This window comes from Lynx canadensis, chromosome D1 (assembly GCF_007474595.2).
Source record: "Lynx canadensis isolate LIC74 chromosome D1, mLynCan4.pri.v2, whole genome shotgun sequence".
NCBI classification, from domain to species: domain Eukaryota; kingdom Metazoa; phylum Chordata; class Mammalia; order Carnivora; family Felidae; genus Lynx; species Lynx canadensis.
The window spans coordinates 46,505,097-46,574,461 of NC_044312.2; the positions used below are offsets into that span (position 1 = coordinate 46,505,097).

Here is a 69,365-nt window from a genome sequence, read left to right on the forward strand (position 1 = left end):
TCCAAGAAGCTAAGAAAACACTAAGCAGGATTTAAAAAAAAAATCAAAACCCACTTAGGCAAATCATTTCAAACTGTTGAAAACAAAAGACCAAGGGAAAATCTTAAAAAGCAACTAGAGAATAAAATAATGGGTGTGGTGAATAAAATAAAAGAGTTTATTGAAAATATAAATTAGAGATTATGGTTACAGGGTTTTCTGATGCAACATTCACTGGCCTTTTACAAAAAAAAAAAAAAAAAAAAAAAGGCACATATATTTGACTCATTCAGAATTCAGGTTGAGAGGTGCCGGAAGGTGATAGAAAAGCAATGGTACAAAGGGACTGAGATATGCACCACACTGTCAGCATGAAGCCCAATGCAGGGCTCGAACTCACTAACTGGGAGACCATGATCTGAGCCAAAACCAAGAATCGGAAGCTTAACTAACTGAACCACCAGGCACCCCAAATATGTTGTCTTTTTAAATGATGGGTATTTTCTTGGAGTACTGAGAACTGAAACAGAAACTTCACTTGCAAAACAGATACATATGATTCTCAAAAGAGATAAACTGTACCAAACCTTAACATACAAAACAAACCATCTAAACTCATAGAGACCTATCTATTCTAGGACAAGACCTCAAACAAACTGGTGTAAAATTACCATACCTGGATTCATGTGTTCTAAAGACCACTGTTTTTCCCCCCCAAAATTTTTATTTAAATTCCAGTTAGTTAATTTACAGTAGTTTCAGGTGTAGAACTTAGCGATTCATCACTTACACATAATACCCTAAAGACCACTATTTCAACGTGTCCCTGCCATGATAATATAAGATTAACTCCAGCTACCATAAGCCCTTCCTAATTCTTCCCATTTGAGAAGCCCAATGTTCCCTTACGTGTGCATTCTCCTTTGCTTCAGCACCCTAATAAACCTCACTTGTTTGAATAAGAGTTTATTCCTACTGGTCTTTATATTGTAGACCTTAATAGGGTTAGGTCCATTGAGATGCTTGCTATTGTGGTGTGGACCCTCTACTGGATAGTAGTGTGCACATCTGAAATCCCTTTAATTTCCACTTGCTCAGAGTCAACCTTGTGCTGAAATTGAATTCCAATTTTTTCACTGAGTTCTTCAGTGTTGGGCTTTTGATTTTGTCCTTGGAAGAAATTCCCCTGGGACTCTCTGGCTATCTGATTATTTAATCATTTCCCTTAGTGAAAGTCTGACAAATCTTTAATTTACCATTAGCCATCTTGCTGGTTGCCTGTATTATCTATAATGCTGCTGCATGTCCAAAAATGGAGTTCACAAAAGACAGTTAAAGACACATTAAAGGCACCTGGGCGGCTCAGTCAGTTAAGGGTCCAACTTCAGCTCAGGTCATGTTCTCGCAGTTCCTGGGTTCTAGCCCCGCGTGCGGCTTTGTGCTGACAGCTCAGAGCCTAGAGCCTGCTTCGGATTCTATGTCTCCCTCTCTCTCTGCCTCTCCACTGTTCATGTTCTCTCTCTCTCTCTCTCTCTCTCTCTCTCTCTCAAAAATAGATAAACATTAAAAAAAAAAAATAGACCCATTAAATCTGTCCTCCAAACTTCCCTTTCAAGGACTGATGACTTCATAATGTCTTAATAACCTGGCAGCATTTAGGCAAACTTGTAAAAATTTGACCTTTTTAATTAAGGCCATATAAAATGTTCTTTAGTCTTGTCTGTGTGTGAAAAACTGGGTTTGGGAAAGGGTATTCTGTTCATATTCCACTTGCCAGGAGGCTATTGATAAATGACCCAAGAGTCACACAGGAATACTTTCCCTTTTAATCTAAGTCAGCCTTGTTGTCTTAATCGTTTATCTGCAAAACACTTGGCCTACCTCTTTGCAGAATTCTGACCTCTATTTTCTCATTTTTTGCACATACCTTTCTCAATGACAAAATTACCAAAGGCCATTTGGAATTATGAGTGGCCAATCAGGGAAATTTTTGATATGAAAAAAATTGTTCATTTGAGAGGCACCCTAAGAAGACAAATGAATCAGATGGTAAGGCATTTTTTTAATATACAGAAGCTCCTGCACTAATTGGTTTATATTAAAGGAAACCCAGAGTTCAGGCAAAAAGACATCTTAACAACTTTATTTGCCTGAATTTGGAAGGGCAAAATCACAAGAGATGTCAGAGGAGACAAGGTATGAATAGGAGTCAAAATATCCAAAGGTAAGAAATAATCTCACATCTGTTTTCATCATTTGCCTTTTTAGAAGCAACTCTTTGTTTCAGCTCAGGTCATGATCTCACAGTTCCTGGGTTCGGAGCCCCCCTTCATCCCTATATTGAGCCCCGGCATCGGCCCGCTGCTTGGGATACTCCCTCTCTTCTGCCCTCCCCTGCTCCAGCTCTCTCTCAAAATAAATAAATAAACATTTCTTTTTTTAAATCTCCTTAAAAAAAAAAGGAATGAAGTACTGATATCTTGAAAACATTATGCTAAGTGAAGTAAGCCAGTCACAAAAGACATATACATTAGGACTCCATGTACAAAAAAAAACCCAGAAAATGCCAAATCCATAGGAAAGAAAGTAGATTAGCAGCTGCTTAGGGCTGGTGAAGGGACTGGAGGCTGGAGGCTGGGGATTAACTACTGATGGGTATGGAGCTTCTTCTAGGGGAGATAAAAATGTTTCTAAATTAGATCAATGATGGTCACACAAACCTATGAACATACTATAAAACCTGGATTGTACACTTTGAGTGAATCTGATGGTATGTGAATTATATATCAATAAGCTCTTTTTTTATTTTTATTTTATTTTTTAGAATTTAGACAGTTTTTATTTTTTTTACATATTTTATTTATTTATTTTTGAGAGACAGAGAGAGACAGTGTGAGCAGGGGAGGGGCAGACAGAGAGGGAGAAACAGAATCAGAAGCAGGCTCCAGACTCCAAGCTGTCAGCACAGAGCCAGAACCAGGGCTCCAACCCATGAACCGTGAGATCAGACCTGAGCCGAAGTTGGACGCTTAACTGACTGAGCCACCCAGGCGCCCAAATAAACTCTTTTTTATTTTATTTTGTTTTAATTGTTATATTCATTTTTGACAGAGGAGAGTGAGAGAGCATGACCGGGGGAGGGGCAGAGAGAGAGGGAGACACAGAATCCGAAGCAGGCTCCAGGCTCTGAGCTGTCAGCACAGAGCCCGATGCGGGGCTTGAACCCCACAGACCGCAAGATCATGATCTGAGCTGAAGTTGGAACGCATCAAACCGAGCCACCCAGGCGCCCCATAAGCTCTTTTTTTAAATAGGCAAATGAGGAAAGCAGAATGTGTACACAAAAGTTATGGAAAGAAATAGGAGACACAGAATAAAAAATTATTTCACAATTCTAACAGGTAGTTATAAGTCTAAAATGAAAATGTCTTACAACCATGGAGCTAAGAAGACAGCCATTCTCATTGTCAACAAAATCATTGTTGTCAGTTTTCAATTAATTCTTCAAGTGTGACATTTTGAGGATACCAGAAACCAGAAAGTAATAACACAGAACCTATTCGAGATGTATTTGAAATCTAGAATCTCGGGGCGCCTGGGTGGCGCAGTCGGTTGAGCGTCCGACTTCAGCCAGGTCACGATCTCGCGGTCCATGAGTTCGAGCCCCGCGTCAGGCTCTGGGCTGACGGCTCAGAGCCTGGAGCCTGTTTCCGATTCTGTGTCTCCCTCTCTCTCTGCCCCTCCCCCGTTCATGCTCTGTCTCTGTCCCAAAAATAAATAAACGTTGAAAAAAAAATAAAAAAAAAAAAAAGAAATCTAGAATCAGCATTTACAAGATGAACATGTTCCAGGTTCATACATGACAACTGAGTTACATTCAGAAGACAATGTCCTTATCAGGTACATGTGTCATCAAAACCATGAAAATACGAAAACTAGTTTGTTACTTTCTCCTTATTTAAAATTCTAATAAAGTTCCTTACCATTCTTTTACTTCTTGTTCAAGAAGTAACTTACTTAGAAGCATTTTAAAAAATAGATCCATGGGTCACAGATGGTAAGTGGTATTAGTATTTTTCCTAGTATACTGAATACAGATATTTGTTAAGATTATTTCTTACCTTTGGATATTTTTGACTCCTATTCATACCTTGTCTCCTCTGACATCTCTTTATGATTTTGCCTTTCCCAAATTCAGGCATAATACAATTGTTAAGATGTCTTTTTGCCTGCACTCCGGGTTTCCTTCACTTTATAGAAGAAATGATAATAGGAAAAATTAAGATTGACATTCTTCAAATTTTAATTAATTCAAAACTATTGTTGAGAATTATTTTTTAAAAATCAAACTTAGGGGTGCCTGGGTGGCTCAGTTAAGCATCCAACTTTGGCTCAAGTCATGATCTCATGGTTGGTGGATTCCAGCCCCACATCAGGCTCTGTGCCAACAGCTTGGAGCCTGAAGCCTGCCTCAGATCTTGTGTCTCCCTCTCTCTCTGCCCTTATCCCGCTGTCTCTCTCAAAAACTAAACATTAAAAATTTTTTAAAAATCGAACTTAAAAAAGGCCTGAAAAATCAAGAGGTCAGCATTCCTAAAATATGCATAAGTAAAACGTGTTAATAAAAATGTTTCAGTGTGTCTTAGTCCATTCAAGCTGCTGTAACAAAATAGCAAAGACTAGGTAGCTTATAATCAACAAAAATTTATTTCTCACAGTTCTGGAGCTGGAAGCCCAAGATCAAGTTGCCTAGTGTGGTCAGGTGAGGGCCCTCTTGCAGGTTCACACTTTTCCTTGTATCCTCATATAGTGGATGGGGCAAAGGAACTCTCTTAGGGTCCTTTTTATAAGGGCATTAATCTCAGGACCTAATCACTTCCCAAAGGCCCTAATGCCATCACATTGGGCATTAGAATTTCAACATATAAATTTCATGGGAACATACACATTCACACCAAAGCAAATGACTGTAGGTATTTCAGGTAAAAGAAACATACTCATGGTTATGGAAAGACTGATACAATAACTGTGTTGAAAAAATATATACTTTGTGGAACAAATTACAGGCCTAGAAAATTGTCACTGTCCATAATACCTTTGTTGTCTCATAGTAATAATTTATAATAATCTTATAATTGTGCTATACCTCAATAGTGAATTCAACTCTCCATTCTACTAAAACATCACTGTCTGTAACATCCTCAGTCTTCAGCAAATTTAATATTCTGGAAGAGACATCAGAAAAAACTGCCTTCAATGAAAAATAAGCTTATCAGATATTGTAACTAGCATGGCAGTAGAAGTCCAAAACAATGATTCCTGGATTCATGTTTCCCAACTAAATGACATAGATCTTCTCCAGACAGCTGGACAACCACTCCACCAGACTTTAAGCACTGATTCTCAGGGATTCTCCAGAAGCATGATCTTTGAAGGAAGACTACTAATCAAACCCTCAGGTCAAAGACATGACAACAGAAAATGAACTGCTTCTGCCCAAGGCAAAAAAACATGATTAATTTTCTGATACCTTTGTTCTTTTTCCCTCTTTTGCTTATTATATTTTGGTACCTCCTAGAGATAATCCTAAAGTTTTCTCAATATGCCCTCAGATATCTTTATCATTTTATTCTTAATCCTCTATGGTCTTTTTGGGCCACCTTAAGAAATGCAAAACTTTTTTTTGCATTCCATGTTACAGTTTTCTCAGATCACAGCTACTCTTGTTATAAAATTCTACTATAAAAGAGGTAATACCTGTTCCTTTAAACTCCTGAGATCAATTTCCTCCCAAAGGTCTCTTTTGATTCTTGAGTTTTCCTCTTATCAGTAGCCCCAGCCTTCATTCTGAATAAAAACTAAAAAGTTTACTCCAAGTCAACAAAATGCTTCTGCTAGAATTACCTAAGAGCATTGTTGGCAGAACTAGACTTCCCAGGGAGGGGAACAAATGCTGGAGCTATTCTCATGGCACTAATCATTTCTCCAAAGATTTTCCAGACTTCTAAGCAGGAACTGAACTCCACTGACATGTGCCCACCTCTAGGAAACAATTTTTGGCTCATTTCTGTTGTGATAAAATATTATTTATGTTCCTAATATTCTCTGTACCTCACCAGGGATTACTTAGGTCTACACCAGGCTTTTGCCTACCTCCTAAACCCAAACCTATGTTGTGGTACAGAATAATATTTAAGCTTTCAGATATTTAAAGCCCTTTTTTATCCAGTGTAGCATTTTCCTTGGGAAGGATAACCAGAGCCTTTAAAAATGAAGCAGGAATTGGCTACTTAGGAGATCTCTCGAAGTGCAAACTCTCTTGAATACAACTAGGAAAGGTGGTTCAAATCTTGACTCAGGCTGTGAAAGTCCAACAAACCAGTTTAAATTCACTACAGGATTGTCATGGGAAATGACATGGTCTTCTATTTCCTCTTGGCAAGCCAAGGGGCAGTTTGCACTTATTATATTATATATAAAGATCTATAAAGATCACTAGACAGGTACAATGGTCTTTGACCAAGCTAAAGAAAGAAGCTACCTGACTCTATAGAATAGACCCAGCTGGACTTAGAGATATGTTTTTGTAGCTTGCATTTTGTAACCTAGGCTCCTTCCTGGCTTTGCATTCTAGTAGAATACTCATTTTGCTTCTGGTAATTTTGTTACAGCTGGCAGATGCTTTCTGTTCTGAGTCTTAAATGCTGTTGTGTAGCAATGTCAAGTCACATGATTCAACAACAATCAACCATTATTAACATGAAGACCTGAAACTAAGGACTACCATTAGATTCTTGATACACAATTATAACCCAGTAAAGAGAAATATGAATCTGGCTTGATCACAATTCCAGAAGATAATGGCCTATCCTTCACCATAGACCAAATAAAGACCAGAAGAGAATTACAAATTGAAAAAGAAACTACAAGGGGCATTAAGGAAGACATTTGTTGGGATGATCACTGGGTGTCATACATAGGGGATGAATCACTGGAATCTACTCCTGAAATCATTATTGCACTATATGTTAACCAACTTGGATATAAATTAAAAACTAAATAAAAAATAGAAACTACAATTTGCAAAAATGTACAACTTGCAAGACGTGCAAGTCTACCAAACTTTGACAACACAAGAAATTGCCTAAGCTCAAACTTTGATTGCTAGCTCAATCAGATACACGTTTCAAGATAAGACCACAAACCGATCTAATGATAACTCTGCATAGTCAAGCGTTCTAACAACACTGACTGTACTAGCAACTCTCTAGTTTCCAAATTTTCACTAATCCTTGCCAAAATGTTTAAAAACTAACTAGAGGCCCCAAACTCCTATATGTACGTACTCTTCCTTTGGAGATACCCCACAGTTCCTCTGGTGTCTGACTCCTTTGGTGCAGCTAGCTAATCAACATAGCTTTGATTACAGGTGAGATCTTGGTAGTTTTTGGTCAATGGATGTCACTGGTATAAATTAGCCAAGGGTTCCCTTCTGGAGACACAATAGCTTTACCTTAATAGGCAAAGGAATTAAATCCTATATTCTACACACAAATGCCTCACAACATTACCAGCATTAAATATAACCTCATCAGTATTAACCATGGTAATTTTATTAAAAAAACAAACATGTATGAATTTGCAGATATAAAACTGACAACCAATCTGTGTTAATGGAAAAACTTGTAATCTTAAGAAATACTAATTGAAAATAATTTCCCCGGGGCGCCTGGGTGGCGCAGTCGGTTAAGCGTCCGACTTCAGCCAGGTCACGATCTCGCGGTCTGTGAGTTCGAGCCCCGCGTCAGGCTCTGGGCTGATGGCTCAGAGCCTGGAGCCTGCTTCCGATTCTGTGTCTCCCTCTCTCTCTGCCCCTCCCCCGTTCATGCTCTGTCTCTCTCTGTCTTAAAAATAAATAAACGTTGGAAAAAAAAAAAAAAAAAAAAAAAAAAAAGAAAATAATTTCCCCATATGTAAGAATGTGAATTTGATATGTTTTCCCATACTTTGATATAGCTGATTTTAAGTTAACTACTCTAGCAAACCAATATAAAAATAAATGAAAGATTATAAATGCAATGGCATTTGGCACACTATTGTTGTAAATATGCCTTATTTTTAAGTAAAAAATAAATCCTAGCCAAAACAAAGTGTTTTGCATCTGAATATTATAAGCTTAAGGGAAAAAAACTCATTAATGAAGTCATATTTTCATTTTTCCATGTGTTTAATTTTTTATAAAGATTATAATTAAGCTGCAGTCAATAAGTAGTTTTTAAACTTAGGTTGCATGATCCTTTTGACTTCACACTTTTAAATGGAGGCATTTCTCTTCAAAACATGACAAAGTTCAGAATCCATTAAAAATTATTTTATTCAAATTATGTTTTCCAAAAGAGAGGGTTCTGTGCTAGTCGTCTTTGAAAGTTTTCATACCTACAAAAGAAAAACATATTTACAAGAAAATTAAGATCTTTCATAATCTACTAAAGGACTTGTTAAAAAGCAAATAACTTTAGATGTCACTTCTAAAAAGCTGAGATAAAAAAGCTAAATATTAATCTGAAAGTTTAATTATTCTTATAAAAGGACACTAAGCATAGTGAGTTAAGTATGACTGGCTTGTATCAGAGAGTACAAATCATAATAAATTTTATTAATTTTTTATCTTCTGCAAATCTGACAGCTAGAAGGGACCTAAGAAAAAAAAAACAAATCTAACTCCTCCTCCCTCATTTCATAGATGAGTAGAGAGGAAGAATTTACTCAAGGTCACATACCTACCTACATTTTAACAAATCTCAAACCTAATACCTTTCAGGGCTATCCATGCTACACCATGCTACCACTGCTCAACAAATTCTCCTTATGCATCCCACCACTGGGATATTCAAAGTGAAAAGTATACCTATAAAACAGAAATATGGGAAAGCTGAGAAATAAATTTGATTAATCATTTAAGTATAGGATGCAGTATAAACCACCCTGATACCTTATACAATGTCTACGTTAGACCAAGACTTTCTAAACTTACGAAAAAATTTTGCTTTGTATTTCAAGATTCCTATATGGTTACTTACAAGTTAAAATATTTGAAAATTTACAATCCTTAATTGTGGTCCCTAAACACAGGCAATTGTATTTTCCTGACTGTATCAACTCAATTGGCTACTACATAACAGAATATTTAGGGTAAGAATATTCCTCAATACGAACTCCACAGTACACTTTTTCATGGCATGCTAATGTTAATGTGTGCTGATGTCCACAATAAAAGAATATGTTTAAATGTCAAAGAAGAACGGGGCGCCTGGGTGGCGCAGTCGGTTAAGCGTCCGACTTCAGCCAGGTCACGATCTCGCGGTCCGTGAGTTCGAGCCCCACGTCAGGCTCTGGGCTGATGGCTCAGAGCCTGGAGCCTGTTTCCGATTCTGTGTCTCCTTCTCTCTCTGCCCTCCCCCGTTCATGCTCTGTCTCTCTCTGTCCCAAAATAAATAAACGTTGAAAAAAAAATTAAAAAAAAAAATGTCAAAGAAGAAATACATTCACAGGCAAAAAATATATATGGTTACTAAAAGCCTTAATATTAGAGACACAAAACTTCCCATACCATTTTCAGAACCACATTTGCTGGCAATGAACATTTCAGATGGACTTGGTGTCATCTGGGCTGAGACACAGCAAATGATGAAGCAAATTGTAGAAGTTGTCCAACATCTTTGTGTGAACTGAAAAGTTAATAATGAATAGATTAATGAATCATGCTAAATATTCCACTTAGACCTTAGTATTTTTAATTAAAAATGTTTCTGCAGTAACTTGGCTTTAAGGACTGTGAGTTCTAAGACCAGTCTAATGCTGCAAGTTAAGGAAAGTCATAAATGACACTGTGGGCACAAAATCTTAACAACCTGCCTTTACTACTTTCTTTGCATCTCAAAGTATTTCTGTGATTTTTAACTAGTTTAATTTCCTAACATATTCATTTTAGGGGAAAAAAATGTTTTTCCTTCAAAATATCTTTTATCTCTACCTCTACATATACCGTGCCCCCTCCTCAATCCCACCCGCCTCAAATCAAACTACTTTCTCATATCTAAAATAACAACATCTCTAAGAAGTCTTTTTCTTGCCAGAAAGATAAAGCCTTAAATATAATGAGGAAATACCTTGTAGTTTTTTATCTTTTTGCCTAGTAGTATCAAAGGTAATGTAATCCAAGAGGCTACCATTAAGTTACTTGAACTAATATCCAGAGTTCAGTAAAATCACTAACTAAAATATCAGTATCAGGGGGTGCCTGATTGGCTCAGTTGGTTAAGCGGCCGACTTCGACTCAGGTCATGATCTCACATTTGTGAGTTCGAGCCCCCACTTCAGGCTCTGGGCTGACAACAAATAGCTCAGAGCCTGGAGCCTGTCTCAGATTCTGTGTCTCCCCTCTTGCTCTCTGCCTTCCCTGACTCACTTTCTGGTGCTCTCTCATCAAAAATAATAAAATAAACATTAAAAAAATTTTAAAAATAAAATAAAATATCAGTATCAGGAGGAAAAAACAACAGCAAACCTCCACACTACAACAAAATTTAAAATGTAACTTTAAAAGCTGCAATTCAGAATAGACACAGTCTGTACATATCTAGGAAAACTGCTAAGAAGCTGATAAAACGGGGGTGGAAAATACTTCAAGACTGTCTTGAGAGACAGAAAAGAAACCAAATGAAAAGATCTACACACCATGTTCAGTGGGAAGATACAACACGTGCACAGATGGGAAGACATAATATAACAACAGCAATGTTCCCCAAATCAAACCTATAAATCCAATGTCATTTCCAACAAATCCAATAAATTTTTCATGAAACTCAATAAGCTTATACTAAATTATTATGGAGAATATCTAAACTTATTTTGATGAGCAGGAGGAGGGGTCTGACCTAACAGATATTAGACTTTTACTGGCAAAGGGACAAATGAACTAACTGGAATAGAAGAGAGAGGCCAGAAACCTATCTAAGCCTATGTGACAATGTGATATATAACAAAGATGCTATTAACTCAGAGTTAAACAAACAAACAAACAAACAAACAAAAAGAAGGACTAGCTTTCAATTAATGGGGTTAGGACACCTACCTTTCCTAAGGGAAACATGAATTTAGATCCCTTCCCATACCACACACAAATATAATTCAAAAAGTAAAAGGTTAACCTTTAAATACCCATAAGAGAACCTAACATCTTCACACATTAGGACAGCAAAAACTTCTCAAACACACACACACACACACACACACACACACAAAATCACAAAAGATATGATCATCAACACAAAAATATAACATCTGCATGCAAAAAATACCAAAAACAATACTAAAAGACAAGCAACATGCTAGGACAAAAACTTACAACATATAGAACAAAGGATTATTACCCAGAATACATAAAGACCACTTCCCAAAAAGGTAAAATTAAAAACTGCCAAATAATAGAAAATTGGGCAAAATATATAAACCATCATTGCTATTAAAATATATATATAGGTGCCTGGGTGGCATAGGTCGGTTGAGCATCTGATTCTTGATTTCATTTCAGCTCAGGTCATGATCCCAGGATTGTGGGATTGAGCCTTGTGACAAGCTCCGTGCTGAGCAGGCAGCCTGCAGGGTACCTGGGTAGCTCAGTCAGTTAAGCACTAGACTCTTGATTTCGCTCAGGTCGATCTCACGGTATAAGACGGAGCCCCACATCAAGCTCCTCTCTGGGCATGAAACCTGTTTAAGATTCCCCCTCTCTCTGCCTCTCCCCCTTCCCGGTTTGCACGCATGCACTTCTCAAAATAAAAACAAAACAATGCAGGTCAAATGAGAAAAGATGTTCAACTTCACCAGTAATCAAGAAATACAAATCCAAACAATAGTGGTATTCAAATTTCACCCACCAGTTTGGCAAAAATTTAAGGTCTTAACAAAAATATTAGTGGAAAATATCCATCAATATAGAAATGAAAAAAAAAACTGTCTCATTCATCAATTGCATACTATACAACAATTGAAACAAACTAGGATTTATTACATGTGTCAACACAGATAAATCTTTAAAATGTTGAATGAACAATAGCCAAGCTGCAAAATTTGCACAGTATACCATTTACATTCATTTAAAAAATATACAAAAGGGAACACACTCTGTCTCTGTCTCAAAAATAAACATTAAAAAAAATTTTTTTTAATAAATAAATAAAGGGGCATCTGGATGGCTCAGTCGGTTGAGTGTCCGACTTCAGTTCAGGGGTTGATCTCACGGTTTGTGGGTTCGAGCCCCACATCGGGTTCTGTGCTGACAGCTCGGAGCCTGCAGCCTGTTTCAGATTCTGTGTCTTCCCCCTCTCTCTGCCCCTCCCTCGCTCATGCTCTGCCTCTGTCTCAAAAATAAATAAACATTTAAAAAAAATTAAAAAAGATACAAAGGGGTAATAAAAAAGAAAAACAGAGAAAACAAAAAAAAAAAGGACTACAACACAGAAGAGAAATAAAAGGAATTTCTCCAATAATGGTTAAAGAAAATAAAACCTTGACTATAGTTATGCAACAGACCCAGAGAATAATCAGTCCACAGAAGAACAAAAAAGAATTCCAAGAAGGATATTAGCAAAAAAAATTTAAAAACCTGCTTTTTAAAAATATACTGAATGGAATTTATACTTGGCAGAGTTGGGCATAATTAGACCTGGAAACAGAAATCCATACAAAGGAAAAAATGCATTTATTAACCAAGAAAAATAAAACGTTATACAAGAAAGAAAATGCAAATCACAGTATGTTGGCTCAGTTCTGAAAAACATTTAGTGATCATGATACTGAAAACTGATTAATTAAATGAAAATCAGTAATAAAATGGTTGGGGGGGGGGGTGGTGCCTGGCTGGCTCAGTCAGTAGGGCATGTGACTCCTGATCTTGGGGTTGTAAGTTTAAGCCCCACATTGGGTGTAAATCTTGGGGTGCCTTGGTGATGCAGTTAAGCATCTCTCTCCTGATTTTGACTTAGGAGATCAAGCCCCACATCAGGTTCCATGCTGGGCATGGAGCCTGCTTGAGATTCTTGTTCTCCCTCATCACCCCATCTGCACACAATCTCTCGCCTAAAAATAAAATAAAATCTTAAAAAAAAAAAAAAAGGTGGGGATGGGCACCTGGGTGGCTCAGTTGGTTGGAGCAACCGACTTTGGCTCAGGTCATAATCTCTAGGTTGGTGAATTTGAGCTCCACATTGGGCTTTGCACTGCAGGCAGAGCCTGCTTCAGATTCTCTCCCTCACTCTCTCTCCCTTCCCTGATTTCACACTCTTTTCAAATAAGTAAAATGAACATTAAAAAAAAAAGTGGGGAGAAAAGATATCTCCATATGCTGGGGAACAGAGGAATGAGAGAGCTAAATCACATTAGGCATTGGTAAGTCGATGGAAAACACCTACACAGACAAATTGGTTAAGAACAGATTAAGCAAGTTTTTTCTGACACATGGAAGTTAAATACAGGAAGAAATCGGTGAAAAAAAAAATGAGAAGGAGGTTGAAGGTTGAAAGTGAGTACTTTTAAGGAGCAGAAAAAGAAGAATAAGAAGTATAACCAAGGACAACTGTCTTGCATGTAAAACTGTGTGATGTTTAAGCCACGTACACGTACTATTAATAAAAAGTAAAAGAAGTAAGAGTAATCAAGAATATAAATTAAAACATGTTAAATGAGTAGTGCTATACATTTTTGTGGACATGTATGTTTTCTTTAAAGTACTAACACAGGATGGCAAAAATATACGAAGTTAGAAGAGTAGCTACCAGAAAAATGGGAAGAAGAGAAGCAGAAGCCACCAAGCCTTATCTGAAATACTTTTTTTTTTAAATCAGTAGCAAATATGCTACTAATTAGTGGCGAATATGTTAAATCTAGGTGGAAGACACTCTGAAGTCTTCTATATATATCCACTATAAAGAGAGCTCTATAAGACAACTGTTATTTTGTCTACCTATTTTTATCCATTTGTGCTTAGAAAGCACCTGGTACACAGTAGGCATACAATATTTGTAGGATGTATTTTCCTATATATTTAAAATATCTCATAATAAATATTTAATAAAAAGTACATATGCTTTGGGCACCTGAGTGGCTCAGTCAGTTGGTTGAGCATCCAGCTCTTGATTTCAGCTCAGGTCATGATCTCATAGTTCGTGGGACTGAGCCCCGCCTTAGACTCTGCACTGACAGTGTGGAGCCTGCTTGGGATTCTCTCCCTCTCGCTCCCTGCCCTTCCCCCACTCTCTTGCACTCTCTCAAAATAAATAAATAAGCATTAAAAAAATACATATGCTTTATTTAAAAAGCTCAAATAATTTATAAATATCTAGAGTAAAAAGTCTTCTTAAACTCTCTCCAGGGATAACACCACTTTGGTATGTATTTTTCAGACATTTTTCTAATATTGTCTATCTGGGATACTTTATTGCTTTACAACTTGCTATTCTCAGCACAGCAGTATGTTTTTTTAATTACTGGAAAAAAAAAAAAAAAGACCCAGACTCTATCATTCTTTAATTCAGCTCATTCTCAAGAGATCATGTGACAAGTCTGCCTTTAGATTCATGGCCAAAACCCCTAAAGAATATGCCGCCCAGAAAGGATTCCCTAGTTCATTCACCCTCCTCCTCTCCTAGTGGACTTATTTAATAATCCTTTTCCTTTAAATATCCAATACTCCTTTCTCTTCAATCTTAGCTGATGACCTTGTTTCCTATTTCACTGAACAAAGAGAAGGAATCAAGAGAGAACGTGCACAAGTTCTCATCACCACCTTTACCAACCTCTTGCATCCATCTGTATCCATATATCCATTACTATGAGAACTGTCCATTATCCTATCTAATGTACTCTCATTTCCTACTCAAGGACACCACTTCAGCAACTCTCCCCATTCTCCTGCATCATTAGTTTTTCTTTAATGCTTCATTCACATCAGTCAAACATGATGTAATATCTCCCATTAAAAACAGAAAAAACAAAGTCCTTGTACCCATATCCCCCCTTAAGTAACCAAACCATTTATCTGCCGTCCTCCACAACTATACTCATCAAGAGTCATCTATAGTCACTACTGTTTCCACTTCCTTCTCTCCAACTCACTCCAAACTCTTCCTCTACCACCCTGAACTCTTATCAAACTCTTCAATGACTTCTATCTTGCTGAATCCAGTGGTTACTTCTCAGCCTCATCTCAACCCATCAGCAATGATACTACTTATACTTCCTTCTTCAAAACCAGTCTCTGCTTGGCTTCCAAAACACTACTTTTGGGGTCTCCTCCTACTTTAGGCTACTCTTTTTCTCTCTTCATTTCTTAAGCTTCTCAAATTTGAAATGGCCCTGAGATCAAATTTTCTATTTATAATTACTTCTCTAGTAACCACAGTCCTACAAAACTCTAGATAAGATCTCTACACTGATGACTCCCATTTTGATCTGTGTCCTAGACCTCGCTCTTGAACTCTAGACTCATCATCTCCAGCTGGATGTTTAACAAGCATACCAAACATAGTACAACCAAATCCAACTCCTGATTCCACTCCCAGACCATACTTGTGTTCAATATTCCATGTTCAAGTTCCTCAAGCCAACATCCTTGGGCCACAGTTGATGTCTCTCTTTAATCTCAGACCTTACATGTGATCCACACCATGAAACACTACAGGCTCCATCTTCAAATTATCTCTAGAAATCAACTATAGGCATGCCTCAGACATACTGCCATTTAGTTCCAGACACTACAGTAAAGTGAGTCAAGTCAATGCTTTGGTTTTCTAGTGCATATAAAAATTTTGTTTACACTACACTATAGTCTGTTAAGTATGCACTAGCATTATGTCTGAAAAAATGTACATACCTTCATTAAAAAAATACTTTATTGCTAGGAAATGCTAAACATCATCTGAGCTTTTCAGCGAGTCATAATCTTTTTGTTGGTGGAGGGTCTTGCCTCAATGTTGATGGCTGCTGACTGATCAAGGGTGGTGGTTTCTGAAGGTTGGGGTGGCTGTGGCAATTCTTAACATAAAACAACAATGAAGTTTGCCTCATAGATTGACTCTTTTTCACTTGAACCCTTAAAGGCCATTGTAGGGTTATTAACTGGCCTAATTTCAATATTGTTGTGTCTCAGGGAATAGGGAGGCCTGAGGAGAGAAAGATCAGGGAATAGTTGGTAAGTGGAGGAGTCAGAAAACACACAACACTTAGCAATTAAGTTCTCCATCTCATATGGGCACAGTTCATGGTGCCCCAAAACAATTATAATAGTAACATCAAAGGTTATTGATCACGGATTACCGTACAAATAAAATAACAAAAAAGTTTAAGATATTGCAAGAATTACCAACATGTTCAAAGAGACATGAAGTGAGCAAATGCTGTTGGAAAAATGCTGCTGACAGATTTGCTCCATTCAGGGTTGCCACAAACCTTCAATATATAAAAAAACAGTACCTGTGAGGTGCAATATAGTGAAGTGCAATAAACAAGATATGCCAGTACTTTTAATTACCTTCATATCCACCTCCCAGGACTTCACCAGTTCAAGTCATTATAATCTCTCATCTAGATTTTCATAGAGCCTCCTAATTAATCTTCCTCCTTCCCACCACAGTGTCTCTCCAAAAATGCAAAATGATCCTTTTAAAATGTAACTTAGATCCTCTTACTCTTCTCAAAACTCTCTTATGTCTTCTTTTCCAAATAGAATATAAGCTAAAGTCCTTATAAAAGCCAGTGAGGTACCATGATTTTATCCTGCGTCCACCTCCCCAATTACTCTCATCTCATCTCCCATCTCTCACCCTTGCTCGCTCTACTCCAGCCACAAAGACCTTCATATTATTTTCCAAACAACAAAATTATTTTTCTACCTCAGGGCCTTTGTATTAGCTACACCTTTGCCTACATCATTCTCCCCTTCAGCCTTTCGTCATACAGAGGTTAAAAGTCAATCATCATTGGGGTGTCTGGCTGACTCAGTTGGTTGAGCGTGCAACCTCAGCTCAGGTCACGATCTCCTGATTCATAAGTTTGAACTCTGCATCAAGCTTGCTGCTGTCAGGGAGGAGTATGCTTCAGATCCTCTGTCCCTCTCTCTCTCTGTACCTCCCCGACATGTGCTCTCTCAAAAATAAACTTTTGCTTAAACCAATCATCATGGAATTATGTCAGTTTAAGCTCCTTGAGGATGAGAATCTTGCTTATAAAATTCACAACTATACACCTACAACCTAGTATACTGTGGGAGGGGAAAAAAATGTTAATATTTAATCCCGTTTTTAAATTGCTTGAGCTATTTCATCACTATAAAAACAAGTCTCATCAAAACATTTACCAATTTTAGAGTATCTATAGAAGTAGACAAGGTTAAATTATCCACAGAAGCCAATAACTTATGCCATACATATTTACCTTCATTTTTACAGGTTTTCTACCATGAAGCTAATTTTTAAAGTACAGAATTTGATTTTAAAATTTAGAAAATAATGAAATATGCATTGCATTACCTGAGTGAATGAGTCAACTGAGGATACAGCAGCACTGCCTACTGGAGTCTGCTGAGCCAAACTGTCCAATAATTCCACTGAAATTCCGATCTGAGCAACAGATGGAGTTCGGACAATATTCATGGCTCCAAAAGGGTGTTGGCTTCCTTCTCCTGAAAGAAATTAACATGTACCGCAAATTTCAAGTTTAACTTGTAGCCAAATTCCTTTGTAAATATGTGAAAAACCTCTGATCTACATGCACTAAAAAGTTTCGATTAAAGTTGGTCTCTTTTCACATAAATGTAAAAGGCTAGTTTTTACCAAACTAACAAAGAAAACTGAAATTTTCCCCACCAGAAAAAAGATGTTACTTCTTTAAAGCTTATTAAAACTACTGCAGCTAAAAATGAAAAGTAACAACACAATGAGAAAAATAAATGAATAAGCATGAATTACATTAAAAAATTCTCAATGCTAACTCAAAGGGAACAATACTTTTTAAGATTTTTTTAAGTTAGTTTACTGAGGGTTGATGGGGGGTGGGGGGGAGGGGAAGTGGGTGATGGGCATTGAGGAGGGCACCTGTTGGGATGAGCACTGGGTGTTGTATGGAAACCAATTTGACAATAAATTTCATATTAAAAAAAAGATTTTTTAAGTTAGTTTTAACATTTTCTCATCACTCCACTAAATAAAGATCTTAAATTACCATTATTATTGAGAAATGACATGGTATATTTTATTAAATGTCATGTATCACTCCCACTTAACACCTGATAATGTTATCAAACAAGCAGTAAAGAGCTTATTAATGGAAAATAACCAATAACTCTTTCCCTTTATAATCAATGTATCATTAAGTATACTTCTGAGCCTGTAAGTGCCATCTACTTATATGTGGAAAATATAGGCCAATTTTTTTAATCCACATATGACATAATCAGAAAAGTGAGTCTGAAGGAAAAAAAATCATACAATAGATTTTTGGATTATCTGCTGTTTTCATAGGACTATAAAATTTTAATCAAATACTGAAGGACAAACCACCTGGGGCAACACACAGTCCTAATACTAGAACATTCATTACAAATACCAAAACTCTCCTTAAATTTTCAAGCATATGAATAAAAAGTTATAATGTATTTTTCTCTGATTTAAAAATACACACACACACTTCTCACTAAATATGACTAGTTTAAGATAGTTCAGTAGTTTTAAATTAACTGTTTTATCAAACTTCCATATATTTATGAATTTTCCAGATTTGTTTCTATATTTGTGGTCAGAGAACATACTTTGTATGATTTGCTTTTAAATATATAAAGATTTGTTTTGTGGCCTAATATATGGCCTATCCAAAAAACTGCTCCATGTGCACTTAAGAATGTGCATTCTGCTGTTGTTGGGAAGAATGTTCTTTGTAAGACGGTTAGGTGTGGGAGGTTTATAGTGTTCACACTTTCTATTTCCTTGATGATCCTCTGTCTAGTCATTCTACCCATTACTGAAAGTAGGGTTAAGTTTCCAACTATAATTGTTGAACCATATTCTCCCTTTAATCCTGCCACATTTTGCTTCATGTATTTTGAAATTCTGTTGTTAGGTACAAAAAGTTATAATTGTTATTACCTTTCCGATAGATTGACCCCTTATCACTATATAATGTCCTTCTTTATCTCTTATAACAATTTTTTTCATACATTTATTTAGTCTGATTTTAGTCCAGCCACTCAAGCTCTTTTAGTTACTGTTTGCATGTTTAGTTACTGATGCATTTTTCATCCTTTCCTTTCAACCAATGATTGTGTCTGAATCAACAGTCCTTGCACATCTTAAATTGGGTTAAGACCAATTTAATTTCAGTAGTACACAAAAACTTTGCTCCTATATAATTTCTCTATGTGTTGTCATAAATTACATCTTTATAAATAGCATGCCCATAAACATGGGTTTATAGTTTCTTCTTTATGCAGTTGTCTTTTATATCAAATAGGGGGAAAAGGAGTTACAAACAAAATGTACACTACTTTTACAATTACCTACGTAGTTACATTTACCTGTGTTTTTTCTTTCATGTGAATGCAAATTACTGTCTCATGCCCTGTCTTTTCAGCCTGAAGGACTCTCTTTAGTACTTCTTGTAGGCTAAGTCTTTAAGCAATGACTCTCTGTTTTACCTGAGAATGTCATCTCTCCTTCATTTCGGATAGATAGTTTTGATAGAGAATTATTTACAGTTTTTCTTTCAGTGCTTTGTCATCCCAATGCCTTTGGATTCCATTGTTTCTGATAAGAAACCAGCTGTTAATCTAAGAATCGTTGTTATTTGAGGAGCTGATTCTCTTGCCACTTTCAAAATTCTCTTTGTCTTTGACAGTTTGATTATGATAGGCTGTGGTATAGAGTTTACCCCACTTGGAGTTTATTGAACTTCTTAAGCGTGTTATGTTTTTCATCAAATTTACAAAGTTTTATCAGGGCATTATTTCTTCAAATATTCTTTCCTCCCCTCCTCTCTCCTCCTTCTCCAACTCCTATTATGCATATGTTGGTATACTTGATGGCATCTCATAGGTCTCAAAGACTGTTCATTTTTCTTCTTTCAGCTCTTCAAACTAGGTATTTCAACTGACCTTTCTTTGAGTTCATTGACTCTTCCTTTGGCCTACTCAAATCTACTGAAACCGTCTAGTGAACTCTTCATTTCCTACTGTTACTTTTCAGCTCCATCATTTATGTTTAGCTCCTTTTGATAACTTCTCTATTGATATTTGATGGAGCATCATTCTCCTGGTTGTTTAATTTTCAGTAAGTTCAAGGTCATAATGCTTCCTAGGGACAGTTTCTGTTCATTTCTTCTCTGAAAGGGTCTTACTTTCTTTGCATGCTTCATAAAACTTTTTATGGAAAACTGGATGTTGAATATTACAATGTCGCAAATCTAGAAATCAGATGTTTCCCCTCCTTAGGATTTACTGTTAATATATACTTTTCCGTTAATGACTTTTCTGAACCAATACTATGAAGTATTTTTTGTCGTGTGTGATCACTGACATCTCTGTTCTATTAGCTTAGTGGTCAACCAGTGATTGAACAGACATTTCCTTAAAAGCCTAGAACCCAAAAATTCTCCCAGTCTTTGAAGATGGGCTCTGTGTGTTGGGACATCCCTTTAATACTAACCAGGCAGCTTACAACTCTGCCTTAGCCCTCACTTCCAGACTACACAGGGCCCCAAAGTCAGCCAGAACAAACTTACAACCTTCTTAAGGTCCTAAGCCTGAGCTTGTGCACAGCCTGAACATGTATGTGCACAGCCATGACTGTAAATAGTCTTTGAGATTTCTAAAAATTTCCAAGTCCAAGTCCTCAAAGCCCTTCTTCCTCAAAGTATCTTATTCCCAGCCTTTCCTGTCAAGCTTTTTAGTCAGTCTATTTTTGCTCCAATTGTTGTCAGTGCCTCAGGCAGCAGTAACAAAGTATATGTTTTTGACAAACACTCCCAAGGTTGTCACTTCAGTGAGATAAAGGAAAGTCTTTTCAATTAATCTTAAGGGAACCACCAGACAAATCAAAAAAATTACAGTCAACCCTTGAGCAACACAGGTTTGAACTGTGAGTCCACTTGTACATAGATTTTTTTATAGTACAAATTGTAAATGTACTTTCCTTATGACTTTCTTAATATTTTCTTTTCTCTTATTTTTTCCCTAACTTATATATACAGTATTATGTAACACATATAACATACAAAATACATGTTACTCAACTTTTATGAGTAAGGCTTCCAGTCAACAGTAGGCTATTAGCAGTTATATTTTTGGGGAGTCAAAAGTTATACATGGATTTTCAACTGCACAGGAGGTACATGCCCCAACCCCCATGATGTTCAAGGGTCAACTGTAATTATAATGTGTTGTGAATGAGGTCTATTTGGCTCTCTCTGGTACCAGTACCAAGAACAACGGCTATTATTTTCAAGGCTACCACTGAGCTGAGGAACATGGGATGGGTACAGAGTAAGTTAAAATGCCACAAAGCTTGCTGTTCTTACCTAGATGCAGTGATTTTCTTGATTAATGCTCCCCTGGTTACTACAAACTTTTGGTTACTTTCCAGAGTCCTGAAAAAGATTCTGACAGTTTTTGACAATTTTGGTTGCTGTTGCTGGTTTTATGGAGAGATGGACTCTTGAAGTTCTTTTGAAGTTTTAACTGTTTTAAACCTAGAATTATGCTAAGTTGAGAAGATGTACTGCTATTTGTCTGCATAACAGGTTCCAAAGACCTCAATCAAGGAAACCTTATACTGCCTTAGTTTTAACTACTCAGAAAGCCCAAGCAGAAAGCCTTGTCATCTCTAACCTCCTCTTTTTTTTTCAACGTTTATGTATTTTTGGGACAGAGAGAGACAGAGCATGAACGGGGGAGGGGCAGAGAGAGAGGGAGACACAGAATCGGAAACAGGCTCCAGGCTTTGAGCCATCAGCCAAGAGCCTGATGCGGGGCTCGAACTCACGGACCGCGAGATCGTGACCTGGCTGAAGTCGGACGCTTAACCGACTGCGTCACCCAGGCGCCCCTCTAACCTCCTCTTTTATTGCATGCAAGCTACTGGCAAACTACTAAGTAAAACTGGCTTGAGATCCATTATAAGAGATGGGGACTAAGGAAATATTCTGACTTCATTTAAAGCTCTCTGGGACTAAAACAATTTAAGAGAGAAAAAAACAAAACCAAAAGTCTTTGGCAATCTATATTTTCAAAGAGATCCACTGTGCAATGAACTCATTCTTTTATTTACTCTTATTCTCAAAATGGGCTTGACACAGTGGTTGATAACCGTTAAGTACATAGGTTCTTGTTTGTAAACCATAAAATACTGGGAAGAAACACTGAAACATAATATACAAACTTAGTGTTTAATTTTGGATCTGAATTCATGACAGCAAGAGTGAAAAGAAAAACGTGACCAATTATACTGAGTCTTAGTGTCAAACAGTTAAACAAAAAAACAGAGAAGGTAAAACATCCAGCCTGGTCTTGAAAAAAATTAGATAAATTCCTCAACATTCTAATAGTAAAAGCAGCAGAAAATCTTTCAAAGGTGTTTCTCAAAGTGTCCCTCTTCACCGCAAGTCAAGAGCCTAACACAAAGCACAACTCAGAAGAAGAAATTCTATGAGAAACTAGACTTTTACTGTTAGTATACAAGGAGAAGCAGTAATCATCACTTACTATCTGTGTCTAATGGAGTCTTTAAATATATATATTTTAAAAGTCACCTTACAAAAATTTCACAGGAAAATAGTGAAAAACAACTTTATTCAAATTTTTAATAAGTATTGAAATATAACAAGTCCAAATATTCATCCCCCACTAACCAGTTTTTTAAGTTTATATATAACCAAAATGAGCCACATTCTCTGAATTGTTCACTATCATGAGTAAATGTGAGACATATCCATCTTATAAATCTAATAACTCCTGATCTTAAACACATCTTCTAATAGGTTCTAACTTATCATTATTTCTTCTAACAATTGCATTGTCAAAATGCAATGCTTTAAATCTTAAAATTCTGAAATATTTAATGGCTCATAATTTGTTGAAGAAAGGATGGGCATCTTCTTTGATCCACAATTTGCAAAACACTGTCATTTTTAGATTTATAAAATTATTTAGAATAATCAATCCAATTAATTTGTTTCATTTCTACACCTACTGCCTTCTAATTACCTGTATACACACCCACTTTCAGCAATGTCCACTTTTGAAGTGTCTCAATTTTAAAAGAATAACAGGAAAGAATACCAGCATTTTACTACATCTTCAAGATTTTGTCACCAAATACTGTATTTACTCCTCCTTGTTAAATAACTAAACGGGTAGGAGTACTATATTTTTTGTCCTTAGAAATAAACTGTTCAATCATCAGTTTTTTAGTATGAGAAAATTCACCTAAGACAATATCATCCAAAGAATCAGTCTGAGACTTTCCTTTTATGATCAACTTCACCATCATAATTAGAGTTTAGAATGTGGCTATTTGCCTCTTTATATTCATTTTCTGATTCATACAATAATTATGAAACTTGTTCCTGTCAATTTTCTTCTCTTTGCAATTATAAACAAAATATAACAAAATATGAATTCCTAATTCTGTTCAATATAAGCAAAGAGCAGACCATAAAGATGGTGTCTCCAGTCTCCTTTTACACTTCTTGAAAGATAAAATAATCTTTTGGATGATGCAATATGAAAACTGTAGGATAACACAATGGCAACTAAGGTACACAGGCCAAATTTGGGCCACAACCTATTTTCATATGACCTGTGAGCTAAGAATAGTTTTTACCCTTTTAAAGGGTTGTTTAAAGAAGAATATGCTACAAGGGTGCCTGGGTGGCTCAGTCGGTTAAGTATCGAACTCTTGATATCAGTTCAGAGTGTGATCTTGTAGTCATGAGACAGAGCCCCACACTGAGCATGGAGCCTGCTTGGGATTCTCTCTCCCCCTTCTCTCTGCCCCACCCCTGCTCACCCACGCACACATTCTCTCAAAATAAATAAATAAACATTTTTATTTTATTTTATTTTTTTTTAAATTTTTTTCAACGTTTTTATTTTTGGGACAGAGAGAGACAGAGCATGAATTGGGGAGGGGCAGAGAGGGAGGGAGACACAGAATCGGAAACAGGCTCCAGGCTCTGAGCCATCAGCCCAGAGCCTGACGCGGGGCTCGAACTCACGGACCGCGAGATCGTGACCTGGCTGAAGTCGGACGCTTAACCGACTGCGCCACCCAGGCGCCCCAACATTTTTAAAAACTAATATGCTACAAAGACCATATGTGGCCCACAAAGCTTAAAATATATACTATCTTATTCTTTACAAAAATGTTTGCTAAAATCTGCACTAATTCCATCATCCATTTTCTTCTTCTTCTTTTTTTTTTTTTTTTGCATAGTTGAGAGTAATTGACAAGTAATGAATAATTCCTTGTATGAAAGAGCAAACTGTGTCATGACGGAGGAAAAATAAGGTTACTAATAACACCAAATTCATTTTAAATTTGTAAAATGGTCCAGTAGATCCATATGGTAATTGCAAGATACAATGACTTTTAAAAATATATAAGCAAATGTACTATTCTTTAGAAGACCTCTACAAAAGAATAAAACTCATGAAATATCAGTCTAAGAGTTCTAAATACCCTAAAAAAGGAAACTAAAAAAGTAAAAGTGAGTCCATTGGTGAAGATATGAAAGCTGTGCATGGCGACAAAGAGATGACTAAAGAAAGCACTTATGCTAAAAATAAGTAATTCACTGTAAAGTGGCATTTGAATATGACATATGCAAAAAAACTACATAAAATGGCATAAATATGCCTGCATAAAAGCCTTGTTGATATTGGATGTAAATATTTAGAAATCAGTAATCTATTTCCAAAACCTCTATGCTTCATTTCCATCGATAGCCTCACAAGCCTGAAATTACATTTTTCACTCATGCATAGTTCAAAAGCAATGTGACTATCAAAGGTTTATCAACAATAAATATTTTAACCAGATAAACATGATAATGTATCTGACATTATAATACATCTAGAATTTGCATGTCTGAAATGTAGTTAAACAAGCAATATTTACCAAGTTCATCACTTGGTAAATATTCCAGTATTTAATAAAGTCCATCATTGTGCTGTATACATTCTAAAGCACATACAGTAAAAGATACAAATGGAGCTTACAATCTAATGGGAGCAGTAACAGATACTAAATCTTTCTGAATAGGCTTCATTTTCTGGGCGATTTTTAAGATATTTGCTAGATCTTTCTATAAAAAGAAATATTTTATAAAAAGGTAATAACCATTTCTTGAGTACTATATGACAGGTACTATATGCATTTTGCATTTGTTATCTCTAATGCTCACAAAAACACTTGCACTGTAGCTATTATGATATCCACTTTACCTGAAATCCCCTCTGAAGTTAAATAACTTGGTCAAGATTACACAGCTAGTAATTGGGTTCAAAACAGGTCTATCAAACTCTAAAGTTGATACTCATTCTAGTGCATTATCCCACCTGCTTATACCAATCCATGACATGAACTCTTCACTGATTTTTACTCATTTCTTACTTCACAATAAGCCATTCAAGAAAGCAAGTCAAGAAATGTTAGGAAGTAAAAGGTTCCCTCCCATTTTGGCTCACAAGCTCTATTTCATATCAATAGACTAATAGTATCATCTTGAACTCGTGTTGTCCTTTTTAATCCCCTTGACAAGCTCAACCCAATTTTAAAACAAAAACTAGAATAAGTTTAAAAGTTTCTTTCCGGCAACTGAGCTAAATGAAATTAAAGGAGACCACATAGGTCATGTGCAGAGAAAGCCAAAGTGAGGACATTAAAATATGGCAAGCCCAAAAAGAACAGAATTATAAAGAAGAAATTCAAATGATTATTTATAATAAACTTTAAAAACATTTCTTAAAAATTCCTCTTGGGTACTAAGCCTTTCTTCACAGTTATTTTTAATGTCATGGTCATGAAAAAGAAAGGCTGAGCAACTGTTCCAGTTTGAAGACTAAAGACAATTAAATGCAATGTATGATCCTAACTGGATCTTAGATGAAGGCAATAATGCCTGTTACTAAAGGCATTATTAAGAAAATTGGTAAAACTTTAATGTATACTGTATGTTACACAAGAGTATTGTATTAATCTTAAATTTTCTGAATTTGATAGTTATACTATGATTACATAAGAGAATACTTGTATTCTGATGTATTTAGGAGTAAAGGGGCATAATATCTACAACTTATTCTCAAAAGTTTCAAGAAAAAAGAAAATACACACACACATGTATACAGATCTCCAGATCTATATGATAAAATGTAGCAAAACTGATAAATGTTGGGAGAAGAATGTAAGAAATTCTTTGTACTATTCTTGTCATTTTTCTCCAATTTTAAAATTATTTCAAAATAAAGTTGTTTTAAATCCCTAATGCAAAAAAGAATTTTTAAGTATCGGAACAGATACTTTTGGAATTTCATTTCAAACTAATACAATAAGGCCAGGGTAGAAAGACAGAAAGGTAGGTAGGTAGGTAAAATCCCACTACAAGGTGCCCAATTTACCCTGAAGGTCTAAAATATTAAAATATCACCTTTTCTCATAATAAGAGCATTCTACAAAGCTCTACTCCATTATTTAATTCAGATAAACAAATGATCCCTCTTCTTTACACCACAGGTGATTTAAACAACTATTTCTTATTCTTCTATTAATTACAATCACATGTTAAAGTGCTACAAACAAAAAAAAATATTTGTAAAGTTCCATGTATATTTTTATTACATCTGACCTAATGTCCTACTCCCCCACCTGCTCTTCCAATCTTGGCCTCTTCTGTTTCCCATCCTCCACATAATTCTCCACTGCAGATGTCACTGGAATTCTCCCTGACTGAGGCATTGAACCATTTCCTCATTGTCTCGTGAAACACTTTACAAATAGTTAACCTACAGAGAAAAGGAAGGTTTTAAGTTGAACTCTATGTGTATGAAAGAGTATGTGGATGTGGTTTAAACAAACTCTTCAAATAGTATATGAACTCTACAAAGATTTACCTTTGACAGATATATGCATATTAAGTATGCATAAATGTACATAATATATATTCAGTTCTATATTTTCAGTAAGAGAAACTGCTTCCACCTTCCAAATTTAGAATCAAAATTTTAAACATTTATTTAAAAGATATTGTACTCATGCTCCTTACAGATGATGAACCAAACCTTCTTAAAGTGAACATTACATAGCACCTCATTATTCACAGTTGTTACACGTTTTAACAGATGTTTAAGTTATTATAAATGGGACACTTGCACTTAGTTGACCTACTATATGAATGCTGAGTTTTCTTAATCATCTTACAGTTTAATGATACTAGACAATACTTACAGAATTCAGGTAAGATAATTGAAAAAAAAAAAAAAAACTCAAAAAGCACTGTGAGATCAGACAATATTAATACGAAACTAGAAAGAAATAAGTACATGTGGAAAATGGATTTCAAATTACAGATACTTTCTATGTTAATGAAAGGATACACACATCAAAAAAAAGAAAAAGAAAAACCACCTATCTCCCAAAAGAATTCAAAAAAATTAAAGATGCAGCCCACTGAAAAATTCCCAGTACAACCTGGACTTGATCATGAAATGCTTCTTCGGCCAAAGCAAAGGTGAGTAAATAATCCTTTTGTCTCTGGTATTCAACTCTGAAAGCTATGAAAATTCTGAACTCTGAGGAATGAGGAAAATGTGCAGAGTATTTACAACAGACCTTTAGGCTTCAATTATCCAGATCTGACTCTCTCTCACATGCTATTTAAAACCTGCAATACTGGGGTGCCCGCATGGCTCAGTCAGTTGCGCATCTGACTCTTGATTTTGACACGAGTCATGATCCCAGGGTCATGGGATCAAGCCCCACATCGGGCTCCACGCTCAGCGTGAATTCTCTCTCCCTTTCTCTCTGTCTCTCTTCCTCTGACCCTCTCCCCCATTTGCATGCTCTCTCTCTCTCAAAAAAGACAAAATTAAATTAAAATAAAATAAAACAGAGCTGCAATGTTGAATTGTGTTATGAAGAAGATAAAAATAGGAGATAAATATCTTTAATTCAAAATAAGTCACAAAATGTGATTTTTGCCACATGGTTTTTGTCATTATATTCAGAATTTCACTGAGTAGGCTGACATAGAAAGTAATACTAGAGATGAGGCCTTATAAAATGACAAGATCCAGTTTTGTAGTTGTCAAATACAGAATGTTTATTGTTAATATTAATTTATAGTACACTGTGAAAAGTTAACAGTGCATATTATAATCCCTAGAGGAAACACTAAAAATCTAATACACCTTTGCAAAAAAAAAACCAAAAAAACAAAAAAAAAAAACAAAAAACAATAAAAGAAATATGGATTTAAAATAATCCAAAAGGTGGCCATAAAAACCCCGAAGAACAAGGTAAAAATTTAAACCTAGCATATCTATAATGTTAAATATTAATGGACTAAGCATTTCATTTAAAAGGCAGAGATTGAAAGAACAAGTTTTCAAAAAGCAGCACTTAACTAAATACTGTTCACAAGAAAGAGGCGCCTGGGTGGCTCAGTTGGTTGAATATCCAACTCTTGATTTCAGCTCAGTTCGTGATCCCAGGGTCAGGGGATCCAGACCCAAGTCAGGCTCCGCACTGAGAATGGAGCCTGCTTAAGATTCTCTCTCCCTCTGCCCCACGCCTCCCTTCAATAAAAGAAAAAAAAAAGTAAAAATGCAGAAAAAATATAGCACGTGAACACTAACCATAAGAAAGCCAACAAAGCTATATAAATTTTAGACAAAGCTGACTTCAGACAGGAGCATTACCAGAGATAAAGGGCATTTCATATAAATGAAAGGGACAATTCATCAATCTTATACATTCATAAAACAGAAAGAGAGAACAACTGTTATGCATTTTATTTTTCTTGCCTCACTGCTCTCTTTACTACCTGTATCCAACATGGTACTCAAAGGCCGGGGCAATGCACTAAGGCAATAAAAAGAAATAAAAAGCATCCAATTTGGAAAGAAAGATGTAAAAAGACTTTTTCAAAGACATTACAATCATCTACATAAAACATCGTAGGTAGCTACTAGAATAAGGGTGTTTAACAAGATGGTCAATATATGCTACTCTTTCCTTCACTCTTTAGGGTACAAAGTCAATATACAAAAATCAGTTGTGTGATAACGAAATGCTATTCAGTGAGGAGCAACAGAAACTCTCATTCCTTGCTGGTGGGAATGCAAACACACACAGCCACTTTGGAAGACAGTTTGACAGATTCTTATAAAACTAGACATACTCTTACCCTAAGTCCCAGCAATCACGCTTCTTGGTATTTACCCAAAGGAGACGGAAATTTCTATGCAGACAAAAACCTACACATGGATGTTTAGAGCAGCTTTATTCATAATTGATTAGGTAAATGGATAAACTGTGGTACATCCAGACAATGGAATATTTTTCAACACTAAAAAGAAATGAGCTGTCGAGTGAAAAAAATCAATCTGAAAAGGCTACATACTGTATGATGTCAAATACATGACATTCTGGAAAAGACAAAATCAGAGAGACAATAAAAAGTCAGTGGCTGCCCAGGACTCAGGGTTAGGGGAAATGTGAGATGGGCGAGATGAATAATAGGTAGATTTTTAGGACACTGAAAATACTGTGTAATATTTTAACTACAGATATACATCATTAAACATTTATCCATATACATAGAATGTACAACAAGAGTGAACCCTAAGATAAACTGGACTTTGAGTGGTTATGATGTATCAGTGGAGGTTTATCCTTGGTCAAAACAAAACAAAACAATCATTCTGGTGAATGATGTTGATAATGGGGAAGGCTATGTCTGTGTGGGGACAAGGATATATGGGAAATCTGTGTACCTTCTCTCAATTTTGTTGTAAACCTAAAACTGCTCTAAAAAGAATAAAGTCTTAAAAAAAAATCAGTTGTACTTCCATACATAGCAATAAAACAACTGAAATGTAAAGGATGTTCAGACTTAAGAAAAAAAAAAGCCAAAATGTCTAATAAGAAATAGGTAAACCATAATTTATCAACAAAATGTAATACTATACTATCATTTAAAACAGGTAGAAAATAAAGAAGCATATCCTCTACATCAATGTTTCTAAAGCCTTTTAACTCATGTCATCATCTTATCCCTTTATTTCTTCTTTTTTTTTAAATTTTTTTAAGGAGGCTTCACACCAGGCCAGAACCCCAGTTGGGGTTTAACTTACAACCCTGAGATCAAGACCAGAGCTGAGATCAAGAGTTGACACTGAACCAGCTGAGCCACCCAGGCTCCCCTCATCCCTTTAAATAAATATTAAAAAAACTCATCTTTGATGAGATCTGAGATTGATGAGAATCAATCTTTCTAAATCTCAAGATTCTCATCAGGAAAATTAAGGAGTGGATTAAATTATTTTTAGGCCTGCCAGTCTAATACCCCATGGCTTACTCTGTTATTATACTTGGCAAGGATATGCTCTATTAGTTTTTTTTTTATGTAGTACCAAGTACACTGTACCTTTATTACGACTTTCTAAAAACTGCCATGAAAATCATGATCCATTATCCACATTCAGTACCCTTTCTCCGGGCTTCCTACACCATTTGTTTTAAAGGCCTTTTTAATCCAGGAATTCAGTTCCAACTTCTAGGAGTTTCTTCTACAGAAATACAGTGCTAGAAAATATGTACAAAGATATGTGTAAGAATATTTATTGTAGCATTGGTAGTAAAACAATTTAAAACAATGGAAACAACCCAAATTTCCATCAATGGGAATTGTTTAATTAAATTAGGGTATTTATTGCCATATAACATTCAACAGTTTCGAAGAGGTAGATCTATACATAATACCCCAAAATTAACAGACTCTCTTCTTTGAGCAAAATATTGTAACTTCTCTGAAATCCAGCCTCTTAAAAACCAGACACTAATAATACCTCCTTCTAGGGACTGTTGTTAAAGATTAAATAATTAATAAACGTGAAAGCCTAGCTCAATGCACTATACAAACAGATATTCAATATATGTTACCTTTCCTTCATCCTTCAATCATTATAAAATCTTCCTAACTGGTTTCTCTTGCTCTAATCACAACAGATTTTCCAAGCCATTTCAGACAATAACTTTCCTAAAACATCATTTAAAAAAGTATCAATCTCAGGGCACCTGGGTGCCTCAGTCAGTTAAGCATCCGACTCTTGATTTCGGCTCAGGTCATGATCTCAGGGTTGTGAGATAGAGGCCTATTGGGCTCCACGCTGAGTGTGGAGCATGCTTAAAATTCTCCCTCTCTCTGCCCCTCTCCCCACTTGTGTGCATCCAGGGGGCCTGGATGGCTCAGTCGGTTAAGTGTCAAACTTCGGCTCAGGTCATGATCTCATGGTTCATGGGTTCAACCCCCACTAATAGCACAGAACCTGCTTCAGATCCTCCGTCTCCGTCCCTTTTTGCCTCTCCACTGCTCATGTTCTCGCTCGCTCTCTCTCTCAAAAATAAACATTTAAAAAAGTAAACAGTAAAAGTAAAACTCAATAAAATACAAAATATCACTTTCTTGCTAAAAACACTTGCCTAACCAGAAAAAAATTGAAACCCCATATAGCTACACCATCACACAACAGCTCCATTTTACCTTTAAAACCTTACCCCAATGACACTTCTCAGATAGGAGCCTATTATGACACGCTTCAAAGTCTGCCACCTAACTGACATTTGAATGTGCAGTGCATATTACTACCTTTATGACTTTGATCATTTCCAAATGCAATTCTCATCCTCCTACTGCCACCCTATCCAAACCTATTCATACTTCAAATACATACTCAGTCTCATCTTCCACAAAGCCATTTTAAATTATCTCAGCTTACTAATTTGTTTCCTCTGAAAACTGTCTTGGAGTGATTTTAATATTCACACACACACACACACACACACACACACACACACACACACACTCAGATCCTAACTGAAAACAGTCATCACTTGACGCATACATGCTAAGAATGAAGATTTTCAGTAATTAGTTGAGCAATACAACAAAGTCTAAATTACATAAGCAGGAACTTTTTTATTTAAACAAGTATATAAACAACTATAATTATTATAATTAATAATAAATTAATAATTTAGTATTAAATACTTAAAGTAATTCCTGGTATATTTCCCAAGCTTTCACAATGTAAATAGACAACTTGAAAATAATGGTATAGAATTAATGACTAATAGATTCCTTATGCTGTACTTTTCATCTCCATGACCTATTGTATAACTGGAAGTTTGTACCTCTTAATCCCCTTTATCCATTTTGTCCATCCCTCCACCCACCCCCCGTCTTGTAACCACCAGTTTGTTCTCTATGTTTAAGAATCTGTTGGGGCACCTGGGTGGCTCAGTCGGTTAAGCACCTGATTTCAGCTCAAGTCATGACCTCACAGTTCATGAGTTCAAGCCCCATGTTGGGCTCTGTGCTGATAGCTCAGAACCTGGAGCTGCATCAGATTCTGTGTCTCCCTCTCTCTCTGCCCCTCCCCCACTCCTGCTCTGTCTGTCTGTCTCTCTCTCTCAAAAATTAATAAACATTTAAAAATTTTAAGAAAAAAAGAATCTGTTGTGTGTGTTCAGTTGTGTGGTTTTTTAAGATTCCACATATAAGTGAAATCATATGGTATTTGTCTTTCTCAGCCTTATTTCTCTAAGCATAACATCCTCTAGGTCCATCCATATTATTGCAAATGGCAAGATCTCATTCTTTTTTATAGCTGAGTATTATTCTGCTGTGTGTGTGTACACATACACATCTTTATACATTTATCTACTGATGGACACATGGGTTACTGGCATATGAAGCTTCCAGATGAAAAGTATAGCATAGGGAATATAGTCAGTAATGTAGCAACATTTTATTGGTAACAGATGGTAACTGTATTTATCTTGGTGAGCACTGAGTATTGTGTAGTACTCTCAAATCAATATTTATACACCTAAAATTAGTATAATATTCAATAAAAAAAAAAAAAGAATACAAGACAGTCCCTAAAAAAGGAAGTTAGAGGCACAGTGTGAAATGGGAATCAAAAAAAGCAGCAGCTCTCTCAAGCCTGGACATCTACATAGCTTGAAGGGGAAAGGAGTAAATATTGAATCAACCCGTAACATGAGTGAACAGCCTAGATAAGTCAGCGTCTACTTCATTTGATGTTCTGCTTTGGTTTGATTTATAGTGTTTGGTTTCTGCTAACCAGGGGCCTTCTGTTTACAACCTGAAATATTTTGTTCAGTCAGAGTTGCTAATGGGGATAAGGGGCATGATTAAAGACACAGAAGGAGGTGCCAAAAAAGAGCAATAGAAGAAAAAACACTAGGAAATGCTTTTGAGTTTACATCACACATTATACAACCAATAGTCACTGGAACCTCAAAGCAATATATGAAGATAGGAAAAGAAAATCATGGTATAGCCAAAGACCCATAGTACCTATAGATACTTTTAATATAAGTTCCATAAAACAAGTTTTAATTTTGTTAATATTCCTTTGTATGTGCCAATTTAAGTTGGTATACACTTCTACTAAAGAGAAGAATCTCTTTATAGAGGGAAGAATCTCTTTATATAGAACTCTCAGTATTGCAAAATTTTTACTAATTTTTTGGTTAAATATCTCTTTCACATTATAAAGACCAAGGACAGCATCTAAAGACAAAATTACAAGAGACTCATGTAAAGAAACTTCCCATATTCTCCAATTCTCTAACCACCAAATCATATCTCCTAAGTTTGTGCTTTTTTTTTTTTTTTTTTTAGGATTTCTATATCCCACGTAGGTGGGGATGAAGGGAGGAAGGGAAGATTATTTTTGTTTCTTTTTTAATTTTTTTTTAACGTTTATTTATTTTTGAGACAGACAGAGACAGAGCATGACGGGGGAGGGTCAGAGAGAGGGAGACACAGAATCTGAAACAGGCTCCAGGCTCTGAGCTGTCAGCACAGAGCCCGACGCGGGGCTCGAACTCACAGACCGCGAGATCATGACCTGAGCCTAAGTTGGCCGCTTAACCGACTGAGCCACCCAGGCGCCCCTATTTCTGTTTCTTAATATCAAACCCTTCATTATGTATTTTCAAGTTTAGCCCTATCCTACTTGTTAACCATCACCCCCAGATTGTTCCAGAAAAATGTATTCACCATATAACTCCTTTCAGACCCCAAGAGTCACAAAGAATCTTTTCTCAATCAAAATAAAACTCACAGTAACTGGCTTCAAGACTCCCTATCAACTGCAATTCTCCCAACAGAGCTCTCTTAACCTGCCCCAACAAGGACCGTTCAGTGAAAAGTTAAGAAATCTTTCATTATCTAGCAGAAAACTGCACAGTGCCAAAGTTTCTTAAAATGAAATTTTTTGAGGGGCACCTGTGTGGATCAATCAGTTAAGCCTCCAACTCTTGATTTTGGCTCAGGTCATGATCTAACAGATCATGAGTTTGAGCTCCACATCAGGCTCTGTGCTGACAGTGCAGAGGCTGCTTAGGATTCTCTTTCTCTCTCTCTCTGCACCCATCCCCCAGCACCAACCCCCAGCTCGTGCTCTTCTCTCTCTCAAAATAAATAAACATTTTTTTTTAATGAAATTTTTTTCATACAAATTCAGCTTCATAACTTTTCAGTTCAATCACAACTGCCTGGAGGTACTTCAACAAGTCTCTTTCCCACCCTGCCATGCTACTTAGCTAAGAATGCCCAATGTAATAAAACCTATACCCTTGAATATAGGGCATCTCAAAGGTTCAACAATATAGATCTATTAAAAATCCACCTATTCTTGGGGTACGTGGCTCAATCATTTAAGCGTCCAATTCTTGATTTCGGCTCAGGTCATGATCTCATGGTTTGTGGAATCAAGCCCCACATTGGGCTCTGTGCTGACAGCATGGAAGCCTGCTTGGGATTCGTTCTCTCTCTCAAAATAAATAAACTTCAAAAAAAAAAGTCAACCTATTCTTTTATTTTAATAATACACCATTCCCTACTAAGAATAACATCTTATTTTTATGTAAAAAGAACTCTAATACTTTAAACATCCAAAAAATGCTTTTCCAAACAACTTACTAGTAAAAAAAACCAAAACATTTTAACAGCATTTTATCATTTGCTTAATGTTGATATGCACTAAGTTTCTAAACATTTTAAGCTGCTTTATTTTTAATAAAATATTGTGCTTTGTCCATCATAAATACTGCTTTGGAAATTTGTTTTAATGGATAAAATTATCAATACATGTTAAAATGGAAATAATGACAAACCATTTACTTTTAAAAAGGCAGGAGAAAAAAAGAACTACTCCTATTATCATAATGGAAATAAATCCATTTTCCCTTACTGAATCAGGTTTAACTCTGGGATTAGGTTTTAGGACTATTTTACCTAACTCCACAACAGAAAATATATCTAACTTATTATTATTGTTCCAACTATAGCAATTGAATTAACACATTTCTAATTGCTGAATATTCTCCAAATTCGATTAAATAACACAATAAGAAAATGTCTAGGTTATTATTACCCCAAAATGCCACCAGCACACCAACCTTCAACCTGTCGGGGATCACAAGAGAAAAGGGAAAAGAGAGCCAAAAGCAATGAGAAAAGGATAGACAAAAAACATTTTTCACTATTCCCCAAGGCATGTCCTGCAAGGAATAAGTGATGATCAAAAATGAAAAAGAAACACAAAATGCTGGCAAAGCTGAGGCAAAAAGAAGAGAGATAAAGGTATGCATTAAATTGACAATATAATGTGTATGTCTCCAAAAACAAACAATGGGTCCTCGTCTACTGGCTGGTGGCTAAAATTCACCTTAATGCATACAATTCTGCATATAATATAAGCCTGCACTTTCCAACTATGCAAAAGGTTAGCAGTTAGCTGGCTACTAGCCTATTCCTATACAAAACTTACCATTTTATATTTGAGGCACTGCTATTGTGTCCCACAGGCTCCTCAAACCCAAACCAAAAACATCATCACTCTTTCCCCCAATTAGCTGTTTCTCTTCTTATACTGCTTATTACTATAAATATTTACCAGTATCCATCTCATCTTCTAGCATGTTTAAAACTAGCAATTTTTTTTTCTTTTTAAACTCTAATATGAAGCACCTGGGTGGCTCAGTTGGCTAAGCAGCCAACTCTTGATTTTGCCTCAGGTCATGATCTCATGGTTCATGAGATTGAGCTCCGTGTCAGGCTCTGTGCTGACTGTGCAGAGCCTGCTTGGGATTCTCTCCCTCTCTCTCTGTCCCTCCTCTGCTCTATATGCATGCTTTCTCTCAAAATAAATAACCATTTAAAATAAAATAAATTGAAAAACTGTAATAGTATCTATTTAATTTCTTGTCTTTTTCTTTAGTTTTTTTAAAGTTTATTTATTTTGAGAGAGTGAGAGCATGCATGCACGAGCAGGGGAAGGGCAAAGAGAGAGGGAGAAAGAATCCCAAGCAGCCTCCACGCTGTCAGCATGTAGGCCAAAGGAGGGCTCAAACTAATGGGGCTCGAGCTCACCAACTGGGAGATCATGACCTGAGCTGAGATCAAGGGTTGGACATTTAACTGACTGAGCCACCCAGGCACCCCTCTTGTCTTTTAAAATCAATATACAAATATTTATGTATGGGGTGCCTGGGTAGCTCAGTTGTTAAGTATCTGACTTCAGCTCAGGTCATGATCTCACAGTTCCTGAGTTTGCGTCCCATATTGGGTAAGCTCGAGACCCACTTTGGGAGAACTCGTGTCCCACTTCACATGAGCTCATGTCCCACTTCACGTGAACACAAGCCACGCTTCGAGTGAGCATGAGCCCCACTTCAGGTAAAACATGAGCCCTGGGTGATCCCCACTTGTCTGTCTCTCTCTCTCTGCCACATGTGGCATTCTCTCTCTCTGCTGCTCGTTCACTTGTGCCCTCCCTCTAAATAAATAAATAAATAAATAAATAAATAAATAATCATTTATGTATGTTTATAGTTTACTTTAAAATGGAGCACTCTGGGAGTTCCCAAGTAAATATCAAAGTGAACATACTTGATAATGGATGCAGAAAAATGTGCCATTACTTTGTCTTTTTTACAAAGTGGTGCTGGAACACTTGGCTATCCATCTGAAAAAATATATAATGGACTTCAATCTATACCTTGCCCTAAACACAAAATTAATTCAAATTTGATCCCAGATATAAATATAAAATCTAAAACTAAAAAACAAGGAGAAAACCTTGGTAGCCTTGGGTTAGGAAAAAGGTTAGGAAAAGATTTCTTAGGTTCAATACTAAAAGCACAATCCATATAAGAACAAACTGAAAAACTGATTTTATCAAAATTAAAAACTTCTGCTCTATGAAAGGCACTGTTAAGAGAAAAGACAAGCCAAAGACTGGGAAAAAACATTTTCAAATCACATATCTTATAAAGAACTTGCATCAAGAATACATATAGACCTCTCAAAACTCATTAATAAAACAACCTAGTAAAATAGACACTTCAACAAGGAACATACAAAGACATGCAAATAAGCATATGAAAAAATGTCAGCATCATTAGTCATTAGGGAAATGCAAATTTAAAACATAATGTGGACATGATCTCATGGTCCATGAGTTCGAGCCCCATGTTGGGGTCTGTGCTGATTGATAGCTTGGAGCACAGAGCCTGCTTCAGATTCCGTGTCTCCCTGTCTCTCTCTGCCTCTCTCCTGCTTGCACTCTGTCTCTCTCTCTCAAAAATAAACACTAAAAAAATTTTTTTTAATAAAAACAAAAAATAAAACACAATATGGGCACCAGGGTGGCTCAGTCAGTTGAGTGGCCAACTCTTGATTTTGGCTCAGGTCACGATGCCAGGGTCATGGGATTGTGTCCCACATGCTTGAGATTCTCTATCTCCCTCTGCCCTGCTCACCTTCTCTCTAATCAATCAATCAATCAATCAATCACAATGTATACCACTCCACACGGATTAGAATAGGTGAACCGAACCAAACATTGACAAGGATGTAGAGAAACTAGAACTTTCATACACTGCTGGTTGAATGTAAAATGGAACAACCATGTTGGAAAATAGTTTGGCAGTTTAAAAAAAAATTTTTTGTAATGTTTACTTATTTTTGAGAGAGAGTGAGAGTGCAAGTGGGGGAGAGGCAGAGAGAGAAGACAAAGAATCTGAAGCAAGCTCCTGGCTCTGAGCTGTCAGCGCAAAGGCTGAAGTGAGGCTCAAACCTACAAACCCTGAGATCATGACCTGAGCCAAAGTTGGATGCTTAACCAACTGAGACACCCAGGTGCCCCAAGTTTGGCAAATTCTCATAAAGTTAAACATACAAATACCATACAATCCAGCGATTCCTCTCCTAGATATTTACCCAAAAGAAAGGAGAGCATGTGTGCATACAAAAACCTTGTATACAAATGTTTATATGAGTTTTATTTTTTGAGTCAAAACCCCTAAACAATCCAAATATCCATCAACGGGTAAAAGGATGAACAAATAGTCATACATCCATACAATGGAATACAACCTAGAAATAAAAAGAAATGAATTGATACATACTACAACATGGATGGTTCTAAAAATAACTCAGATAAGTCAAAGAAGCCAGGCAAAAAAAGCATACATATTGTATGCTTTCATTCATATAAAACTCTAGAAAATGCAAACTATTTTATAGTGAAACAAAGATCAGTAGTTGCCTAGGCTAGGAGACAAAATAAAAGGAGGGATTACAAAGGAGCACTAGGTAACTTCTGGGGGTGATATGCTTATTATCTTGAGTGTGGTGTTTCACAAGTATATATACATACTTCAAAATTTATCAAAATGCACCCTTTAAAAATGTGCAATTTATTGTATGTCAATTATATCTCAACAAATTATTAAAATTATTAATAAAAAGTAAGTTTTTTGTTCTTGGGAAGATTTTTTTTTTAATGTTTATTTTTGAGAGACAGAGAGAGACAGAGTGTGAGCAGGGGAGGGGCAGAGAGAGAGAGAGAGAGAAAGACACAGAATCTGAAGAGGCTCCAGGCTCTGTCAGCACAGAGTCCGAGGCCAGGCTCGAAGTCACAAGCCATGAGATCATGACCTGAGCCGAAGTCGGACGCTTAAACGACTGAGCCACCCAGGCGCCCCAGAGTTTGTATTTTTTATTTCAAATGTTTATTTATTTATTTAGAGAGAGAAAGGGAGAGCGCAAGCAGGGGATGGGCAGAAAGAGAAAGAGAGAATCCCAAGCAGACTCTGCGCTATCAGCACAGAACTTGACATGGGGCTCAATCTTATGAACCATGAGATCGTGACCTGAGCCAAAGAGTCAGACGCTTAACCAACTAAGCCACGCAGGTGCCCCTTTTCTTTGGAAGATTTCTTAAGAAAGGGTAAAAATCATGAAAGATCAGTAACTGCCTAAAAAAGAAAATGAAAAATTAAAATTAGTGGGTACCTAGGTGGCTCAGTCAATGGAGCATGCAATGCTTGATCTTAGGGTTTCAAATTTGAGCCCCATGTTGGGAGTAGAGATTATTTTTAAAAAATAAACTCTTTAAAGAAAAATTAAAATTAGGTTCAGTGGATCCTGAGGTATGCCAATGGTTAGAACACATACAATATAAATAAATATATACCACATATCTCCATGATTTTACAATCTTTAAAAAAAAGCTTACTACTTTTGAAGGATGTTAGGAAATCAACTCATTTTTTGAACACTAATATATGAAAAGGAAAGGCAAGCATTTATTATGCCCTTCCTATAATGACTCTACCTCTGGGTAACCAAACAGTAGATATTCAAGAGTCTCTTTATAGCTAATAAATGAAGTAACAGAATTAGAATATGATGATTTTGAACCCCCACTGAATTAACAAATGTAGGCACTGCATATTTATGGATGTTAATTTTACAAAAAGAGATAACCATGTATAATAAAACCTTGGTTTGTGAACATAATTCGTTGGAAACATGCTTGTAATCCAAAGCACTTGTATATCAAAGAGAATTTCAAGAACTATTGGCTCAGTTGTGATCACGTGATGTTCGGCATCACGTACTACTCATATTCCAAAACATCGCTCCTTTATTCAGTTAAAATTTATTAGAAATGTTTGCTCATCTTGCAGAACACTCATAGAAAAAGTTACTTGCAATCCAAAGTTTTACTTGCTTCCTGATCAAAGAACATACTATCACCTGTAATAATCCTACCAACAATTTTTTTTAAATAATCTCAAATGAAGTCTGATCAAACCTCTAAATCCAACTAATTTACGGGAAATAGAGAACAGAAAATACACTGAACCTGTAATTTTTATAAAAGATACTTGAGAGATCAACCAGTTGCAATATACAAGGTTGATTGAAAGTATTTACAACTTTAAAATATATGAACAAAAAGCTTCTGAAATCACTGAAAATCTGAACACTAGACATTGAATTCCATATTAAGGAATTATCCTTTGTTTTTAGACAGGATAGCAACATTATGGTTCTGTTTTAAAAAGCAAGAGAAAGAAAGACCTCTTTTTTTTTTTTAATTTTTTTTCAACGTTTATTTATTTTTTGGGGGACAGAGAGAGACAGAGCATGAACGGGGGAGGGGCAGAGAGAGAGGGAGACACAGAATCGGAAACAGGCTCCAGGCTCTGAGCCATCAGCCCAGAGCCTGACGCGGGGCTCGAACTCACGGACCGCGAGATCGTGACCTGGCTGAAGTCGGACGCTTAACCAACTGTGCCACCCAGGTGCCCCGAAAGACCTCTTTTAAAGACACATACAAATATATTTATGGACTACATGTTACGATTCTGGAATCTGCTTCCAAATAATACAAGGGAGAAGTGAGTGGGAATATAAAAGAAATAACAATGTCCATGAATTGGTCATTTTTGAAATTGAGTGATGAGTACAGAGAGGTTCAGTGTTCCATCTGGTCTACTTTTGTATACGCTTTAATATTCTACCATGAAAAGTAAGAAAAGATATCTTGTTGAATTCATTTTGTAACTATTTTATATACATTGATATAAAAATCCTAAATGAATAAAATTGACAGAGGCCAAATTTCCTCTTTCATACTGTCCTTGTCCTTTTTGGTATTAAGATTGTACCGGCTTAAAAATATAAGCTGGGTGGGTGCCTGGGTGGCTCAGTTAAGCATCCAACTCTTGATTTCAGCTCAGGTCATGACCTCACAGTTTGTGGGATCGAGCCCCAGGTGGGGCTATGTGCTGACAGCGTAGTCTGTTTAGGATTCTTCCTCCCTCTCTCTCTGCCCCTCCCTCACAATCGCTCTCTCCAGCTTGCTTTCTCTCAAAATAAATAAACATTAATAAAATATGTATACAACCTGGGTGACCATCTCTTTCTACTCTCTGAAAGCTTATATAAGATGAACAATTTGTTTCATAATGGTTTAACTGAACTTTGTAAAACCATCTGGGCCCTGACAGCTACATGCAAAAGGGAAGATTTCAAAACCTAACAATGTTTTATCCTTTGATTTGTAATTACGTTGCATTATAGGCTACATACCGATTATCTGCCATTTACTGCATCTTGCTTCATGACTTGGTATGTAGTCAAATGTCATAAATGTTCTCTGTACTTAAAAATGTACATGATCTGGGGTGCCTAGGTGGCTCAGTCAGTTAAGTGTCCAACTTTGGCTCAGGTCACGATCTCATGGTTCCTGAGGTCCTGAGGTCGAGCTATGGGCTGACAGTTCAGACCTGGAGCCTGCCTCAGATTCTGTGTCTCCCTCTCTCTCTGTACCCTACTTCACTTGCATTCTGTCTCTGTCTCTCTCCAAAATTAATAAACACTTAAAAAAAATTTTTTAAGTGTATAATCTAATTATTAGGTACAGGGTTCTATAAATGTCATTTGCTCAAGCTTGTTAATCTTTTATTCAAATCCTCCATTTTACTAATATTTTATTTACTTGATGTACTAATTATCAAGAGAGGTTAAATAAAATATTAATACCATTTATCATTCTAAATGTCAATTTCTTAGGGGCACCTGGTTGGCTCAGTCAGAAGAGCATGCAACTCTTTTCTCTTTTTTTTCATTTTTTTTTTTTTTAACGTTTATTCATTTTTTGAGAGACGGAGATAGAGCACAAGTGGGGCAGGAGCAGAAAGAGAGGGAGACACAGAATCTGAAGCAGGCTCCAGGCTCTGAACTGACAGCCCAGAGCCCAACGTGGGGCTCGACTCACAGACCGCAAGATCATGACCTGAGCTGAAGTCAGCCAATCAACCGACTGAGCCACCCAGGTGCCCCAAGAGCATGCAACTCTTGATCTCTGGGTTGTGAGTTGGGCCCCACACTGGGTGTAGAGATTACTAAAAATAATCGTATACTTAAAAAATAAGTAAATAAATAAATGTCAATTTTAAAATATATATTGAAGTTACATATACAAATACATGACTTATCTTTTCCTAAAAATATTTTAGTTTTCCTAATGAATTCTCTCATTCTTAATGAATCTTCTTCTAAACCCTGATAATGCTTTTGTCTGAGTCTAATTTTTCTTAAAATTAATATAATTGTGACCTTTTTTTTTTTTTTGGTTCCTTGTGTTAAGGTGTTTTAGATCCATTCCTCATAAGCAGCAACATAATTACTTGTTTGCAGCTTTTTAAAAAAAAATCCCATCCTGGAAGCAAAAATAATATAAAAACAGGGAAGGGGACAAAACATAAGAGACTCTTAAGTATGGAGAACAAACAGAGGGTTACTAGAGGTGTTGTAGGAGGGGGGATGGGCTAAATAGGTAAGGGGCATTAATGAATCTACTCCTGAAATCATTGTTGAATTATATGCTAACTAACTTGGATGTAAATTTAAAAAATAAATTAAAAAAAAAAAATTCCATCCTGGAGCCTCCATGTTTTCTCTGGCAAGTGTATTCTGTTTACATTTCTTTTTTTTTTTAATTTTTTTAATGTTTTATTTACTTTTGAGAGGGAGAGAGAGACAGAGTGTGAGTGGGGAAGGGCAGAGAGAGAGGGAGACACAGAATCTGAAGCAGGCTCCAGGCTCTGAGCTGTCAGCACAGAGCCCGATGCGGGGCCCGAACCCACAAACTGTGAGATCATGACCTCAGCAGAAGTCTGACACTTAACCGACAAGCCACCCAGGCGCCCCTGTTTACATTTGTTTTGATAATTGACATAATTGAAATTATTTTCATCCATCTTATTTTGTTTTTAATATAGTACGCTTTTACTTTTTAACTTTTCCTTAAATTTTAACAGGCTTATCTGAAAGTAGAATCAATACTATTATCCCTTCTAAACAGTAAGAACTCAGAAAGCTTTAACTCAGATCACTACCCTTCCCGTCTTATGCATTATTTTCTAGTACGGTATTTAATTCTTGTGCATTTAAGTTATTTATTGTGTTGTTTTATACAATCACATTGCCAGATTAGTCTACATGTTTACCAATCTTTAACTTTGCCTCTTGCATGCTCTTCTACATTGTGGGTTCAATTTTCTCCTATAAAGTTACAAGTACTTCAATAGTTCTTTCAGTAATAGTCTATGAGTAGTAAACTCTCCACTTCCAACTCAATATATTTATTTCTTCATTACTTTAAAGTTTTGAGAGTTAGTTTATGTTTCCTTGGCACTTCGAAGATATTAATCTATTAGTTTTGGCCTCTATTCACTCATGATAAGTCTGCTAAACTAACTGCCATCCAGTTACAAATAACTTATCTTTTCTCTCTGGTTCCTTTATTACTTTCTCTTTCCAGTAAAGGCCCAGAAATTTCATGAGGATGTACTGAATTGTCCATTCATATTCCTTCTACTTACAGATTGTTCATTTATTTTTAGGCACAGTCACATAAAAGAGAAAAAGTGATTTGAGAATGACTATTTTCTTAATTCTCCCTAAGACTATTCAGAACTAAATCCATGCTAAATGTATGAGACATTAGTGTTCGCAAACTGTAGCATACAAAACACCTGGGGAACTTATTTAACTATAAACTACTGGACTTCACCCACAGTTTCTGACACAGTAGGTGTGGGGTCCTGCCATGAATCTGCATTTCTAACAAGCTCCCAGGTGATGCTAATGCTAATGCTGATTCTGCTGGTCAGGTAATCATGCTTTAAGAACCACTGTCTTAGGATTTAGCATAATTATCTCATGGAACCCCAGTTGAGAAGGACTGTAGGGATTTTGTCCTGCTTCTTAAATCTAGAGATAAGTATTTACCATTAATTCTAAACAGAATTTAGCTTTAAATATTGTTACCTTCTGTTTCTTTCTCTTTCTCCCACTGCTTCTTGTAGAATTCCAACTACATAAAATAACAGCACTTAACTGTCCATTATCTGTCCAGACCTGCTCCAGTTCATTCTTTACACAGCCCCCAGGCTAAAAACAAAACTTGATCATATCACCTCCCCTACCCAAAATTGTTTACCGGCTCCTCTATACCTATAGGAGCAGGTCTTTTTTTTTCCCCCCCATTTTACTTTAGAGAGAGATAAGAGCAAGCAGGGTGGAGGGGAAGAAGGGAGAAGGGAGGAAGAAGGAGGAAGAGAGAGAGAGAAAGAGAGAGAAAGAGAGAGAATATCTTAAGCAGGCTCCACTCTCAGTATGGAGCCCAACATGGGGCTCAATCCCACGACCCTGGGATCATGACCTAAGCCAAAATCAAGAGTCAGACGCTGACTGACACACCCAGGCGTCCCTGGAGCAGTTCTTTATGGGGAGGGAAAACACATAGGCTTCAGAGTACATGTAATCTTTTGAGTATTTACATTATGTCACACATATTTTTTTAATACTACCAAATAGGCCTGTGTTCTAAGTCCATTTAAAATTGCTAATCTATTAAATTCAAATGAGTCAGTATGATACATAAAGCTTTTCTTGATCCATGCCTGCCTATCCTACCCTTGTACCATTTTGTGCACACCACGCTTTCAAAACTTCTCCATTATACACATATTATCTCCACCTAGAAGAGAATGTCCAATAGGCCTCCCAGAGGCCTAACAAATTTCTTCTCCTCCCAAGAGTCCCAATATCACCTCCTCCTGGAAACCTTCCCCAATCCACTTGAGAGTTAATTGCTCCCCTGTATATTCTCTCTCAGCACGTTGTAAAAACATCCACTATTACACTGCACCCTTCTAATTACTGGTCTACAAAACTATCTTCCTTTATAAGAATATGAGTCATCTCCACCAAGAACTTAATCATTATCTTTAAATCTTAATAGTATATACCCAAATGTTTGTTAAATATATAAATATATTGCCTAAATATAATTTTTCCTTGGACTCAATAGAAGAATGTACTAAGAATTTTCATGTCTGTTTTCATCTAGATTTTCAAGGGAACCGGAGATTCAGTAGCAATAAATAGCACCTAATCTAGTTTTGTTCTCACATTTCTCCAAAATACTTCAAAGCATCAAAGCAAGGAGTATGCCCCTGTAAGTTCTGACACCTGCAATGTCAGTACAACCAAGAGAAAAACACTGGAGGGTAATCAAATCTAAAAGTTCAAAAATCTTCATTTAAAAAAAAGAGAACTCTCATTTTATTTCATAAACACGTCTACTTGCTTTGTCTATTTAAAACACAGATGCATATCACAAATTCTGAGATGCCTTGTCATTATTTATTAAAACACCCAATAAAATCCCTTTACAAAAGTATATACCATACAAAGGTAACAACAGCGAGTTGTTCTCTCCTGGGACAGAGGATGGAAATGTGAAGAGCCAAGAAAGAGGTCCTTTGCTTTTTACTTTCCAAATGTTCTGGGTATCATCTGAATTTTTAAAAATAATATACCACTTTAGCAACCAGAAAAACATAATGAAAAAAAAAAGAGCCATATCCTATGTCATGCTATTAAGAAAACAGCTTAATTATGAAATTATTTTAATATTATTCTTACCAGATTTAAGACCTGAAATTTTGAAGATGGCACTTGGTTTCCCATTTGTGACAAATCCTAGGAGTTGCCATACAGGCATCCCATTTGAATCAGGGTAGGAAAAGTAGACAGATCCTCCCATTCCCTCAGGAAACGGGATTGTTCCCAGCATAAAAACCACAACATGGTTGATACTTTCATAATCAGGCAAGTCAAAAACAAATTTATCCTCTGCCACTTGCTGTGCAGCTGTTTGCACCTAGAAAATAAGAAACTCATCTTAGTTCAATAGTTTGAGGAGTTTCTAGAACACTTACAGTATTGCTTGTTACCAAGTATAAGCAATTATAGACATTATACCCAGTATAACCTCAGGTTAATCTGATAGTCTATATGGAATTTCCAAATATACCAAAGTGTTAAATTTAAAAAGAAAATCCAAATATATACATATTCAGCCTTAAAATGATCATGTAATGAGTGTAACCTTTAAAAAACATAACTAAATTCTTTCTGAAGTGCCCTGAAAGGAATTTACTTACACAAGTAAATTACTACAGCTTCAGTATGTTACAGAAATGAAAGGCTGTTCAAAATACCACACCACCAAAGCCTTATCCTCTAGTATAAAGGTAAAGAACTTCAGGAAATTAAAATGGGTAAGCAATCCAGAAGGAATTAGTTAATCCTCATTATTTGCAGATTCCATATTTGCGAATTTGCCTACTCACTAAAATTTATTTCCAAGCACAAAATCAATATTCATCACCCTATGGTGGTCATTCATGGACATGTTAATGGGCAGAGCAGCAAAAATTCTGAGTTGCCTAATGCACATGTTCCCAGCTGAAGTGGAAAAAAGTTAGCTGTGCCTTCTTGTTTCAGCTCTCATACTGTAAACGAGTGTCCTTTTCACAATCAATTTACTGCCATGTTTGTATTTTCTGCTTTTTGTTGGTGATTCTGATATTTAAAATGGCCACACTGCCCACTCTCACCGCTGTTGTTTAACATAGTGCTGGAAGTTCTAGCATCAGCAATCAGACAACAAAAGGAAATCAAAGGCATCAAAATTGGCAAAGATGAAGTCAAGCTTTCGCTTTTTGCAGATGACATGATATTATACATGGAAAATCCGACAGACTCCACCAAAAGTCTGCTAGAACTGATACATGAATTCAGCAAAGTTGCAGGATACAAAATCAATGTCCAGAAATCAGTTGCATTCTTATACACTAACAATGAAGCAACAGAAAGACAAATAAAGAAACTGATCCCATTCACAATTGCACCAAGAAGCATAAAATACCTAGGAATAAATCTAACCAAAGATGTAAAGGATCTGTATGCTGAAAACTATAGAAAGCTTATGAAGGTAATTGAAGAAGATTTAAAGAAATGGAAAGACATTCCCTGCTCATGGATTGGAAAAATAAATATTGTCAAAATGTCAATACTACCCAAAGCTATCTACACATTCAATGCAATCCCAATCAAAATTGCACCAGCATTCTTCTCAAAACTAGAACAAGCAATCCTAAAATTCATATGGAATCACAAAAGGCCCCGAATAGCCAAAGGAATTTTGAAAAAGAAGACCAAAGCAGGAGGCATCACAATCCCAGACTTTAGCCTCTACTACAAAGCTGTCATCATCAAGACAGCATGGTATTGGCACAAAAACAGACACACAGACCAATGGAATAGAATAGAAACCCCAGAACTAGACCCACAAACGTATGGCCAACTCATCTTTGACAAAGCAGGAAAGAACATCCAATGGAAAAAAGACAGCCCCTTTAACAAATGGTGCTGGGAGAACTGGACAGCAACATGCAGAAGGTTGAAACTAGACCACTTTCTCACACCATTCACAAAAATAAACTCAAAATGGATAAAGGACCTAAATGTGAGACAGGAAACCATCAAAACCTTAGAGGAGAAAGCAGGAAAAGACCTCTCTGACCTTAGCCGTAGCAATCTCTTACTCGACACATCCCCAAAGGCAAGGGAATTAAAAGCAAAAGTGAATTACTGGGACCTTATGAAGATAAAAAGCTTCTGCACAGCAAAGGAAACAACCAACAAAACTAAAAGGCAACCAACGGAATGGGAAAAGATATTTGCAAATGACATATCGGACAAAGGGCTAGTATCTAAAATCTATAAAGAGCTCACCAAACTCCACACCCGAAAAACAAATAACCCAGTGAAGAAATGGGCAGAAAACATGAATAGACACTTCTCTAAAGAAGACATCCAGATGGCCAACAGGCACATGAAAAGATGTTCAGCGTCGCTCCTTATCAGGGAAATACAAATCAAAACCACACTCAGGTATCACCTCACGCCAGTCAGAGTGGCCAAAATGAACAAATCAGGAGACTATAGATGCTGGAGAGGATGTGGAGAAATGGGAACCCTCTTGCACTGTTGGTGGGAATGCAAATTGGTGCAGCCGCTCTGGAAAGCAGTGTGGAGGTTCCTCAGAAAATTAAAAATAGACCTACCCTATGACCCAGCAATAGCACTGCTAGGAATTTACCCAAGGGATACAGCAGTACTGATGCATAGGGGCACTTGTACCCCAATGTTCATAGCAGCACTCTCAACAATAGCCAAATTATGGAAAGAGCCTAAATGTCCATCAACTGATGAATGGATAAAGAAATTGTGGTTTATATACACAATGGAATACTACATAGCAATGAGAAAAAATGAAATATGGCCTTTTGTAGCAACGTGGATGGAACTGGAGAGTGTGATGCTAAGTGAAATAAGCCATACAGAGAAAGACAGATACCATATGGTTTCACTCTTATGTGGATCCTGAGAAACTTAACAGGAACCCATGGGGGAGGGGAAGGAAAAAAAAAAAAAAAAAGGACGTTAGAGTGGGAGAGAGCCAAAGCATAAGAGACTGTTAAAAACTGAGAACAAACTGAGGGTTGATGGGGGGTGGGAGGGAGGGGAGGGTGGGGGATGGGTATTGAGGAGGGCACCTTTTGGGATGAGCACTGGGTGTTGTATGGAAACCAATCTGTCAATAAATTTCATATATATATAAAAAATAATAATAATAAAATAAAATAAAATGGCCACACTGAAATGCTGGCTGGTATTCCTAAGTCCAAAAAGGTTGTTATGTGCCTTATTTAGAAAATATGTTACATAAGTTTCATTCAGAAATGAGTTATGGTGTTACTGGCTGTTAAGTTCAATGTTAATGAATCAACAACACATATTAAATAAAATGCCTTTAAACAGAAACATACAAAAAACAAAGTTATGTAATGATAAGTTGATAAAAACTGTCATCAGAGGCTCAAAGAAACCTAACCCTGTATTTCCCCTAGGGGAAACAATTCATTATTTACCAAATCAATGTTCACAATGACTTCACAGAACCTAATTATTGTGAACAACGAAAATCAACTGTACATAAAATGCAAAAATTCTACCTCGAATGTGCTAAGTGGGAACCTGTAAAAGTTTCTTCTTGACTCATTTCATAATCTAACTTTCTGTTCTAGAATTGAATGTCAGTTTCTAGAATGAGATCTTATCTTATTTTGAAGTTTGAGAAATCTACTTCCACAGAGAAAATTCTTTTATCGACTTCAAAAAAATTATTGGTAATTGCCATATCACATCCATTAGCAAAAAGTAGTAATTCTAGGGCACTCAGGTCGATAGGCGTCAAGAGTTAACATGATACAACGTTTTTTCGTTTTCTTTTTAATTGCTATGGCCATTGACTCTATTGACCAAAACACCAAATCTGAATCACTACCAGTATTTTAAGACTCTTAATGGTCAATTCTTATTACCCAGAATGTAACTTCTTTTCCTTTGCTAGTATTTGCTGTTACAAAAATGCTTATTTTTTCTTTTAATTTTTTAAGATGTTAACTTATTTGGGGGGGGGGGCGGGAGGGGCAGAGAGAGAGAGAGAGGAGACACAGAACCTGCAGCAGGCTCTAGGCTCTGAGCTGTCAGCACAAAGCCTGAGAGGGCTCGAACCCACAAACCACCAGATCATGACCTGAGCCAAAGTCTGACACTTAACCGACTGAGCCACTCAGGTGCCACTACTTTTTTTCTTTTATAATATCCTAGCTACTCCTACAAAGAAACTTTAAAAATTTTTAGTTACATGATATCAATAATCTAATATGAATTGTCCTAAATTTACTCCCAAGAGATGAAGGATGAATGTTCTTTTGTTGTTGTTGTTGTTTTGGTTTTATTTTGTTTTTGTTTTTGTTTTTTTAAGCATGAATGTTCTTAAAATCAAGTTCCGATTTCCTCTTCTGAAGTTTTCCAACCCTATTAAAAACTGTCCAGTTTAAACACAGAGAACAAAGGAAAAACATAAATATAAAGACAAACTGCCTGTATTAGTATTAAATTCAATTTCACCAGTTTTTGGCATGCACATAATCTTAAAAAAACATATGAAATTATGGTATTTACAAAGCATGTAATAGCCATCAGGCAAAACAAGTATTTGTTAAATGTCAACTCTAACAAGCACCATTCTGTAAATCTGTATTATGACACACTAATCCTTGACCTTAGGGGAAAGAGAACTCTTTTAGTCAAGAAAAAATTTTCAAGGAATGAAACTGAGTTCATAATTTTAGGTTAAGTGGGTGTTTCTGGTTAGAGAATAATGAAGTTAAGTTTTGGATGTCTCTAGGTCTATTTGCCCTTCATTGTGATTAACATGTTCTTTGATTAACTAAGAGTCAAACACCTCCCAAAAAGCTTATCTTTAAGAAACCCCCTACTGGAGGGGCACCTGGGTGGCTCAGTCAGTTAAGCCTCCGACTTCAGCTCAGGTCATGATCAAGTTTATGAGTTCGAGCCCCATATCTGGCTCTGTGCTGACAGCTCAGAGGCTGGAGCCTGTTTCAGATTCTGTCTCCCTGTCTCTGCCCATCCCCCACTGTTTCTCTCTCTCAAAAAAAAAAAAATAATAATAATAATAATAATAACAATATGGGGCGCCTGGGTGGCGCAGTCGGTTAAGCATCCGACTTCAGCCAGGTCACGATCTCGCGGTCCGTGAGTTCGAGCCCCGCGTCGGGCTCTGGGCTGATGGCTCAGAGCCTGGAGCCTGTTTCCGATTCTGTGTCTCCCTCTCTCTCTGCCCCTCCCCCGTTCATGCTCTGTCTCTCTCTGTCCCAAAAATAAATAAACGTTGAAAAAAAAAATGTATAATAATAACAATAATAAACGTTAAGAAAGAAAGAAACCTCTACTGTATTTCCATTACAGAGGTTAGGTGTTAGGTAAGTAGACACAGGTATTGCTATAATTAAATGTCCTTCCCAATCAGTTGACAACGTGAGAGATACATGGATCTATGTGCTTTTCTTTAAAACACACACACACACACACACACACACACAGGGGCACCTCCGTGGCTTAGTTGCTAAAGCACGTGACTCTTCATCTCGGGGTCATGAGGTGAAACCCACGTTGGACAGAGAGGTTACTTAAAAATAAATAAAAACAAAACACATACACACATTTTAAATACCATTCATTAAGGACACTCATTCATACAAGTCCCACACTCACCCCAGGCTGGTCCTTTCATTTTCCCTGCCAACATCAGGGAGCAATCCAAAGTTATCTCACCAATATTACCAATTACCACCATCACCAAAAGTGGCCTCCCAGTCATTCAAGAGACTGACAATAAACTTTCTGAGGCTAGTCATCTCCAATTTATCTTTGTGGTTTCTTAATGTACAGAACAAATTACCAAAAGTTGGTAAAAATTTTAATTCAACAAAGGGGCTGCAAAATTTAAGCAAGGAGAAAAAAAGAAAGAAAAAGAACTCTGGGTGAAAGGAGTCAAGTCTGAAGTGGATTTCTGGGTGGTTTCTAAGGGAAGCAAAGTTCATTCTTTGATTATTCTCAGATTATTCCTGAACAATTCTAGGTGCTGATCTCATTTAACGCTAATCATCTGGCAAAGCAGGTTATTATCTCTTTGGACCAGTAAGGATTTTCGCAGCTCATACCCTTCTGGGGTACCTCAGCTATGACTCACACTTAAGTTTTAGGTGTTTCTATCAGCCAACTTCCAATTACCGTAAGCATATTTTTACTGGGGTCCTTCCAAAAGGCCCGAAAAGGTATATACACTGCCCCGGTACCTTAATCTTTTAGAAACAGTATGTTACAGACTAGATTCAAACGCCAGGTTTTTCTCTAACTTATTTTATGAGCTCAGGCGTGTATTTAAACTGCCTATTGAAGGGCGCTTGGGCAGTTCAGTCGGTTAGGCATCCGACTTCAGCTCAGGTCATGATCTCTCGGTCCGTGAGTTCGAGCCCCGCGTCGGGGTCTGTGCTGACAGCTCAGAGCCTGGAGTCTGTTTCAGATTCTGTATCTCCCTCTCTCTCTCTGACCATCCCCCATTCATGCTCTGTCTGTCTCTGTTAAACGTTTAAAAAAATTTTTTTTAAATAAACTGCCGATTGAGCTTAAGTTCCTCAACTGCAAAACAGAAATTATGATAACTATCTCACGAGTTACGAGGGTTAAATGTGAAGTGCCAAATTAGCGCTACCTAGAAGGCTGAAATTATGAGAAAGGGACAAAAGGCGTGCATTGCCAAGCATATAGATAATCCACACTCGATAAATGGTAGCTAACGTGGCTACTATTTAAATGACTGAACAGAGCTGAGGGCAAAGAACGAACACCCCAACACCCACTCTCCACCCTAATATGTAGCAGGAAAGAACACTTAGGGGGTTTCCCCGCATCTCTTGCACCGGAGCACCCTCCCCTTCCCGGGTCTTCGCCCTCGGGTGTCCTGCCCCCTTCCTGATACCACCCGGCCCCATCCTCACCAGCCTCCCTGCCACCAAGCAGCCAAACATGGCGGCGACTCCGCTCAGCCGGCAGGGACCCGAAGCCGGCAACTAGAAGTCCTGGGGCTCCTGCCCTAGTCGAGCCCAAGAACGTTCCAGAACATGCGGGACGACGCCTGCCCCTCCACTACATAGCGACTAGGCCAGTGACAGGAACGCCTTCTGCCCCGCTCGGCCTCTGACCCCACTTCCTAGCCAGCACGCCCCTCGGGCGACGAGTACTTCCGGGGCTTACAACCAGCCTCCCCAACTAAGGGAGAAAATCATGCCAGAGCCTGTTCAAGACTACAAATCCCAGAGGGCCCTGCGTCGGTTTCCGGTTTCCGGGAGGAGCGTCACTAGGGCATGTTTTTCAGGATTGTCCAGATCCCAAATTCCCGAACTGCGGGGGGGTAGTTTTTTCTCACTGTTGTGTGACATTTAGAGATTACACTGCGCTTTACAATAATCACTTCACTAGATCCTGGCAAAAACCTTATGAAGTAGGTATTACTGTCTCCCTTTTGGTATGCCAGGAAATTGCCCAGGGTGACCAGCTAGCCCCTAATCTTTACACAGCACTAAATGTTGGAGCTTGAATCCAAGTCCTCATCCAAATCAGCTCTTTCTGCTACACGGTATCTCAAAAATACTAATTTTTAATCAGCTGTTTAGTACTTATTGGCAGCTTTATTGTTCGTTTCAGCTTCACTTAGCTCCCCCATTTATTTTCTGTAAGACTGTAAGCAAGATACTATATAACTTTGTAACTTAGCGCTTTTATGTCCCCATTTGTAAAATAAGAATAATAATTGTACCTGTCTTATAGGATTGCTGAGAGGATTAAATGAGTTAGTATGTATAAAAACAATAGGTGGCAGCGCTTAATTTATGGGGGTTTTAAATGTCTTATTTTTTTCTATGTGCATTTGCAGAAAAGATTCATAGGAAGTGAAAAACAATAGCCAAAAGAACTGGCATCAAGTACTGATTGACACCAATTCGCATTCTCCTTTCACAGTTTAATTATCTTTCTTCTTATATAGGAAGGTAGGGTATCCCCTCGCAAGGGTCTCTACCCTACTTGAAATACCAGTCATCAGCAGGTCTGTCCTCCAAACTCTGGAGGATCAGAGAGTTTGTAACAATCCTCTGGCCTCCGCTTTGGTTCCAAAAACTGCAACCACTTATCTTATTTCAGATATTCCTTTTAGATAGCCAGGCCAAAGGTGAAGAGAGAGAAGAGGATGTTTCTATCAATGTCTCCAACTTCCTACCTAAAAAGTCCTAGAACCTTCAAAATAGAAAGACCATTTGTGATAAGATCACTTCTTGAGGGGTAGGTACACTGCCTGGGTTCGAAGTCCTTCTTTATCATTTATTAACTATATAACCTTAGGTTAGTTAACCTAACACTCTCATTCCTCCTTTTCTGCATCTATAAAATGGGATAATAATAGTATCTGCATCATAAGATTGTTATGAAGGTTCTTGCATTAAAAGTACTAAATATAGCCAGAATATAGCTTAATAAAATGTTAGCATTTAGCATTATTACCTTTCCTGACAGATTTTCTATGTCTTCATAACCACCATGTACTCTGTGAAATAATAAAAAATAAATATGTTGGTCTCCACCCCTAATTCCTGACATAGGGCACTAAAATGCTTGTAAATTCCTAAGTGCCTAAGTGACAAGAGCACTACAGAGCATCTTTCATTCGAATGAGGTGATTCTGGGTAGACTCCTGAATGGGGGCGGGTCCCCAGAAAGACCAAGCCATGATTAGAAGCCTGGAATTTTCAGCCCCATGCCCCATTCTCCAGAGAAGGAAGAAGGATTGGAAATGGAGTTATTAATTGATCTTGCCTATGTGAGGAAACCTCCATAAAACCCCAATAGTGTGGAGGGTGACACACCACACCCCATTTCCAAGAGAATAGAATCTCCTACACTTGGGACCCTCCCAGACCTTGTCCTATGTATCTCTTCATCTGGCTGTTTATTCTTTATCATATCTTTCAACAAACAGGTAAACATAAGTGTTTCCCCAACTTCTGTGAGCTCTTCTAGTAAATAGTAGAATCTAAGAGGGAGGAAATCATGGGAACCTCCAATTTGTGGCTATGTTGGACAAAAGTTGTGGGTAACCCAGACCTATTACTTGTAATTGGCATCTAAAGTGGGGGACAGTTAGGGTGCCTGGGTGGCTCAGTTGGTTAAGCATCTTACTGAGGCTCAGGTCATGATTTCAGGGTTCATGGGTTCGAGCCCCACATCAAGCTCTGTGCTGTCAGCTCAAAGAATGGAGCCTGCTTTGGATTCTGTGTCTCTCTCTCTGCCCCTCCCCCACTCATGCTTTATCATTCTCTCTCTCAAAAATAAACATTAAAAAAATTTTTTTAAGTGAGGGACAGTCTTGTGGGATTGAGTTCTTAACCTGTGTGATCTGATGCTATCTCCAAGTAGTGTCAGGATTGGGTTAAATTGTAGGACACCCAGCTGGTGTCACAGAATTATTTGGTGTGGGGAAAAAAAAAATCCACACCTTTGGTGTCCGAAGTGTTGTGAGTATGGTAGTAGTATGAGAGTGAAGAGAAACCCAGAGGAAAGACCAGATTTTTTCCTTTCTATACCCTTACCATACATTTGATTCTCTGAGCAATTCACACTTTCCAATCTTTCTGTGCTTACACAACTTATGTTATGTGCCTATAATACTTACTTGGCAATTTCATATACAACCTCCCACTTGACTCAAATATTTTCTTCAGGAATCTTATCCCTTGATAATTAGTCATTCATTTTCTTACACAGAAGTTTTATTTAATGGTTTGAGAGCTAGCTAACTTAGAAATTATTTTTATAAACTAAAGTTGCTGTTGATTAATTATCCCAATCTTTGTTATGTGGAATTTCAGGCTTTTCTCCATTTTGCTGGTGAATAATCCAGATCTAACATTGGGCAAAGAATTAGAAGCAGTGATTTTAGTATCCTTTCTCCAAATTATAACAACCAGCCTTTTATTCACCAAGCTATATTATTTTTACATACAATAGTTCTTTGTAACTAAAGACAGCAGAATAGGATAATGGAAATGAAGAAAAACATTTTAGGGGAAAATTTTTTTCTAATAATCAGAGCTTTCTGAAATAAGAATAGACAGACATGGGACAGTGAATTCTCCTATTCACACCAACATTTGAACTAATGCTGAAATCCATTTATGTTATATTATTAAGGAGTTTCGTGGAAAACTTCATGAAATTGCCCTAGGACCTCAAAGTTACCTATCAGCGCTCACTTGTATGCTTCTATGGATAAACAATAAATTCATTGTTAAGTTTGGGCCAGGGAATCAGGAATTCTGAATTCTAGTTTTAGCTCTTTCATTAACTAGCCTAGGAATGAGGTGATTTGTTTCATTTTTGGGGGGCATTAGGTTTACACACTTCCAGAATGAGAGCATTGAATTCTGACTTAAAGAGAGCAAAAATATTTTTTCTCTTTTTTTAAGAAAAATTTTCTTTTCCACAACAAGGAGAATAAGAAATAGAAGCACAAACTCCATCTTCTTTGAACTAGAAGATATCTGTAACTCCAAGTCAAAAAGATACCAACAGAAAGAAAGAAAGAAAGAAAGAAAGAAAGAAAGAAAGAAAAAGAAAGAAAAAAGATACCTATCAAAAGTGGGTGAAGAAAGACAAATGACTTAGCAGAACAGAGGAAGGTCAAATTCAGGTACCTACAGAGAAAGATAATAAATTCCAGAGAAGCTCAGGAATTGGAGTTGCTAGGGACCACAGAAGGCAGGGGTAAGTCAGTAGACTGAAACAGGTACACTACTTAAAACTGATGCAAGATTTTATATCTGGTTCTCATCTATACATCTTCGATTGGCATAAACTCTCTTTATTTTATTTTATTTTTTTAAATGTTTTTAATTTACTTTTGAGACAGAGAGAAACAGAGCATGGGTAGGGGAGGGGCAGAGAGAGAGGGAGACACAGAATCCAAAGCAGGCTCCAGGCTCCGAGCTGTCAGCACAGAGACTGACGCGGGGCTTGAACTCTCGAACCACGAGATCATGACCTGAGCTGAAAGTCGGACGCTTAACCGACTGAGCCACCCAGGCGCCCCGGCATAAACTCTCTTTAAAAAAAAAAAAAAAGAATCAAAGAGGCCCTAGGCATTAGGAAAGTAGCTACTGAAGAAAGTGATTATGGGGCGAGTCCACCATATATAGATTAGTTCTTGAATAAGGACACCCAGGTAAGAGATGAGCATTTGGCTCACCAAGTCAAACACACCAGTGTGAGACTAAGTCCACCAAAAGGGACAATGGCTTTTTCTAAAACATCCACTTGGAGGATGGGGGATGACTTTTTCTATATCATTCAGGCGGGGAGGGATATCTTTTACTAATTCATCCATAGGGGAGAAGGAGCATGTTTTAAGAATTCATGTAAAAATCCAACACCCTTTCATGATTAAAAAAAAAAAAACATTCAACAAACAAAGAATAGAAGGGAATTTCCTCAACCTGATAAACAGAATCTACAAAAATCCCACAGCTAAATCATACTTAATGGTGGGAGACTAGATGTTTTCTCCTGAGATCAGGAACAAGACAAAGATATTTGCTCTAGCCACTTCCATTCAACATTGTACTGCAGGTTCTAGCCAAAGCAAATAGGCAAGATAGATAGATCAATAGATAAATAAATAAATGGCATCAGATTGGAAATCAAAAAGTGAAACTATCTCTATTGTGACATAACTTGGTATATAGAAAGTCCTAAGGAATACACACACACACACACACACACACACACACAATTAGAACTAATAAATTCAGCAAGGTTAGAGGATATGAGATCAACATACAAAATCCAGCTGTATTTCTAAACACTTGCAATGATCAATCAAAAAATGAAATTCTGATGACAATTTCACTTACAATAGCATCAAAAAGGATAAAATACCTAGGAACAAATCTGACTAAAAATTGTAATACTTGTATTCTGAAAACTACAAAACATTATTGTAAGAAATTAAAGATCTACATAAATAAAAAAGCATCCCATGTTCACGGGTCAGCAGACTTAATATTGTTAAAATGGCAATATTCCCCAAATTGGTCTAAAGATTCAATGCAATCTCAATCAGAATCCTGGTTGACTTCTTGTAGAAATTGATATCTTGGTTCTAAAATTTATTTTATTTTTTTAGTTTATTTACTTTGAGAGAGAGGGAGCACAGGTGAGCCAGGGAGGGACAGAGAGAGAGAGAGAGAGAGAGAGAGAGAGAGAGAGAGAATCCCAAGCAGGCTCCACATTGTCAGCACAGAACCAGATATGGGGCTCAAACCCATCAACTGTGAGATCATAACCTGAGCTGAAGCCAAGGGTCGGACATTTAACCAACTGAGACACCCAGGCACCCCTTGATTCTAAAATTTATAATGGTACATACAGTATATGTTAACTAACTAGAATTTAAACAAAAATTTGAAAAAAATTAAAAATGAAATAAAATGTATAATGAATTACAAGAGACCCAGAATAGCCAAAACATCTTGGAAAAAAAGAACTAGGAGGATTAACACTTCCCACTTCCAAAACTTACTGCAAAGTAATGACAATCAAGACAGTGTGGTTTTGGCACAAGGATAGACATGTAGATCAATGGAATAGAATTCAGAATCCAGAAATAAACTATATATTTATGGTCAACTGATTTTTGACAAGGGCACCAAGACCATTCAATGGGGGAAAGAAATGTCTTTTCAACAAAGATGCTGGGACAACTTTATAGCCATATGCAAAAGAATAAAGTTGGACTTTTACCTCATGCTGTATACAAAAATTAATTCAAAATGGATCTAAATGTAAGAACCAAAACTTATAAAACCCTTTGAGGAAAACTCTTTCCTGACCTTGGATTTGGCAAAGGAGTCTTAGATATGACACTAAAAGCATGAGCAAAAACAAAAAATAGAATAAAAAAAGGATCAACTGAACTTCATGAAAATTAGAAACTTTACTGTTTCAAAAGAAACCATTAAACAAAATTAAAGGACAACTGGCAGAATGGGAGAAAATATTTGCAAATTATATATCTGTTAAGGGAGCCATAGCCAAAGTACAAAAAGGATTCTTACACCTCAAAAATTTAAAAAGAAATTTTTTATTGGGCAAAGGATCTTTATTAGTTTCCTGGAGCTGCCATAACAAATTGCCAACAACTGAGTGGCTTAAAGCAACAGAAATGTTCATACAAAAACATGTACATAAATGTTTATAGCAGCAGTATTCATTATAGCCAAAATGTAGAAACAGTGAAATGTCCATTAATGGATGAATGGAGAAACAAATGTGGTATATGCATACAATAAAATACTATTCGGCCATAAAAAAGTGAAGTACTGATATATGCTACAATATGGATATACCTTGAAAGCATTATATGAAGTGAAAAAAGCCACAACAGACCATGTATTATATGATCCATTCATATGAAATATTTGGGATAGAGAAATATATAGAGACTCAAAGTAGATTAGTAATTTTTTAGAACTGGGGTATGTTGGGATGTGGACATAGAGATGGTAGATAGCTAAAGGATACAGTGTTTCTTTTTTTTCCATCCTAACCATTTTTTAAGTATACATGACAGTAGCGTTATCTATATGCACCTTGTTGCAACGGATCTCTAGAATTTTTTTTTATCTTGTAAAACTGAAACTCTATGGCTGTTAAAATTTTCCTATTCCCCTCTCCTTAGACTTCTTGAGGTGATGGAGATGATCTAAAATTGATTGTAATGGTTGCTATTATATATTGAATATGCTAAAAATCATTGAATTATACATTTTGAGTAGGTAAATTGTATGGTACATGAATTATATTTCAACAAAACTGTTTTTTAAAATCAGTACCATTTAAAATAGCATCAAAAAAATTATGCAAAAGTGCCTATGAGCAAATGGGCCATCCTGGATTGGGACAGAGGAATTATATGGAAGTTTTCCTGCTCCTAGCTCCACAATACTGCCTTCATGGCTCACATTCCCCAGGCAGGAGGCTGGAAGATCCTTCTCAGGAGAAAACAAACAGGCCAGAGATACAGTTAGTGGTCTTGAAATCTTTGGTGACAAAACTGATTTTCTGCCTAATCCTAGTATAGTGAAACATTCCAATTAACAGGTCTCCCCCTATTTTTTGCTTATAAATAGAATATGCCACTAAGGATCACCAGACATTTGAGTAAAGCCACTATCATGAAAAAGAGTGACCAAAGTAAATGAATGAGGGTGGGGTGGGGAAATTCAGTAGAAACAAAAACAATAGAGAACAGGAAAAAAAAAATTAATAAAACCCTATGGTATTATCCAGAGAGAGAGAGAGAGAGATTGTAGAATTAAAATAAAAATAGAATTCTATAAAAGTGGAAAATCAAAGAACAAGAAAGAACCCATGAAACTTAAAAGTATAAGAAATCAAGAGACACTTTCTGGTTTGGTTGTAAGATAAAATCAAAGAACTATCCCAGAAAGAGAGCAAAGAAAGAAGTGGAAATCAGGAGAGAATAAAAATAGAAGATCAGTCCAGGAGGGTCAGTATGGGAATTTCTAGGAAAATTAAGAAAACACTGGACAGTAAATTACCAAAAAAGTACTACTTAAAAAAAAATTCCTGGGGCGCCTGGCTGGCTCAGTCAGAAGAGCATGTGACACTTGATCTCGGGGTCCTGAGTTTGAGCCCTAGGTTGGGTGTTTTGATCACTAAATAAATCAATAAACAAACAAAAAAACATATATATATATATATATATATATATATATATATATACATATATATATATATATATATATCCTGAACTGAAGGACACGGATCTCCAGAAAAAAAAGAGGCTCATTGAATGCCCAGTAGTACAAATCAAGACCCACACCAAGGCTCATTCTCATGAATTTTCAGACTCCTGAAACTAAATAGGTTCCATAAAGCTAAAAGAGAGAGAAAGTTACATACAGTAATTGAAAGTTACATACAAAGTAAATTGACCTCTGTGTAGCAATAGTGAAAGCGAGAAGACAAAGGAAAAATGCCTTCAAAATTCTGAGCATAAGTTATTTCCTGTCTCAAACTCAATATCCAGTCAAAATTCCAATGAGGTAAAGGATACAACAGATATTTTCAGATGTGCCAAATCTCAAAAAAAATTACCTCCTGTGTACCTTATTCTCAGGAAGTTAATGGATGTGCTCCTCCCAATAAAAACCAACAAAGAGAAAGAAAGACATGAGATTCAGCGTACAGGATATTCAACTAAGGGGAATGATAAAGAGAATTTCAAAGGTGATGGCAAAAAGAAGTCCCAGGACATATGCTGACAGCTATCAATCCAGGGAGCCTCTAGAGGGATTTGCATTTTCAGGGGAGAGAAATGGAATAGTTTACTATCTGATATTTTTGACATGAAAAATTATACTTAGTGGTGTTTTATGAAGCTAAGTGAATGCATGAAGACTTAGCCCTAAGTCAGATATTCAAACTAAAACTGAAAAAGAAGCCATTATTTAGGCCAACAGAAATAAAACTGTACAATAAAGTGACTTAGCACAAAACAATACGTACACGAATGTTTTATTCCTTATGGCTGCTGTAAGAAGTTGCCACAAATTTGGTGGCTTCAATGAACAGACATCCTTTTACTGTTCTAGAGGTCAGAAGTCTGACATCAGTTTATCCTGGCCACAAAAATGTTCATAGGGTCACAATCCTTCCAGAGGCTCTAGGGTAGAATCCGTTTTTTTGACTTTTTCAGATTTTAGAGTTGCATTCCTTAGCTTATAGCTCCCTTCTTCTATCTTCAAAGTCACCAGTGTAGCATCCTCCGTCAGTCCTCACACTGCCTACTTCTCTATGTCAAGTATCACTCTGCCTTCCTCTTATAAAGATATTTGTGATCCCATTTAGGGTCCACTAGGGTAATCCAGAATAATCTCCCCATCTCAATAGCCTTAACTCAATAGTATCTGTAAAGTCTCTATTTTTTAATATTTATTTTGAGAGAGAAAGCGCGTGTGTGCAGGGGAGAGGGGCAGAGGGAGAGAGGGAATATCCCAAGCAGCCTCCACCCCTAGCACAGAGCCCAGCTGGGCTCATTCTCACAACCCTGAGACCATGATCTGAGCCGAAATCAAGAGTTGGATATTTAACCGACTGAGCCTCCCAGGTGCCCCTAAAGTCTCTTTTTCCATATAATGAAAGTAACATTCATCACAGGTCCCAGAGATTAGGATCTGACTATTTTGGGAGGGCATTAGCCAGCCTACTATACTATCTTAATAAAGCTCCATATGTGGATTAAATAAAAATTGTTATTAACTACATTAAGAAGATGAGAGAAGAGGAAGAGCAGGTATGACAGCTAAAACCCTCTTCAAACGTAGTCAATATACATATATCAAAACAAATGAATCAAAAGAGAACAACTGCATATTAGAATTATAAGGTAAATAAAGAAGAAATAGCTAAAAATGTAGTGCTTGCTTCTGTGGAACAGAACATGAGCATAAAACTGTTTTTTCTTAAAAGCCTTTGTACCCAGTTTGACTTTTTAAACAATGTGCCTATATTAATAATAAAATCTAATTTTATAAAAGTGAAAAAATAACGAATTGGATTACTCTCTAAAATTCCTTGCATTGAATAGTCCATGATTTTATGTCACTTTAACATTACTGTTTTGAATCACCAGCATCACATCTTCTGAACTTTTTGATGCCTAAAACAAACACTATCAGGAAATCATCAATAACAATCATATTGGTATAAGAACTTCAGCTCAGAACAAGACATATTGGTGATTTGAAACTTTCCAAGTGATAGTTCTCTTTTGAAGGGAGAACTGAGTGACTCTCCCATTATTTATCACCTATAGCACATTGCAAAAATATCACAAATTCTTCCTCTCCCTGTGTCCACGATCTTGCATGACTTTGCAGCTTCTCACACCGAGATGGAGTCTATTTCTTCTCCCGCCTGGCCTTTTTACCTGATTTGATGGAAAGAATGCAGTAGTGATATGCCAGTTCCAAGCATTAGCCTCAAAAATACTTAAAAGGGTCTGTTCTAGTTCTTAGAACTTTGCCAATCTACCATAGGAACAAGCCAAGGCTAGCTTCTTACTGGATAAAGACACCTGGCCCTCCTAGCTCAAGCTAACAAGTCAAACCCTAGGAACAGAGCTACCAAGCTGATTTGCAACTGACCGGACACATGAGTGAACACAGTCAAAACCAGAACCATCAGCCGAGCTCAGCCAAAATAGAATCCTGAGTTAAATAAATTTGAAATGTTCTGTTATGCAGCAAAAGCTAACTTCTATGTAGTTCCTTCAAAATTTGTGATTACTTTTTATTTATTAATTTTCCTTCCCTGTAACGATCACTAGTAGTTGTCTATTTAACATCCATTTTGCTCCCTTCAGCCTTGTTAACAGAACCCTATTTTTGTTAGGAAGCCATCCCTCCTCCATGAGGCTCAGTGCCCCAGACGAAGACCCTGCTTAATCTAACCAACAATTTTCCTATCCCTTTGCAATGATTGGTTTAGGGCCAGTCCTATACACCAATTCTGGTCAATGAAACCTGAAAAGAGTCACTGGGGGTACTGGGATAGGTTTCTCGGTTTTAAGAAAGTTACATGAAGAGATGATCACTTTTTCCCTCTGTACATTAACATAACTAAAAGTGACACCTGAAGTTGTGGCAACCATTTTGAAACTTCAAAGAGAACAACCGGACAAAAAAAAGTTCTATACAAAACTTTAGCAGTTCAAATGTTCCATCAAATAAAAAATCAAATAATGGCCAATATTCACAATCAATGACTTTCTCAACCTGCAATGTAATGGTATTAAACACAAATACACACTCCCTCAACTCACTGCATGAAATGTAACAGAAATCACCCAACTTAGTAAATTTCACATCAGCCTGGGGTAACTGAAGCAAGGAAAGTGAAATGAGTCTGCTTTAATTCAACTAAAGTCTTGTCCTGCAGCAGAAAATAACCACAAAATAGCAAGAAATCTTGTTAGATATCCATTAGTTCAATACCAAAATGATAGTCATTTTCTACACAACAGGGGAAGCCCACAGGTGATAAATGAATGTAGGGGAAGTTAGAAATTTTATAGCGTTAGAGCTATATTTTATGGTTAAAGAGACCATCTAGCACTTTTCCTTTTAAAGTAAGCTTTACATTCAATGCGAGCTTGAACTCACCACCCTGAGATCAAGAGTTCATGCTCTACCGACTGAGCCAGTCAGAAGCCCCTGATGTGGGTCTTGCTCCCAATTTCCTTGGTAAAAGCCATCTAGGCTCATTTCCCCTAGATCAGTGTGTGTCAGACTGTAGGTTGAGATGATTATTAAGTTGTGCAATCAACTTAGTGCGTCACAATCACATTACCAAAAGAAAAAAAAAGGCATAGAAAACATCAGAATACATCATACATGGTAAGTGTATTGTTTCATGAAACTTTTAAAAATGTTTATTTTCGAGAGAGAAAGAGAGAGAGAGAGATTAAGTGGGGGAGGGGCAGAGAGAGGGGGACAGAAAATCCCAAGAGCAGCTCTGCGCTGACAGCTGCTAGCCCAACAATGCAGGGCTTGAACTCACAAACAGTGAGATCATTACCTGAGCCAAAGCCAGATGCTAAACTGACTGAGCCACCTTGACGCCCTGGAACTTTTTTTTTTCCTTAAATTTATTTATTTTGAGAGACAGAGGTGGGGAGGGGCAGAGAGTGGGAGAGAATCCCAAGCAGACTCCACACTGTCAGCACAGAGCCCAATGCGGGGCTCCGTCCCAAGAACCATGAGATCGTGACCTAAGCTGAAATCGAGTCTGAGGCTCAATTGACTGAGCCACCCAGCCACCCCTTGAAAAGAAACTTTAAAATCATTTAATTTAAATCCAGCCCTTTTCCAGTATTCTGTGGGATGATAAACCTAAGTTATATCCCAATCCTTTCTTAGCCAATTTTTTTTGCCTCCTAAATGCCCCAAGGCTTCATCATACTTGTCATGTCTGCAATAGCAACCATCTTTTCTTTAACATTCATTTATTTATTTTGAGAGAGAGCGTGTGTGTGAGCAGAGGAGGGGCAGAGAGAGAGAGAGAGGGAAAGAGAATATCCCAAGCAGGCTCTGTGCTATCAACGTGGAGCCCAACACGGGGTTCAATCTCACAAACTGTGAGATCATGACCTGAGCTGAAATTGAGAGTCACCATTGAGCCACCCAGGTGCCCCAGCAACCACCTACCCTTCTTCATAGATTTCTTCTCACTCAAGTCCCTCCCCACAGAGGACAACATGGCTCCCAGCCTCTGCCTTATTTCCTATTGCTGAAAGGTATTTTTCTTTTGGGGGCAAATGTGGAGAGGAGGGGAGAAGGGGGAAAAATCATTCATTATTCAAATGGACAGGGGCGCCTGGGTGGCTCAGTCGGTTAAGCATCCGACTTCGGCTCAGGTCATGATCTCACGGTCCGTGAGTTCGAGCCCCGCGTCGGGCTCTGTGCTGACAGCTCAGAGCCTGGAGCCTGTTTCAGATTCCGTGTCTCCCTCTCTCTGACCCTCCCCCGTTCATGCTCTGTCTCCCTCTGTCTCAAAAATAAATAAAGGTTAAAAAAAAAATTAAAAAAAAAAACAAAACAAAAAAACAAATGGACCAAAGAAAACCAAGATAGAGCCAGAGACTGATAACAAGACTAAACAGTTTAGAAAAGAAATGAGAACCTATCAACAGAGTTAGTGCCAGGAGTTTCTGAGAAAAGGGAGGCACAGGACCTCAGGTCAGCTCCAGGAAGAATCAGCTTCACAGTATTCAGTAGTGACATATTCAGTAGTACTGGACACTAAGCTCAGAGAGAACCCATGCTTAGTTTAATGACTCTGCTGTTCCCATCTTGACATTCTTAGTAATTTTCTTTGAACTTAAATTTTGTAAGTAAAGTCCACTGGGACTGGGCAGCATGTATGTGAAGAGGGGATATGTGCAAAAGTATGTCTACTGTCCCTTGCCTCTCTATTCATATGTAGCATTTGCGATTCCCGTGGGCAAAGAATTCCATTGGAACCATGTGTAGAACTCAGCAAGACTCAACATGAGTGCAGGGTAAGCATGTTACATCTACAACAGAGTAGGCAGGGGTACTGACAACCCCAAGAGGCCCTGCTTTCAATGTGAACCAGAACTTGGTTTGAACAAAGAAGACAAGGTATTTAAAGAAACTTGAACAACTAAGCAAAGCTATTCTTGCTTATGTTACTTCCTTGTATTAGTCAACCATTTACACTAAAGATGACACAGAAAAAAAAGGGAAAGATAGGATAATGGATGGTTGTTTTCCTTGGTCCTAAAATCAGTAAGTCAAATGCAAAGAATGTTGGTAGAATGTGTGGTATCAAGAAATGAAATAAAAGTTAATTTGTCCCGCATTTTCACTGGACTGGCAAGAACTGAACACACGTGAAAGTACAAGCTAAGAAATACCAACTGCATAATTTTAATAGGAGTTAGATGCTTTTATGCTTGCATTGAAAACTGCAAGATTAATGGTAAAATTCATGCTAATGCAAAATCTTAACTCAGAATGGCATTTTTACTTAGAATGGCATTAAAAGCAAATTTTAAAATACCGTAAGTTAAGAAGTTACAGAAGGAAAAAGCTTTTGCATTTTTAGTACTTTATTGGTGCCTTTTTCCTGCTTTTTAAACAAGATTTTTTAAACAAAATTTCATTTTGCAACAGGCCCTCAAGTGACCAAAAGTGTCCTGTTTCTCTGGAATTATTCTGTATTACCCACGTAAAGAGAATTATTCCACATTTCTTTCCCAAAATGCTGTGGGGTCCACTGAAGCACCAGAGTCCAGGAGACTTCTTTCTGAAATCCATACACAAAAATTGTTTTACCCACTGTGGAAAGTATCATGACTTTGGCTCCTTTGGAGGCAATGAACATGATCTTGGCCTAAATGGACAATGTTACAGTGCTTAATACCTCCATGTTAACACATCTGAACAGAATTTATTCCCCACTTTTCAGCTAGAGATCCAGGTGAGCTAAGTGTGCACTTTCAAGTGTCCTCGCTGTCCAAAACGCATTTTGTAATCCAGAAAGAAAATAGGTTCCATGATGTGAAGTTACATGAAGAAATTTGTGGCTCATTACAGCACTAGAATGAATACTCAGCGAATAACTGGAAAAGAATTTAGATCAAGCATCAGGCTCTGGGTAGACCCAGATGGATGCCAATTCCTGGTTCCCATTATTCAGGAAACAAAACTACACAAGGCCTTCACATTGTGGTACAGAGAGGCTTGAAAGAATCTGCTGTTCCTGGTGAGCTCCTTGCCTCACCACAGAAGACTACAATAGGGATATGGTATCAGTCCCTCATCCAGCTTGAAATCAATTAGGGGGGATTTTTCTCAGGACATACTAGTTTGGGGCAATGTTCTGGCTTGGTGGCAACTGAAGCAGACTGGCACATTAGTGGCTAGGATTGCAACAGAAATGGGAGACATTCTGGAAATGCCAGAACCACCATCTCTCTCCCTGTCCACATGACACTCTTGGGTATTATGGTAGAAATGAAAATACTTTTTCATGGTCAGTCTTGGCAGTCTTTTACTGCTTGCTCATTTTTGTGTTTGCATCTTTTCATTCTTTTCCACAAATATTTATTGAGCACCTTTGTGCAAGGCACTGTTCTATGTGCTGGGATTGTACCAGCAAAATAAAACAAATCTACCCTCATTCATAAAGCCTACATCCCAGTGGGAGGAGAAATGTAACCAAAGTAAGTTACGTTGTATGCTAGATCATTGAAATGTTGAGTAAGAAAGCAAGTCAAGGGTCAAGTACACGGAAAGAGATGCAATTTTAAATGTGGCTTTTACATTTTCTGATTCCAGTTTATCTAAAGTCTTTAGTGGTCTAGGTTACAGGTTACTGTTCCAATTATCACTCATAGCACTTGTTTCATTGCCTATTTGGTGATCTTTGCGAGCTATCTGACCTAAATTTTCAGCAATCTCAGGAGCCTCAAGATTTAGTTTTAACAGTATCCACAGCAAGGGCAGGCAAACTATATAGGTCTGGGAACTGAATATGGCCTACTGCCTGTTTTTATTAATTTCATTGGAACACAGCCAGGCCCATTTGTCTACAGATTGTGTATAGTTGCTTTCACACTATAGCAGCAGAGTTGAGTGAATGTGACAGAGACTGTATGGGCCACAAAGCCTAAAAAATTTACTCCCTAGCTGTTTACAAAAAAGTTTACCAACTGCTGATCCATAGAGATACACATAGGAACTAATAACAAAAGTGAAATGGGTACCAACATATATAGTTGGAGCAAGTTAATTTGGTACATTAATAGAAATACCCTTTCATTAATTCTGACAGATGAGCATGGACATAACTGTGTACTGAGCTATTAGCCAAAACGCTGTTTATAGCAATAGAAAAAAAAAAAAAAAAAAAAAAAAAAAAACAGAAGCAATGAGCACATCCAAAAAGGTATTAAATACAGGTATATTCGTGGAGATGCAGGGTTTTTATAAAAAAACAAGGCTCATCATCTCAAAATTTGACAAAATTCAGTTTTGTATTTTATGCTGGGTCCCCTCATTTTACTTCCTACCTTATGATTACTCAGGTTTTCTTCATTCCCTCTGCTTCAGGTTAATTCCTCCACATGTCATGTTGGTCCTAACTGGGGGATTTTCTCATTCTTGTTATTTCTTCTTGTTCATAAGTGTATACAAAGCACCTTATGTTTGGAACAAAACAATCAACTACTCTCAAGTCTGATTCCCTCAATCTATTTCTCTTAAGCAATACCTTTCTAGAAAAGCAGATAGTAACACTGTACATACTCCATTTCTTTCATTTTTCAACCCCCTGCATTCAAACTTCTATGTCCTCTTCTCACTTGCTCTAATGGCAAAATATCCACTCAGATTACTTATGGTCTAGCTGCAAACCAAACAGCAGTATATTTTTTAATAGTGCAGATAGCTTAATTAAATCATATGTGCCAACTCTAAATTTTAAATTTAATCACTATGATATTATTACAGAAGAAATACGAAGACATAGGAAATACGATTTCCAGTAAAAATGTAATTTAGGGTTTAATGTATATCAAGTACTATTCTGGCTGCTTCCCATGTGTCTAATCATTTGATCCTTAATAACTCTATGAGTATCTTATCCCTGTTTCACAC

At 37.0% G+C, this 69,365-nt stretch overlaps 1 protein-coding gene across 3 annotated transcripts; it reads right to left on the reverse strand.

Annotated features, from left to right (window-relative positions):
- Positions 1 to 8,187: 8,187 nt before the first annotated feature.
- On the reverse strand, positions 8,188 to 53,261 carry HIKESHI (heat shock protein nuclear import factor hikeshi). 3 transcript variants are annotated; one of them, XM_030332088.1, is made up of 7 exons: positions 53,046 to 53,261; positions 46,192 to 46,429; positions 17,565 to 17,716; position 16,860; positions 9,602 to 9,649; positions 8,818 to 8,827; positions 8,188 to 8,415 (listed from the first exon to the last, which is right to left on the reverse strand). In XM_030332088.1, exons 1-7 carry the CDS (start codon positions 53,073 to 53,075, stop codon positions 8,361 to 8,363), a joined length of 534 nt encoding a protein of 177 aa, XP_030187948.1. In that variant the 5' UTR covers positions 53,076 to 53,261; the 3' UTR covers positions 8,188 to 8,360. The 3 variants fall into 3 exon arrangements, with proteins under 3 accessions (XP_030187948.1, XP_030187946.1, XP_030187947.1); XM_030332086.1 differs by lacking the exons at positions 8,818 to 8,827; position 16,860 and having other exon boundaries at positions 9,590 to 9,707; XM_030332087.1 differs by lacking the exons at positions 8,188 to 8,415; positions 8,818 to 8,827; positions 9,602 to 9,649; position 16,860 and adding an exon at positions 16,024 to 16,199.
- Positions 53,262 to 69,365: the final 16,104 nt, after the last annotated feature.

Coding starts and splice junctions, on each gene's coding strand:
- HIKESHI (XM_030332086.1), bottom strand. CDS start 53,075: ATGTTTGGCTGCTTGGTGGCAGGGAGGCTG. Junction 46,430..53,045: donor GCTTGGTGGCAGGGAGGCTG/GTGAGGATGGGG, acceptor CTTATTTTCTAG/GTGCAAACAGCTGCACAGCA. Junction 8,416..9,589: donor CAAATGTGGTTCTGAAAATG/GTATGGGAAGTT, acceptor TTTCTTTTGTAG/GTATGAAAACTTTCAAAGAC.